Genomic DNA, 71,353 nt, shown 5'->3' with positions numbered 1-71,353 from the left:
CAAAGCTGTAGAACAGCCAGTGTATTCTAGTAATACTCTCTGCTCCTTGTTTTGCTTTTGCTAAAGTACTGCAATTATTTTGATGACTCTTGCACAAAGCATCTACAAAAGATGCTTTCCAGTTAGCCTGTACTTCCAGTAATTGTGCTCTTATCTTATTACATTGAAGTTTTTCTCTATTTAATTTGGCTCAAGCTGCTAAAATGGACTTGGCTAAGAGCATGATGAGACTGAAAGTTTAGCAAGAAAGAAGTTTTGTTAAGCTTAGGCACTGTCACTGTTTGGAACTTGGACAAAATTCACTAAGCTAGATCAAAAGTTAGGAGCAACTTGAACCAGGAGTTAAACTAATGTCTTGTTTTAAAAGTAGAGCTGGCCCTGTATATTCTGTGCTAAAAAAAACGCCCTAACTGAATATGCATTTTATGCTAGGAACAAACTGGTGTGTGCAACGGGCATCCTTTCCTATTGATCTAATGAAAGATTGATTAGATCCCATGCTGTCAGCAATTGCAGTCTCAGAGCTCTCTGCATGTGTACAGTGTAATTCTGTAAAGTCTGAAATACCAGCAATGAGGCATTTTTAAGGCACTTAGCTCTGTCTTTGTTAGTTCTCCTGGAGTTGTTTAAATGTAGCAAGTTGAAACAAAACCCACTGGGTTTTTTGACAATGGCAGTGGGAGCACCAATATGACCTTATGTCTATGTGTTTTGCCTGTTGGAGCCTTTCTCCCTCCTGCACTTCAAAGTCTCTTAGCCTCACTAGTTTCCTTCCTTCACACAAAATGTCAGCATAGAAACTTCAAAAATACCAGCTAGGTACTCTTAAAAGGTGTGAAACTGCTCAGTACTTCAAATGTCAAATTTGACTACATGGAAATTTATTCAGAGTATGGCTATTCAATTTTAACTTCACATCCCATCATGTTCTGGGAGAATACTCAACTTTAGATACTCCTGATTAGATTGGCAGGTAATAAGCTGACATTTTTCCACAGCTGATTTTCGTAGAGCTTTTATTGCCTTCAAGATTTGGACTTTTGTTTTCCTACAGGGAATAAAAGGTAGAAAGCTGGTAACATAGCAGTTGGGGAGAAGGGCATCTGCCTTTCTGTATGTGGGACTTCAAGGGCTATGTTTGAGACTGGCTTGGAGCAAAAATCCTGCAGCCTTTGAGACACTGGGACATGTTTATCAGGTGTGTAATGTTATTTGTGTTTGTTTGTTTCTGGGGTGTGTGTAAAATGGTATTGATCATCCATTTATTAAAGCTTAGATAAGGCTGAAAGAGTTGTCATGGTACTACCTACCTTGTGCTCTTCTGCTAAGCAGTGCCAGGACAGAGAACTCTTGGCGAAGGTTTGTCCAACTTCTAAAAAAATCTCATGAAAGAGTCTCCCAAATGTTCTGTCTCGCTGTTTTATTCTCTTTAATTAGAAAACTCCCCCAGTAACTGACCTAAATTGATTTTGCTGCAAACTATGTTGCCTTCTCTTTCATCGCATCACCAGGGACCATGGTTGTTTAGCATCTTGTTTGCCCTCTGATCATGTTGACATGAGTTCTGCCTCTGCTATTTTCTGCTTTGAAAATAAAAAAACCCCACAAACCCTGAATCTTTCAACTGTGTCTCCCAAGTTATGTTTTCTAAATAATTCATCATTCCTGTTGTTCTTCTCCAGAGCTGAGTGTGTTGCTATCTAAGCCAGATTGCATCACCCCCAAGTCAGCACAATTACCATATTTGTCTCTCAGTCGTCTTTTCCCAAGTTCATCCAGAATTAGTAGCTTCTCCTTCTTTTTGTGGTAACGGATTGTTGGATAGCTGCTCCTCAGTTCCTGGCTTTCTACAATTTCTGAGCTTTTTTGCGATGCTGCTGCCCTGTCAGTTGCTCCTTACCGCAAAATTGATTTCTCCTGCCTAAGAAGAATGCTTTAAACAATTTTTATAGGATTGCATTTTTATTGCATGTGTTGCTGTGCCATTTGGAAAACTGCTGATTTTTTTATATATTATAATTGTGTTCCTAAACATCTTTCTAACCGTTCCTCCTTTGATATAATCCTTGGAGTGCCTTCTTTACAGGATGAAATTGTTTAAACTGCTGAATAAAACTGCTAACCTGACATTCCTGTGAAATGGCAGCATTTGCTGTCCTGCTGGTAGTCAAGTGCTCTTTAAGAGGTGGGTTTTTTTTAGCCAGTTGCATATCCATCTCAATAATTAACTGTTGTGTTTCCTCAAGCTAATTAGAAGGATGTTGCCTCATACATTAGGCCTATCAAAAAGGGAAGCTGGATTGGTTTGGCACAAACTGTTCTCAATGGCTGGTAAACAATGCAAAGAAGGGATTAAAAAAAATTGTTTATGTTATTCCAGAATTACCCTAGGGCTAAAAGTTGGACAAATGGATGGATAATTTCTTGGATGTTTCCTTTCTGAAGACAATGATGTTTGTCCTTTGGTTTTTAAAGACCTCTCCTGTTTGCTACAGGCCTCAAAGAAAACTGCCTGTGTTCCAGCTTGCGTCAGTGTTTAGATCGTTACGTGCTGCGGGGTTAATGAGGCCCTGCCCACTTGAAGACATCCACTTATCTGAATGTTCTCCAGCCTGTTCATCTGGATGTAGGTTTATTTGTTTGTTAAAGTTAATTTTCTCTGGTTATAGATAATCCTTTTCGGAAAAGCTAAAACAAAAGAAAAATCAACTGCACCAAGCTTCTCTGCAGCTCGTTCTGATCTTTCCCATCAGGTCATCAGCCTGCACTTCATTTTCCTTTAGCTTGGAAGGTACCTAAAGGTTCTTTTCTTGTCTGTTTTGTCCCCTGTTAATCCAGGCTTGTTTTAGCCTGTTACTTTCGTGCTCTCAGCCATGCTGGAAGCTGTGGTTCAGAGTCCTTTCCCGGTGGGATGAGGGCTGGAGGGCAGAGGAAGGGCATGCTCGGGGCGAATGAGAGGCATCAGTGCTCACTGAGACAGCGACCACAAATTACAGCGTATATAAAACAGGCTTTATTAGCTACTGCCTGCCAAGCCAGGCTTCTCCTTCTGGTCTTCTGTCCTCATTACTCTACCAAATATGGTACAAGTGCCTGGTGGGAAGGGAGGGAGGCAGAGCCCTGCCGGTGTGCACGTCAGCCCCTTCTGACATGCAGCTTTCCCTTGCTCTGAGTGTCCTCAAAGGTGGTTTGATGTTGCTCCTAAATAGTTTCCTGGCTTATTTTATTTACGTGCCATGTATCCTTGCACATTGCCAATGGTAATTTTAAAAAAATGTTTAAAAAATATATGAAAGTGGATGAAATGCAAATTTTTGCTCTGTTGCTGTGCTGTTGAAGTAAAACAAAAGTAGGGAGAGTACTCTGAAAAACAGCAGTCAGGGAGTTTGGGGCCCTGTTATGCTCATATAAGATGCACTGTAAGTAGTAACAGATAATCAGCCTGCTAGGGCCCAACTTCATGATACTGCTCTTTAAATGGTCATATTTACACCTTCAACCTTTCATTTTATACATAAGTGGGAAAGCTGTATAGCATCTTCTTAATGCATGTGAGGTTTTTGGTATTAATTTTATTTACACAGACTTCCAGAGCTGCAAATTCACCATAACAACATACTATTGGATACATAAGAGTCCGTACACTGGAATTAGCATGAATGTCTCTCCCCTGGGTGACGGAGGTGTAGTTTACACAACCCAGAGCTGATTCAGCTATCGTACAGCTTTCCTTCTTCTTGAAGAAGGTAGGGTAACACCCTACCTGGGATTAGGAAAGAGCAGCTGGGAAGAGCAGCTGAGAGCATTGTCCCTAGCGCAGAGCAGACCTTCGCTGAGCTGTTTTCCTTCCCACAGGCATGGGTGGGCAGCCCAGCAGGGGGTGCGATGCCGGCTGCTTCCGAGCAGAAGTAGCGATAGCGTTCAGCCAAGGACCCAGCACGCATCCCGCTGCACTCAGCTGCGGCGGGTCCGGCAGGGCAGGGAGCTGGAGGCGGGTGGTCACCGCTTGCTGCAGCCCTGCAGTTCCTCCCTGAGCGCCTCCTTGGCTGCTCTTCCCCAGGCACAGCTGCTCCCAGCCTTTCAGCTTTCACACCCCTCTGTGCTCACCCAGCTCTCCAGCACCAGTGTGCAAGGGAGAAATTGTCCTCTGGGAATGGGATTATAGTGTCTATCTGGATGATCTGGAATATGATCGTGATTATTCGTATTTAAATAACAGACATGACAACGCAAGGTTGTTTTCAGAATTATTTCATAAAAATGCTTCTGCTTATATCGTTCTTCTAGCACATTTATCTCCTGACTTGTCAATTGTGTTTTCACTTCTATTCCTTGCTAGATCAGATAAGTAAAATAAACTTGCAAAAAAAGTATTTCTTCAGCATGCACAGCTCATGATAGGACAGACTAGTTAGCAAATCCTTGTCCTGAGGCCCCTGCCGCTTTTATAAATGAGTTGTGTGCGGCCTCTACAGGAATTGGTACAGAATTAATGCTTTTATTATACTGCTTAACTGTTATGAGATGCCTATGAATGAGTGATAGAGATAATTAAGGAGACTTGCTGTTATGTGTAAGATAAAGCAATGCATTTTATTTTGTAGTTCTGTTTTGAATCCTGAGTAGCAGGAGTAAAACCTTCCACTTTGCCAGAAAAAAGAAAAAAGCTAAATCCAGATAAAATTGAATGCTTTAGTACATTGTATCCCCACAAACACAGAATTCAAACTGACTGTTCAGGACTGATACAACATAGATACAGATGGGTCACATCAGACGAACATGGGGTTTTTTTCCTGGCTTCTTTGCCTTTTTGGTGCAATCAGGTCAGTTCCTGCCTCTCCCTTAATAATAAGGAAGGTTAAAGCTTTGCTTTATGGGAGAAGCTTTAGCCGTTTGTCTCCAGGACATGGAGCTCTGGAAAAGTCAAACACTGTGAGATTCATGGGAAACCCTGACGTTACTTGCACCTCGTTTACAGTTACTCCGAGGCAATGCTATTGCCAGCTGCAGCTTGGATGTCTGTCTGTAGTTATTCATGCTAGAGCATAACTAGCTCCTCAGGAGAGCCTGGGCTCCTGTTACGTTTTATTTTTGTAGCTCAGAGGATGGACAGGGAGAAAGGTGTCATACTTTCCGTGTCAAAGAAAAAGGCTGTGAGCACTGAAGCAGATGAAGCCTTGATTCATGCAGGGTTGTGCTGTGCACTCCTTGGCAACCCCTTGGCAGGTAGATGTGCTGTCATCCCTTGCCTGGGACACAGTCTCAAGGCTCATCCCTCTCCCATCTTCACAAGTTGGTAGGAGCAGATCCACGGAGGAGCCCTTTCAGCTTTTTAATCGAGTCAGCTAAAGGTGGCCAGAAGGTCCAAAAGATACTCTGGAGAGGAAGAGAAGCACTCAGCCCCCTGCTCCGCTTCTGAAAAGTCAGGTTTTGAGGGATTAACGGCACCGACTCTCAGTGCAGGTGAACCAAGAGACCCTTTATTTCCGCAAGGCGCTTATATTTATAGTTAGTAGCTGTTGTACACGCGTTTAACTTTCTGTTTCAATTGGCTTATGCCAGCTGTTCACGTGCTTAAAGTTATCTTGTGATTGGTTTACTTAATCTTGCGTGCACTCTGACAGTTTGTCTAACACATTGTAAACATCTTTTCTCGTACAAAAACATTCTGGTTTCTCACTCTATTTTGATCAAGGTCTTTCCAGTAACTCAAGATGACTGTCTGTAAGATATTCCACAAGGTTTACACAAGAAGTGGAAATGTCGAATTTGAGTGCAGAGGTGACTAATGACCAGAGAGGGGCAGGACAGGCCTGGGATGAGGAGTGCCACTGGCACCAGCCATGAGACCAGAAGGCACGGCCAGCATGGGGAGACAGAGCTAGTGTCATCTGCAGGGAGCTTGTCCTTGTCGTGCACACATTCAGGATGCTTCTACAGCTGTGGGTTTGGGCTTTTTGGGGATGGTGGGGGGGTTTATTTGTGTGTGTGTGTGTTTGGAGGTGGGTGTGCATTTTGGGGTTTGCTTTTGTTTTGTTAAACCGATGGGGTTTTTTTTAAATGTTTTTAAGATGTTTGACTGCAAAACCAACGCAAAGCCAAGGCCAGCCCGGGAGGGCAGGGCTGGCGCTGTCCAGAGCCGACACCGGGGGGCAGGAGTCTCCCAAAAACCGCTCCTCCCGGGCTGCACTGTCCCTTCCCAGACCGGCCCCTCTGGCACCGGCTGCCCCTTGTTCGCCTCCCGCACACTCTGCACATGCCCAGGCACCCCTGTGCACACTCAGCCCCCCACCCCATACGTGCCCAGGCACCCACCAGGGCTGGGTGTGCAGGTGTGCTCCTGGGCGTGCAAGAGTGCTCGGGGGGATGCAGCTGTTCTCCGAGGTGTACATACATACATACGTACATACTCCAAGGCATGGCCACAGTGGGACTAATGGAGGGCACCTGACTTGGCAGGAGAGCAAAGGGACCATGTTCTTCCAGCTAATTGAATAAACTGGGGGATGTCTGGCCATGAAGGATTAACAGCTCCAAGAACTTCTCAGAGCACAAGGACCTTCTGCCTGTGAAAGTCCCTGGTCTGCAGCCTGCCACCAACCTCCTTTTCTTGTGTGAGAGTCCTTCTGCTCTTCCTGCTTCTCCACTCATGCACAGCCCTTGTCCCAGGCACTGAAGAGCACCCAGAGAGACTACAAGGGACATTGGCTGAAGTGCAAAATACAGCCCAAGGGTGAGAGGGGACCTGAATGGGGCCCTTTTGGTGTGTACCTGCTTGGAGCTGCCTACAGATCCATCTCCTGAAATTTATTTTGTTTTTAAGCAAGAACAGGAGGTGAGAGCTCCCATGGCTGCATTACCCAAGAGTTACCCCATGTCACCAGCAGGTCTCACGTTCCCTTTTGCAGAGACACTTCTTACAGCTGCCTTCTATCCCTACTGCCTGGTAACAGCCAGCTTCTGATGTTTCAACAAAATCTGATATACTTGCTTTAACTGAATCTGTGTTTTCTAACAAGCAGGACCAAGCAGCCTGTGATCTGTGACCAACCTCTCTCAGATGTTTGACAATGTTCTGCACCTTGCTTTAGTGCTCCCAGGACCAGAAGATGGGTGCTGTGGTCATGGTGCAGCACATGGTACCAATAAAGTGTGTACCTCTGCTACTACACATCACTCTGTGGTTGTCAGGTTACCTCCACGCTGTGGGCTTCCCATGGGATCATGGGCATCCAGCACTGGTACTCAGAGGAGCATCCATCAACACAGCACAAACAAGATGTCTGCTCCTGCCAGATCAAGAGAAATTGGTGCAATAGGGCAAATAAATAGGAAAGGACCCCGTCTGCTCCACCAGGACAGCTCAAATCCTTGAAGGTAAAGTATATTTGGGAAGTTCCTCAGGAGGGAGAGGGCAGAGTGTGCCCAGACCCTGTTTGAAAGCCTGAGATCACAGGGAGGGGTGACATTTTATTAATAAGCCACTAATGACCACCTCTTTGGCATTTCCTGAAAACTTAGTGTGTTGGCTTTACCTTGTCTGTTGGGGAGCACTCTGATGTCAGCAGTCAAAAATCCTGCCGAACCGGCCTGACTTGCAAATGAATGAAAGTCAGCTAATCTGCTGTCTTATCTCTCCTCCACCCCCAAATCGCCATCCACTTCAGGCATCAGAGGGAAGCTAATTGACTATTGAGCTTCCTTTTCGTGCTCAGACACCTCCAGTGACTTGGTTATTTTTCTCTCATTTTTGTTTCCTAAACAAATTGGCTTCAAAGGCGGTGCTGGTGCAGGTGTCAGTGTTGTCTGATAAGTATCTACCAAATAAGTAGGGGAGAGGCTTTGCTTTACCAGGTGCTTGCTGCTGCTTTGAGACATCTGTTGTAGTTTTGCTGCCTCTCCCAGCTAACCATGGTGAGAGTTAGCACTGGGAAAGGACATTGGTTGCTGCTCCCTTTCTCTCTTTTCCCTTATCCCCCAAAGCTGAAGAAAGTGGGGACTTTTGGGTGCCAAAGGCCAGCACAGAGTGGCTTTCCAAGGCATGTGACCTTTGCAGAGATACAGCACTGTTCCTCAGAGGGGCTTTTCGAAGGAAAAAGGCAGATGTCTGTGGGAATGGTCCCCTGGTTGCGGGCTGGCCCAGAGCAGGAGGCTCTCATCTCAACCTTGTCTGACCCTCATCCTCCTCCACCCTGCGGAGTGCTGGGCCGGGCATGTGGCCAGGCTGTGTTTGCCTTTCCCGGGTTGGAGACAAAGTAGAAACTTGGAGAGAGGAGGGATATGCTGAGCTCTTGCCCTGGCATCAGCTGGGGCAAACCACTCCCTCATCCATGCCATTTTGCCAGAGTGAGAAAATCGGAGAAGGTTACATGAGCTTTGGTGTTGTCACTTTCATGCCCGTGAAGTTGCAGGGAGCCCCACTGGGCAGGAAGCTGTTGGCATGGGTGAGGATATGGGCCCAGCCAAGGATCAGCTGGCCACTATCCACTGTCCCCAGCCAGAAGAGATGTGCCCAGGTCTGCACCAGCCACCTGTGGAGGCAGGTCTCAAAAGCCAGCCCATGACAAAGGGTCACCTATGTTGGGCTCCAGGGAACCACACAGGGTCTTTCTGTGCTGTAAGCAGCTCTTCACATCCCTCCCTGGGATAAAAGCCTGGGCTGGGGTAATAACTGGGGCAAAACTGAAAGGCTGAGGAAGTTGTGCTGTCAGGGTGTTTATTGTGGTGATGGAAAGCAGGGGGGGCTCCAGGCCATGTATGCATGTATTTGCATACATGTGCAGGAGCTTTGGTGTTACATTTTGATAGAGCACAGACAATGATATCCCGCTGGCATGAATTGCTTCAAAATTCAGGCGCTCAAATGCCACAGAAGCACCAGTGTGGGCGTACTACAGGTGGAGGGAAATGAGGTGCTAGAGCTGATAGCAGAAGCTTGTTCATCAAAGTGGATTAAATGGGATCCACCTATACAGCAACCACCTGTACAAAGCACCTACAGAAACCACCATGCAGAGCACCGGGGAAATCCAGGGGAAGCACTGCAGCTGCGGGTGAGGTTCAGAGTGGTCCCTGCCACAGCGTGGCAGCACTGGATGGTCAGGGCTCTGCAAAGCGGTGGTGGGGACAGGGAGGTGGGTAGGAAGCAGAATACGCTGCAAGCCCCTTACCTGCCCACCAAAACGTGCTGCACCAGATGGGTAAGTACTGGGAGAGGCTTCAATCTACACCAGCTATAATTACCCAGGACGTTAACGCAACTGAATGGGCAAGGCAGCAGGAGCGCCGTGTCTGTCTAGCCTGGACGTGACGAGTTCCTGGTGACACTGCCTGCAGTGGGAGCATGTGGGGCAGGAGGACACTGGGACTGGGCACAAAGAATCCTCAGCATCTTGGTGAGTGCAAACCCACAGCTCCCGCAAGACTGTGTCATGGTGTGCATCTCTGCCAGGCATGATCCACTGCTGCTGGCCATGTCCCTGCTCCCTCTACAGCTCTCCACGAGAGGAAAGGAGGTTTCCACCCTCTTTGCCCACCACATCAGGGAGAAGTGAAAGAAAGCACTACAGATCAAAACATAGCCACAGTGGTTGCCAGTCTCTGCAGTAGTATGACCTTGCCAATAGCAGGCAGTTCAAAATCTGCTCATTAAGTTGGGACAAGCCAGACAAGACCCAACAGTGCATCCTTGAGACCAGCCATAAACCACCAAACTGCAGCATGGAACGGTGTGCCAGAGAAGATGTCTAGAATGATAAACTGGCTAGATGGGACCTACCTCATCCATGGGAGCAGCAGACTAAATATCTGATGTCTGGGCCTTTTTCTCAGGGCTTCATGCTCCTCCAAGCAGCTCACGGGCTGTGGAAAGGCTGTGAGAAGCAGCTGAAGAATAAACCTCCACAGAGTGGCACCATGTTGGGCCAGTCTGGGTATGTTACTTGTCCTTTCTGATCTGACACTTGCAGAGTGGTGACCCATCTTCCCCCAGGAGCTGACAGGGGATGGAAAGCACTTTGCAGGGCTTCCCCTCCTTGGCAGTGGGATGTACAGCAGGGAGTACATTGGAGGGTGCCTGCTCACCCTGCCTGGCAGCACCCACAACAGTCCTGCATCCCCACATCAGTGCCATGGGCCCAGGCAGCGTGGGTGGACAGCAGTGACAGAGCTGAGATGCCACATGCACCTCATTCTGCTCACTGGGCCCTGACACCCCGCCTAGTACCTCCTTCCACCATAAACATTTTTCTTGTTATTTAGCCTGCTTCTGAAAATCACTTCATTTATTTGTTTGGTTGGTTTTGTTACATGTGCCTTTATGGGCCTAGGACAAATAGTTCATACTTTTGGCTTGTGCAAACCCTTCCAGGAGGATGGCTTGTTCCTCTTATCTGTGAGTTGATGTTTAAGCAAGCCAAACATTATTTTGTTATAATCTTTCTGCATTGGCAGTGTTGCCCTTCCCTCTTCTCCTGATTCTTTCAGTCTGTCAGCATCTTCCTCAACTTGTCCTACCACGAACACAGGCTTATCAAGGTGACGCTGTGCTTTGCATCCATCCTGTTTGGCTTGCACAAACTCCCAGAACACCTCTGGTCTTCTGTCCACATTGCGGTATGGGCAGAAAGTGGAAAGTTCTGCTAGAAAAGGCTCCCATGTGATTCTGTGCATTTCCCATGTGATCCATAAGCTGCCACTGAAACTGTAGAACTGTATAGTCTTGCTTTCATTTGAGTGCAAAGAGGAGAGGACAGGTGCAGGAGAGGTGGAACAGAAAGTGAAGAGGTGCCCTGTTGTGCTGCATGGGAGCAGTCAAATGGCACAGTGCAAAACTAAGGCATGTCAAATTTTCTTTCTTTGAGTTGCAAAAAAGAACATTTCTGCAAGAACGCTCAGCTCTGCTGGGTTCATTTCCTCCCTGGGCTTACAAAATCTGCTCCCAGGCCCCATGCAACAGTCTCAGCTGCAAAGGCAAAGCCTTGCTCTGATGGGCTGCTCTCATGGCAGGAGAGCTTCCAGGGAGTTTGCTATAACCTTATGAAGGAATGTGCACCCACCTTTTCACATCCTTATTGTGCATTTTGGTCCATAAAATCGGTTGGTGAAACAAGTTTAGTCACAGGACTTCCTGGCAAAGCAGCTCATAAACAAGCTTTCCTCACTTCCCTCTTATGAAAGTTCAGCTCTCCTCTGCTGCTCTGACTTCTTCGTTTCCCTCTTCTCCCACTTATTCCCTGACTCCCATTAGTATCTGAGTCAGCCTAGCAAACATTTACCCGGTGGCAGCCTCTCCAAACATAGCAGGAAGATCAGGCTCGGGAGTGCACTCTTGACACGTCTCCCGGGGATCCTTTCCCACTGTCTGGTAGGTTATTTTGCTGTCATTCCTCATTCACACGTTGAGAAAGAGGGAACCAATGGCCCATGTATTCAGCAGCTCGTTAGCAGTGAATGGTAATGGGGTCTGTGATGCTTCCTCTTCCCTTCTTCCCTTTCTCACTCATATCCTCCCCATACTTTGTACCTTTGTAGTGGCAGTTTCCTGGACTGAGTGTGATGATCAACAGCTGCTGGTAGAAGGTGCTACTTAAACAAGTGTCACCATTATTTATGTTTAACTGAAAAGTACACCCACTTTCCTGGATGCAAAGGTGGTCAAGCACTAGCACGCGAAGGAGGCACCAAACACTGTGCGTTTTATAGATGCAGCCTTCTAGTACACAGGTCGTATTGTCACCATCGTGGCATTTGCAGTCTCACTAGTAGCCTTGCTGGCCTTGATCCACATACTTATGTCTGACTTCCTTGTCAGCACAAGGGATAAGTGTATGTAGCAGTTAGACCAGATAGAGTAGAGTTCCCAAAGCAGCCAGGAGAGATGTGAACTTATGAGTCATCTGTTCTTTGATTGCTCCTAGTTGGCAGAAAAATGACTCTACACACAGGGCTGAACTGGAAATTTCCTTTCCTTGCTGCAGCCTCTGTCATTGAACACACTTAAACCCAGACAGCTCACCACACTGGTGCTTTGGCCTCACTCATTCACCCAGAGAGACCTTGGCCCTTGCATGGAGTTATATTTTACCTACCATGCTCTGCCTGTAGCAATGTGATTGCAGAACTGGGGCTGAGAATTGTCAACCCTGTTGCCATCCCATTTGCCCCCCAGCCAGTCACAGCCATGCCGGCAGCTGGGTTGGTTTGCAGCATTGCTTGAGGGTTCATTTACTGGAAACCAGAATTGTGAAGAGAGGACATTTTCCAGATGACCCTACTTACATATTCAAATAGAGGTGAAAATCTAACAGGATATTCTGGTAGCCCTGTGTTTCATTTTCATTTCTGTTATGCTTTTACTCTGTCTTGCTGTAAAACTAGCAAAACTCTAAACTGTCCTCACCACAGCCTCTCAGTGCCCTCCTTCTCCCTCTTACTGTCCTTTCTGAAGTCTCGAGCATCTTCTGATTTTCTCTACACAGAAGCCACCATCTGTGACGTGTAGCAGCACACCCAAAGCCAGGCACTTGCTGTTCTTGTTAAGTGACAGCCCAACTGGGACACAGATGTTGAGCTTCATTTCCCACAATCCAGTGGCTTCTGGACATTTTTCCAAGAGATTTGTTCCATTCTCTCCTCTTGCTCAAGTTCCTTTTTAACAACAAACTTGACTTAGTATGTGTTTCATGCAAACAGCCATTTCCTTTTGAAGCTCTCAGTGAAGGCTCTGTTTGTCACTTAATGTTCTGGGAAGAATTTGGGTAAATTGGACCAGAGACAAAAATCTCTCTGTTCTCTCTCCCAGGAAGGTATCAGATTCCTGCATTTCATGTGCATTTCTACTCTGAGGAGAAGCTCAGTAACAGTGGTGTTATCTGGCTGTCCCTTCGCACTGATTCCCAGGTCAACCACATCCAATTCACTCACTAAAAAGACTCGTTGCCATCGTTACTAATTCCAACTGAAGGCTCAGGTGGGTCTCCACGAGTCAAGCTGTGGTCCTCTCCTTACTAAGGCACCGTCATTAATAGCAAAGGGTAAACAAGACAAATAAGGCACTTGGGTCTGTCACTGGCTGTGACAGTAACACCATCCCAGTGGTCAGACTCAGCCCAACCTCGTGTCACAGTGCTGCTGCTGCAGAGATGCAGGAATGCAAAACTAGAAACAAAGAACGGAGAGGTTTGCATTTAATGTCCCAGTTTGGCCTTGCAGAAGCTAGAGGCAAAGGCAATGGGTCTCTGCCTACCCTACCTGCTCCTCAGGAAGTTGCATGTTAACTGAAAGCCATCAAACACATATCTCTCCTTGCACAGGCTACAGGGACAAGTGCATTTCCACAGCCGCATCCCACTGCCTTCTTCCTCTGCCTGAACTGGGGCAACTGGGAAGAAATTGTCCATGGGCTGGGGTGATGACCACATGCCCCAGCTGCACGGAAGGACCCATGTTGCCACTGTCTCTTCCTATCTGCTAGCATCGCTGCAGGGGCCATGGATTTCTAAGCCATATTCCTCCAACGGAACTATGAAGTTATTTCTAACTTTGACCCAAGTTTTCTGTTCTGAGCATCCCCGTCTGTGCTCCCCACCGTGCCGTGACCACTCTGCCAGCCTGTTTTCAGCAGGTACTGATAGCTGTGATGTGCCAGGAGCCCTTGGAGGGCTGCCCGTGCATTTTGTGAGCCCCGTTGCCGCGATACTGAACGCAGAGCAGATGTTTATTTCAACAGAGATGTCTTTGATTCCTTTTCAACTTTTCTCTTGAGCTGCCATCGTGTGTGAATACTTCTTCCCGGGAGCCAAGCGCTGTCAGGGACCAACAGGCAGGCGCTGTCGCTGCAGCCAGCGTGCAGGGGAACGGGGTTGAGAGGCATGCGGCAGGATGGCACAAAGCAAGCTGATGGCCCCAGCCTCTCTGGAGGGATCACTGAGGCTCTGGGGAGACTGGCTGAAAATAGGTGTGCATGTGTGTTTTTGCGTGGCTCCGTTTTGGTGCTGAAAGCCTGGGGAGGCTGGGGAAAACCAGACTCATGCTCGCAGCTTCCAGCACTTCAGATTTTTCTTTGTTTTCTCTCAGTTGCCTTCATTAAATTGTTGCTGCCTTGCTGCAGACCTGGACCAGCATAGCTTGGGGCTGAGGTGATGAGATCATCCTCTTCTTGAGAGCAAGAGAAGCCAGGTACCAAGAAAGACTGGAGATGTGGTAGAAAGATTATTTTCTTTCAAACAGTAATCCCAGGTGAGAACTACTGAGAAGAGATACTTCTTCCTGAATTTTTCTTTTTCGCTTTTCCTTTCCTCTTCCATTTCCTCCCTAGTTTTCAAATTTGAATCTTTTAAAAACTACCACTTTCTTTTCTCGCTTTCCTCTAACCCATCTTGTCTCTCTTTCTCACCACCCTTTTCTTGGTGCTGGCAGAAGTGGGTGCTAAGAGCAGCATCCACCCACCCTGCCCTGAGCCCTGCCCGGGGCTATCAGCCTGTGCCCCTTTGTAGTGGTGCTTAGTATAGGAATTCCACTAGAACTAACGTCTTGTTGCTGTTGCCTTACACAGACATGTTTTTAATCCTATAAATACTGGATGTATTTTATTAAAAAAAACCACAAACTTGTACTAGCTGTGCAAAGACACTGTGCTGCTGGGGCTGGCATTCTCTTTGCCCACTGGCAGGGCCTCTCACTCACTTCCTTCACCCCTTCCACTGTTGTGGCCAAACTATTTTTGGTATTCCAAGAGCGTAAGCTTTGCTGAAATTTTGATTTCCTGCTAAGGGGGAAATTAGACCAGAGAAGAGTTATTTAAAAGAATAAAGTATATTTGCAAGCAGGGAGGAGAATATATGAGAACATTAATTTGAGAAGATCAGTGTTCTGTGATGTTAAACTACTGAATTGGATAGAATTACCTATAAATATACATGTATGTGGTAGTTTATTTTACAGAGAGAAGTGTAAGTAGAGTATATTTGTAATAAAGAGGTCAAAAAGACAGCACTAACCACATCTCACTTATGTTGCAATCTTAGAAGCACAGGAGTATCCTATAGAGACTGTCTTCTTTAAGCCAATTACTATGTTGAAATAAAAAGTTCACCAGTACAAGGATATTTTTGTCACAAAGGTGGAAAGTGCCCTTGAACTTGTGAATAGTTCATTCAGTTTATCGTAATCCTTAGTCAAGTAATGACTCACTATTCACCACACTGGTACAATACACATTCACTATTAGCTTAGTACCTGCATAAAGTCAATTTACAGATTTTTTTTTTCCTGTTAAGGAAAACTAAAGATTATGTCAAAGAAGATCTCCCAGGAAAGAAATGAAACTGTGTTATAGACTCGTCTAGTGCCATGGGCACCATGTCTACTTGTTCTGTTAGCAAGTACCTCTGCCTGCTATAGCAGGACAGTCCCTATCATCTCAGCTGGTTGCTGTCCGGCCAAATGTTAACCCTCCAGGTCGAAACTTCAACACAGGAACAGGCTGATCGTGCCAGAGCAAAGCTCATCTACTATGGCAGCTCATCTCTGGCTGGAGCCAGCGGCAGGGACTTGGTGAGCTGCTTGAGAACAGAGCGAGCAGGGGCAACACTTGCACTTGCCTGCGGGGATTTGCAGCTCATGTATTTCCTCCACTAGAGGTGCTAGTTTTATAAACAGTATTTCCCAATGGTTTTTTTTTCTTCCATTAAATTGTCCAGTCACTTTTGGCCCATAGCAAGGAGTTTGCCAGCTTAACTATATCCTGTGTGAAGAAGTGCCAACTTTTCTTTTGAACTTGGCACCTGCTTGTTTCTTGCATTGAAGGAGATGGTGAGCCAGCATTCCTCACCCACCTTTTCCATCCTAGGTATTTACCTCAGCCTGATTATTTTTCTTAAAAGTGCAGGAAGTGTCAATTAAAAAATACTTCAGCCATTTCTAAGAAGAAGATTGCAGGAAGATATATAATTCTGCCCTGCTAAGAAATACCATTTTGCCCTCTTGTCTTTGATGGAGGATGTGGAACGCGGTAAAGCCATCATCCTTGTGTCAAGGATGTGCCATTGTTGTCCCTTGGAGAAAATGCATGTTGGCCATCTTATGTGAATGTCTCCATTTGTGAACACTTAGCCCTTTTTTTTCCCCAGTCCTAGTAAACTTTTAACCTCCACAACATCTTTGACAGGATGTTTCAAATGTAAAAACAAGAAAGGCATTGAATTTCACCAGTTTGGGATTCTATATTCTGCTTTTATGTGATGACCCATTAGCCATGCTGCTGGGAGAAAGGTGTGAGGCAGATGCACTCTAAGCACGGTCACCATGGCCCAGGTGGGCACTGCGCCGGCCAGCTGAACTTTGCAAAGGCACTAAAGGGTCTGCAATACCCAGATCCACCCTGACTTATAGAAACTGGGTATCACATTTCCTAGACAGCTGTGTGCGTCTGATGGGGTCTTTCCTAATGGTGAATTTGCATCAGCTCTGCCAGAACCAGATCAGGCACCCACTCCCTCCCTCACCCCAGCAAATCGCTGTGAGGAGTCCCTGGAGTTCACAGCTGTAAGATGCAGTATTTTTCTGTTTAGCAGTGTAAGTTATTTTGTTTTATTCATTTGTATTTGGAAGTTTGAGAGAAATTTCACCTAATTTTTGCGGTAGGTCTAAATCAGCTGACATGGTGCAGGCACTCTCAGAGAGCCCAGTGTTTTTACCAGCTCTCTGCAGTCTTCTGATATAAAAACATTTTCACACCAGCAACACAAAAATAGTAGTTAAACACACAAAACAGTAGAAGGCCTGACTTGGGTCACATCACTACTGTAAGGCCCTGTGAGTTGTCCTAAGTGAATTGTAGACCCATTTTAAGTCTTGGAAAACAGCAGCAACTTGTATTTACAGGGCGGGCTGGGAAGGGGCAGGGAACGTCTTTCGTAGGGCAATATCAGCAACTGACCACCTGACTTTCTTAATGCACAAATTAGAACTTGCTAATTACAGAGTGGCATACAATATTACAAGCCTTTTCTTAGATGTTATGGTGCCAGCCTACCTCACTGCACAGCCTGGCTGGATGACTCAGTTGTTACATGACCGGCTGATTACTTAAGATTCTCTGACAGATTTTCCTCCCTGGCTTCACTCACTGTATCATCCCAGGACTTTTGGAGTGAGTGTGGCATAAACAAGCGTTGCCTTTTTGCCAAACATTTTGCTTTGCATCGTCACTGCAATTCTCTTGGCCATCCTGCCAGAGGCGGGAAATAACTACAGATATAATTACTGGGCAGAATACCTTATCACATCCATAGCAATTGTCCTCCTCTATTAAATAAATTTGTTACAGTCCCTTTCATGTTATATTAAGCTGCATGCAAGTCAAAAATGCATGAGAGGCCAAAAATCTCACTATATGGCCCCAAAACAGGAAGGATTTGCAATTAGTACTCTCTCTGATAGAAAGTAAACAGGTGTCTTCAAGAGGAAATATCTGAAGAAAAGTATAAAATCCAGGCAAGGCTGAGATAACAAGTTAGTGGGATTCTGGGGAGAAAAATCAAGGTAATTAATGGATAGAAAAAGAAAAACAGAGTCTTGGAGCCAGAAGAGGAACAGAGGGACAATAATGTATTAGCAGCGTGAAACAAAAATTCTCATATTTCCCTTGTCAGGATTTTTTTTTCAGGGGTCATGTTCTAAAGATCATTAAAAGGTAAGAGGAAAAGTGGTTTAAGTATGTTTGAGCAGAATGAAGTAGGCAGGATTCATAAGTTCCATGAGTGAATGTTCATTTATTTACTGAATCACTGTACATAATTAAGATGGCTTTTTCTCAGTAGAAAATCTTCTTTCTTTCCAAAGGCTTATTAATCAAAAACATTTTCAAATTTAAGTATATGGTATAAACTTCCAGAAAATATATTATATTTTCCACCCTTTAAAATGAACTCCTTGTAGGCTTCTAGGTAGCTACTGCATAGAAGCCTTTTAAAGCTATGTTATTTTTTTTAAAGGTGCAGAACAAAGTACATATTTTAATAACAGTAAAGGCTTAACAAACCGGCAAGTTGGAAACAAAAATATTCCAGCATGAGCCACCAGCCTGTCCTCAACTAACATCACTGGTTTTTTGGTTCGAACCACAGTGAGTTAAGGATGGAAAGACTGCCCAATGTTGAAGTTCTTGGCATTAGCCTGCTTTAACACAACCTTACCTTGAACAGAGGTGTTTTGTGTTCCTTGCCACAGTGCAATATTTCTCTGAGTTGCAAGGGAGAGAGAACAGCTCCCTTCACATTCTTTCCAAAGGGACCCACCCTCTGAACAGGGTAGCTATGATACGGCCAACAGTCCAGCACCTCCAGCTTACCTTATGTTTTCTTGGCTTTTAGGCCTATAAACCCGTGAATTTGGGGGAAGTCCCCGCATACCCACGAGGGTATTTTTGATGGGCCCATGTGATTTCTACATTCTTGCTCAGAGGGGTGAGGGGAAGACGAGTGTCATAAAATATGTTTGGTTTAGCTTCGCTTGAGTAACCGGCAAAAACTCTCGTGTATAAGAATGTGAATCACAAGCACGAATAGGTGAGTCACGTATGAACAGGAAAAATGTCACCCCAAACCAGTTATTTTTTCCTCCCCAGGTCCCAGTAGAATGTGGGGGCAACCCACCCCACCAGGGAAGGAGAAGGCGGATTGAGACAGAAGCGTGTGTTGGGTGCGTCCGGTGGCAGCTGGGACAGGGCTGGTGGAGACCTGGGGGGGCAAGAACACCAGCTGCCCCAAATGGACAGCTGAACCCCCCCAGTTTCATCAGACATGCCCATGCTACCTTCTCCAAGCCTGGCTGCAAGGAGACAAGACACCACCTCTTTGTATCGCAAAAAGCAAATAAAAGCCATAAAACATCCACTCGGTGATTTGCAGCTACATGTCGCTGGGGTGCAGGAGCCCAGGGCGCGGGGGTGGCTGTGTCTTTGGGGTGCAAGGAGCAGACGCCGTGCGGCTGGCGGTTCGGCCGCGGTGACAGCGTATGGGGGAGTACAGAGCCCTGTGACGGTGTGTGTGGGGGGAAAGCACCCTGTGCAGTGCGCCCGAGGGTTCAGCCCGGTGTGACACCACGTTCAGGAGCCCTGGCCGGTGTGACAGCGCTCGAGGGGTCCCGGGCACCGCGCAGCGCCGCGGGTGGCGCTGAAGGGACCCCCGCGGTGGGGACCCCGCCGCCCCCGCCTCGCCCCCCGGTCCCTGCCCGCCCGAGGAGGCGGGGGCAGCTGACGCCAGGGCCCGTGCGGTGGCGGCGGCGGCGGCTCCGCCCCACGAGGCCGGGGCTGAGACGGAAGGAGCCGTCGCCGCCGCACAGCAGCCGCCGCTTCTCTGCCGGAGCCCGACATGGCGCTCTGAGCTCAGCGCGGCAGTGCCGAGAGCCGCCACCGCGCGCCTCTCCGGGGGGCCCCGAGCAGCTGCCCCCGCGCCGGGACCGGGCAGCGGGGCATGGGCAGGGCGAGCGGCGCCAGCCGGCAGGGCCGCTGCTAGGAGCCCGGCGGGCATGGCACAGCGGCGCTAGGGCCCCCTTGCCGTCGCGCAGCTCGGCCCCAGTCCCGCGGCCGTGAGGTGAGCCGGCGGCGGGCGGGGGCTGCCGGGCAGGGCGGGCCGCGGGGAGGGAAGGAGGGAGCGCGGCCCGCGCTGAAGCCGCCTCCCCGCCGCTTTGTCCTTCCAGGCCCCGCCGCCGCCGCCCAGGAGCAGGGAGGCCGAGAGAGGGGAGCAGCGGGCGGCGCCCGGCCGCCGCAGCCCGCCATGGCCCACTCGCCCGTGGCGGTGCAAGTGCCCGGCATGCAGGTGAGCTCCGCGCCGCGCCGGCCCCAAAATGGAGGCGACGGGCCCCGGGCTCGGCCCCGGCTCCGGAAGCGGCGCTTGTGGCCTCACCGGGCGGAGGCCGCTGCTGGGGCGACGGGTCTGGGGGACCGCGGGGTGGGCGAAGCGGGGCGGGCGGCGCGGCCTGGCCGCCGAAAGGCCTCGCTCGGCCTAGGGAGGGACGCGGGCCGGAGCCCTCGGCGGGCGAGGCGGGGAGCTGCCCGGAGGTGACGGGAGGCCCCGGGGGGGCCCCGCTCCCTCGGCGCGCCCCGGGGGTCGCGTACCTGCGCCAGCCCCTCGGAGGCGAAGGGTGCCCCCTCCCTCCCGCCCCCCTTTGTTCAGGGCTGGCCGCGCCGCATCCAGGAGCGCGTCAGAGCTTCTAAAACTGATTAAAGGCGAAATGAAGTTAATCGCAGGGTGTGTGGGTGTGCTGTAAATGACATATCGAGCTCGCTGGCAGGCGTACCCTCCTGCAGGACTTCCCCACCAGCCCGCACTTGGGCGCTGGGCCTGTAGCGGAGCTTCTCCCAGGACCTTGGGTTACAGGGAAGGTCCGCGCTAACGCGGCCACCTTGCTCCGGGAGCCGTCAGCTGTCAGGAACCTGCACCTCTCCTCGGCCGGGAATGGGGAATGAGACCTGCTGTCGCTTCTCTGTCTTTGTCGTGTCCGCTTAGGAAATAAGCAAGCTCGTATGTTACTGATTTTAATAGGAAAGGTGGTGTTTCTGTGACTCTTCGTTGTTATTACACTGGACAGCGTAATACACAATTATTCAGGGATCTCTATCAAACGTAAAGGAGCTGAGGACCAAACTAATTTTGGTGTTGATTTTTGATTTTCAGATGCTGGCAGCACAGTCAGTGTTTTGAGTTTTCTCTTAACTTATGAGATAGTCACAGCTGGATAGTATTGGAGCTTTTTTCAGTTCAAATAATGCAGAAACTTTTTTTTATTCATATGTGAGAAATGTACAATAAAGAGTTCAGGAGGTTTCAGAGCAGAAAGTTAAAATTTCTCTTGCTCAGCTATCTTCATTACTTTTAGAAAGTGTAGAATTGATGTATGAAGAGTATTTGTATATTGTTTTGGGCCAGTTACAGTAGCAAGGTTTGGTTTACCTTTCTGATTTCAAATAATTTGCAGGCTTTTTGACATCAGTTAAATTTTGGTCATCTACTGACTTTATGTTGATACAAGAGGACATGAAACACATTTTCTCCACCTCCTTGTTCCATTAATATGTCAGGGTTACTGTTGTATTGGCACATCGTAAAGAAATTTTGTGATAAAAGATTTAGAAGCTTTAGCCAGAGCTTCTTTATTTATATACTCCGGGGGGGGGGGGGTGGGGGGGTGGAGGGTGTTTGTTTTAACGTTTGTATTTGGGAGACTTCTATTTCAAAATCCAAGTTTGTCAGTTTCTTATTTTTATATCTGGTTAGTGTATTGCTCTCCTATTTTCCATAGCTGTCCTGTCATCACAAAAGGACCTTGAAATTATTTAAGGTCCTGTTTTCCATTGTTATACTAATAAACTTTATGTAATAGCATACTTAGTTCCACTAGTATTGTAGCTAGTTTAACCCAGATCCCTTAACATATATCTGTATGTTTAAAGCTTTTTTTTTTTTAACTGTTAGATATGTACAGCTGCATAGAATTAAAATACGTATTTTCTTTTAAAATGAAGACTATTACACAAGTCCTGAAAGTCTTAGAATGCAAATAAATAGAATTCGGTGCAAAATTATACTGCTCACTCTTATCTTAGAAGGGTCTTGGTATTTTTTTTAATTAAAAAAAACCCAAACCTGTTCTAGAAGAGTGTGGTAGTCTGAGGTATAAGGGTTGCTTCTTTTGTTTGTTTAACCTATCTTAACTATTGAGTCAGGATCATCCAAGTGATGATAAAAGCATCCCTGCTCCTGCTCAGTGTTAAACTAAATGCATTGTGATCGATTGAAGAGGGAATAAACAAGTTCTTCTGTGATGGAAGAAGATCTGATAGTTGCATTAAAACTATCACTGTGGGAAAGTGCCTGTAATGTCAAACCTTTTGTTCTGTAGTCTGTGTTGAGGGAAGCATTTCATTGCATATAACAGTTGGAAACTGAATTTGCCAGAGAATGTGTTACAGGTTTGAAGTTTTCAGTTTTATTGTGATCTTATACTTTCCTTCCTATTTCATTATACAAACAAACAAACAAAAAAATCAATAAAAATCTAGAAATAATGTGTAATTCTCATACTCCTAAAAGAAGACTTTGGTAGTTTATCACTAGAGTATAACAGAAGCTTTCTTGATTGTTTCAAGATCTTTCATCTTATGAAGACTCAGGTTCCATTTAAAAAAAATATCCAAACATGGAAAATTACGGAAAGTCACACAGAGTTATTTTGGTGAACTGAGAGTCTGACTTCAGTACCCTGGCAACCATGTAAGACCCAGAGGTAGTATTATCTGTTGCCCTTATGAGTAGTTACAGAACCATTTGTTTATGTAGTGGTTGCATTCTGTTTAACCTGTCCTGTCTCCCTAACAAAACCAAATTTTATACCTAACAATTCTTGCCTGCGCAGACAACTTCCTGAACACATTCATTTTCCTCACTGCTTTGGAAAGGCTCCACTTGATCCAATTGTATCATGTTAACTTACCCTGCTGCCAAACTTCTAAGCCCATTCAATAAAATCAAAGTACCCTGAGAATGTATAAAATGAGTACTCTAAAGCAAAGCATGATACCCCAAATTATGGCATTTTACACAGAATCCAAGATAAGAGGGAAAAAACAAAGGTTGATGGAGCTATGTGAGTGCAATTAAAGGTGTCCTGGTTACATGAAGCACAGTTTTCCCCAAGTTTGAATATCAGGTTGGAGTTTTTATTCAGTAATGTCCCTGTAACTTTGTTCCTTGGGATAAAAATATTCAAACTAGTTCTTAGTCTGGAATGTTTTGAGATCTCACAGTGAGAAACTTCTCCACTGCTACTGTCTTCAAGGAGTCTACTTGAACTCATACAAAGCGTTTCTGGATATGCAAGAGAGACAATACCTGTGTCTTGACCAGATGGTCCTCCTGGTCCCTTCCAACCTGATATCCTATGATTTTATCAGTCCAGGGCCTATACTGAAAACAGAGCTGGGGTGAAGGTCTTGGACCCCTTACTCATAGTCTTACGCTGCTGCTTTCTCTTGCCCAGCAAGTGGGATGTGTAGTTCCAAGGGTCATGTTTATTTCAAGTGATCTGAAAGTTTAAAGTATGTCAGTCCTTTCAGATTGATGCGTTTCTGATGCACTTGTATTTTTGGCAGCATTTCATAGATTACTCTAAAACATCTTTACAAATGAAAGAGGTTGGAAACTGTTAACTTACAAGTGAGTAACAATTAACAAGATAGACAGTGAGGAAATTTTTCTGTCTGTCAGCATCCTGAATTTCCCAGCTAGTCTGAAAACCTGCAATGAAGCATCACTTAATTAATAAATGCTTTTTTTAGCTGGTAGAGTTTTTATGTATACACTTTCCCTTTTCCTATTCTGATTTGTTGTGCAAATATTAATTCGTTAGCTGATGGAAATGTTGATTTTTCTCATTTGCGTTTCCTCTTGTCAATATGTGTGTCTTTGGAATCTGATTTGGGGCTTTATTTCTCTTTATCTCTGCTATCCTAATAATCTAGACACTTTTTGCTTGCTTTGTCATAGCTTTGTTGGTATCTCCTGATCCTGTATGGCAGTAGTCTTCAGTGCAGCCAGAAAGGTTGTTCAGACCTGATCTCCATCTGTTTTTACTGGCATTCAGACTGTAATGCAATAAAGAGCCTAACTTCCTCTAAAAGAGAAGGATGTGACCTGTCAGCCTGTGTACTCTGATTCACAATTGAAGAATTGCTTGATTAAACACAAACTTGGATGTAAAGGTGATCTTTGCTCTTTGTGCTGCTGGTTAACAGCCTGGCTGTAGGGCGCTACTCACAGAACCACCTGAGCTGGCAGCTGCAGAGTCTCTCCCTGCAGAATGCTCAGAGGCACATGAGTTAACATCTAGTTATTGAGTGGGGATAGGAAGATTAAAGGAGAGCTAGTGTTTTATTTTTGAATTGGTCTTTTTCATAGAGCTAGAAAAAAATACATTTTTTTCTTAAAATTAGTGCACCTGTAAAAATGGGCTCTTCATATATGGTGCCTAAAATTAGTCTGGAAGTATGTCAGATTTCTAGTAAACTTTAGGCATTGTAATTACAAAAATATGACTTCTGTTAAGAGCAAGCAGTCTGTTACTATCCAATACTTTAGAGGGTGGGCATTAAAGGAACTTGAACATTTGAAGGAAGATCCATTCAAGGATCTGTTATTCTTCTCCTAGGAACTGGGCTGTATCCTGGTGCTTCTACAGTCAATTTGAAAAGACTTTAAACTTGTATTATTTAGAGAGATAACTTAAAGGGAACTGGAAAGTCTAGCATTTGTAGGACATCAGGAGACTTTGGCAGTGCCTAGAAAACAGGGATTTCTTATGGTTAAGCTAGGATGGACTCCAGTGTTTCGGTGATAAATACCTTGTCCAATTTCAGTTCCTTCGGTTGTACTTTGAGCCACAGTGCAGGCAGACTGCATGAAGAGAGTATTTTAAGACCTGTGGAGAACATGCCTCTTTGCTACTTGAAGCAGATATGTATCAAAATATTTGTGGAATTCAACACTGCGGTTGTTCCTTTCCTGGTCGTGCTTGATGTACAAGCTGTATCACACCTAATAGCAGCCTGCTAACTCAGCTCGGGCTTTATTAGCTGAACTTGGTTCTTCCATCTTGTGCATTGTGATAAGTTACTCTGATGACAAAGAAAAGTAGGGCTCAGTCATACTTGTACTGTCTTGTGTTATCAAAGGAAGAGGATAGAGTGAGCTCTGGAACGGGTTGAATGCATGGTAGCTGTGTAGATATAATCACCTGGAATTCAGCAGATGCTTTTTCAGGCTTAGAAGAAAAAAATCCACGACAGTCTTTATACTAGTGGTTTTTGTGCAGATTTTACAGTTTTGTACACGTGTTAAGTGCACTGGCCTGGAATTCAGAGGCAAATCTGCTGAAGCTGCAGAGAGCACATAAAACAAACTCAACTCTTCTTACCTAAATCTCTCTGCTGTTCTGTACCATCATATACGGTCAGTTTTGAGCATAGTATAATTTCCCCCAAAAGATAAAAACTTTACAGCTGAAAACGGACTTTTAACTTAAAAAAAAAAAAAAAAGAAAAAGTAATGGTTACTTTCTTCTATAGTATTTTTTCTTCTGTTGAATTCAACATTGAAACTATTCATGCTGGCTGTTTCTGAATTCCAGTGTCTCAGCTGTACAAGTTCCGATGAAAGTTGTATTTTTCTTTTCTCCTTTTCCTCAAAAAGGACACTATATAACAATAGCTCAGTCATATATTGCAATTTGCTGTTAAAAAGTGAAACAAAAGTTTTATTTAGATGCTTATTTTGAGGGGAAGATTATTTCTTTATAGGTAGTAACTTTGTGGCACACCATGAAGAATGTATGCGACTGAATGTGCCTCTGCAGCAATATTCATCCTATGAGGCCTATGGAACATCTTAGTGAAGGCAGGCAAGCGTATATTACCCTCAGTTTTCATTATTTTCAGTGTCCTGAAAATGCAGTTTTCAATCATCTCCAAAAGTGAAAGGATGAATTTTAAATCTGTTAGTTAAAGTATCACTTGTTTGCTCTTTGATGATTACCTTCAGATTTAAGAAAGAGTCATGAACTCTGAAAAGTGATAAGAGACTCTTGTTTTGTCTTTCATTCATTCTTAGGGACTGAATTTAATAATTGACAGGAGAGTTCAATATCAGGGAGATGGGGTTGGAGATGAACACTACAGAGTTGGTTTTGAAATCCTTCTGTAACAAATAACTTTCTGGCATGCTGTAATTAGTGGCTACCTGTATGTTATCTTTGAAGAAATTAAGAGTTGGTGAGGTATCTATCATGTCAGGAGTCACTGTTGCAAATCATGCCTATTTCTTTCTAACTTACAATAACTGAAAATCAAATTCCTTCCTAATACTGCCTCACCACTTTTTACTCTATTTAAAGAACTGTCATTTGTTCTTTAGATTTAAACTTCTAGCAGTTCTTCTAGAACAAGTCTGTTCTGTTGATTAGATGAGGATCACTAAGCATACTCCTTAGCTCTGAAGGAGACACTTACATCGCCTGGGAAGGGTGCCCATCAGTGATATTCACTGAAATCTATTCTGCCAGAGGAATTGCTAGCCAGATAAATCGGGCAAAAAGAACTCAATCAGAGAAATGGTTGATAAAGGGTCTGACAAGGTAACAGTAGCTCACCAGTCTCATTCTTCCTCATATCTTGTGCCTGTGATTTTGCAGAGATAGTCTGTACTGATTAGGTCCATGACTTCAGTTTAGGTCTTTCTTTATGAAGGAAGCTTTGAAGAACTACGTAGAAGTGTGAAGCCAAGTTTGTCTTGCCAAAATCTGTGTTTGAATGGTCTTGATTGAGGCACTGTATCTGGAAAAGCTTTGTGGCGTGATCTGTCTTGTTTCTTCATGAATTCTGTGTGCATCGATGAAGGACAACAAGGAATGAGGAATGTTGGTTGTCTGCATGTTTCGCACTTGAGCTGTGGAAGGGGGTTTCAGAGCCCAGGGTGGCTTCACTATTTTCATGAACCAGATGTGAAGAGCTGTGTGTTCTGTCCTGGAGAATGTTGTGTGTTTGTTTGTGTGGGTTGGTTTGTTTGTTTGTTTTGGTGGTGGTGGTGTTTTTCCCCCTCTTTTTTTTTTTTTTTTAACCTTCCTATTTCCCCCCTGCTCCCCAAACTCTTGCAGGCTTTCCTTGGAGCTGGCTGCTGTTATATGTTCTGAATATTTTAATAACCTAGACTGGGGCGAAGGATCAGAGAGTGTCTATGCCTTGCTAGACGTCAAGCTGTATTTCAATGCAGGCTTCTGTGTTGGGAGTGAATGCAGAATAATAGAAACACTCTACAGCTTGAAATGACCGTAAGTGTTGTAAAGTGCCTAAAATGTAAAACGCTGAATTAAAAAGATTGATCTTCTACTGATGTAAATAAGTTAAAAACATATAGATAATTATGAGGGGAGCAAGATGATTTTGCTGTTGATCCCTCACCTAGGAAGGTGTTATCTGGCAACCAGTCATAGCAAGAACATTTTTACATTCCTGCAGAGCTTTATTCTAGCCTAGTTGGCAAGAATAATCTGATTTTTTTTCTTTCAGGGTGTTTCTCTTTCTACCCTCCCCCTTCCCCTCGCCTTTTATGTAATGAAGTGCCTTGCCATGCTATGAATGAGCTGCAAAGTAGTTGAAAAAGGAGTTTCCTGAAATGGGCAGGTTGGTTCTGGCAGGGTAGGTTTCTTGCTTCCTTTGTAGCTCATTTTGGAGTTGTATTTCTGGTTTTTCATTATGTGCTTCTTGTAGCTTCAGGTCCAGTATGACTGATATGATCAAGGGCCAATATTCAAGGCAGTACAGCTTGCAAGCTTGTGGTCGTCTACTGTTGGGGAGAGGACAGAAATCTAGGATTCTTGTAGACTGGTGTGTTTGTCTTCCTTTCTTGAAACAGTCTCTACCAAAGCTAAAGGACTGGTGTGATGTACTCTAACCTGCTTGGGCTTTGTTGCAGATAATGATTATGCCTGGAGACTTATCTGTGGTGAATACACTTATGGCCTGCTCTTTAACCCACACTGTGTTTCAGAGCCATCCTTTTTCAACTAGTGTTTTTTTGCCTTGCTTTAATTTTAATTTTGTTTAGCCTGAAAATAGGTAATGACTACTTCAGTGGAGAGATTTAACGAAGATACGTGTTAAACTTGAGGTCTTGTGGCTGCTTTCTCATGTATGCACTGACAAGTTAAAAAGCTGGATTTTGTTGTTATTTTTGCTCTAGCTGGATTATAGTATGAGTTTAATCTTGTTTACAGGAGGAAAATCTGTGTATCAAGTTTTAACTTGCACAGAGAAGAATACTAAATGGCTTCTAAGATAGAGCAGTGAGGAGGCCTGTAAAATTATGTAGCAGTTGCCATTTAGCTGTAGATACCGAACCTCTAGATATTGGGAAAATGATCCAGATGCTGTAATGATACGGTTTCTAGCTGGCAGGGTTTTGACGTAGATGTTGCTTTAAATGGGTGTGGCAAAAATGAAAAAACTTGTGTACTGATAAGCAGGCTGCTTGCTGAAAGGAAAGGCGTACTGCTAAAAGTAGACTGCAGTCCATAAATGGTTATTTTTCCATATTCCTATTAGATGTGGCTTTTGTAATCGCTCTGCAGATTACGTTTTTCAAAGCAGTTCATAAAATAGACTACAAATGTTCTTCAGCAATGAGAAATTGCAGTAGTCTTCTGGCTCCTGACATGTAGTTCAGGGGTGCAGGTAGGTAGTTCATTGAGGTGGGTTAATTGCCCATTCACCGGTCGCTTGTCCTGCACTGCTCAACAAGGGAGATGAAATGTGTTTTGAAAGATCAGCTTGTTGAACTGTAATAAATGCGGAACAGTTTGAACACTTTGTGATACCAGAACCTGTTGATTTCTTGAGCTGACTTCTGTCTCCATCTAAGGGTGTCCATCCTTCTAGTTATAGAGCATTCAGCTCTTACGTGTTTCTCAAATCATAGTAAAGACCTGGCCACATAATTTGTGTCCCCCTTCCTCCTTAATTCCTCTGACTCTTTTGGCAGGCCATGCTCCTCAGAGGTGTGGGCAGATTGAAGGATATGTAGCTGTATGCAGTGGTTTGAGGATACTTTTTTTAAAGATACTAGATAGTTAGAAGGTACTGATACATAGAATGGAAGCTAAGTGGGACTCCATTTGAAACGTAAGGACATTCAGTTACAGAGAAGCTCACTTGTAGGAGAAATTTCTCTTTATGTTTCCTTTCCTCGATGCAGAATACTCTTCATAAATAATTGATGTAATTTTTTAAAATCACCTTTGTCAAAGAGCTCATCTTTGGAAGATGCGTTGTTATTCTTACTTTTAACTTGTTTATGCTGTTTCCTAAGCTGCTTCATGTTGTGTTACCAAAGTGAAAGAATGGCTAAGAATAGAGGAAGTGAGTTCAGTGGTTTCCATTTTCGGCACAACATAAAATTGACAGCTTGCATCTGCCACAGGTCAGAGATACTTTGAAGATGAAAATGATTCTTTCCTTAAAAATCTGAGAATGGGTGGGTTTGAATGCTGATTTTAAGGTTTGATAGTCATTGAATTTTCAAGCAGCTCACCTTATGGCTGACTTCCTGAAAACCAAGCCACATGGGGTTTTGGTGCTTATTTTTGCTTGTGTTTTATATTGAAGTTCTCCACGTCCTCACTAAAAATGGCAATGCGTCTTTTCAGATAAGGGAGGTATTTCATAAAGGATGTCATAGAGGACAGGTCCCATTTAAGGACAGCAAAGCTCAGATCTAGTTTTTGCTACCTACTGTGTAGATAAGCTTGATAATGTAAAAGTTTGATACTATATAAAATCAAAGTTGTTTTGTTGTTAAATGAATTTTTTTCTTCAACATGTATTATAAAGTTCCAGTAAATATAATGAAGTATCTATGATCCTGATGTTTGAGTCTTGAACAGGACTGCGGGGTAGCAATCTGAGATTAGTTACATGCAAAAGTCGCTGAGAAGCAAGAGTGTGTGTACAAGACGGGAAAAAAAAGACATTTACAGGTACCACCCTTGTTTTGAATGTCTGCAGGTTCATTTCTTTCCAATTCTTTATAAGTACTAATGGATCTGCACCTGTTCCTTCATTAACTTCAAACTATTTAAATTTTTATGTACACACACACACACCCACCTATGGCACTGTTTGTGTTAATAATTTTAATGGTAATAGAATTTTAAAATAAAATCGGCAGGAGGAGGTGGAGAGGAGCTCCAGGAATTAAAATCTATCACTACCTGTGGTGGCTTTGTTGTAAAGAACTGAAATGTTCCTTATGCAGGTAAAATACGGAAATACATATAATGTATGTGCATATATACTGTTATATAATAGGTTATGCATGGTGTATGATTAATATATATGTAATATCTGAGACAGAATGCAGATAGTGTAGGGAAAGATATTCAACCAGATTTACCAGTCTTACTCCCTCTTAATTTAATTTTTTTGGGAATTCTGAAAAGAAGAAAAAACTTAGAAGTGCTTCATTATCTGAGAACAGATAAATCCATGAGTGCAATGATTACTACGATTTCAATGTGTTGCACCCAGATGCAGTATTTTTTAAAAGTCAGAAAAATGCTGAGAATAGATGAAATGTCTTAACTTTTAGTCTTTCTTCTATTGACTTTCAAGTGTCTTTTAAACTCATTGTATTCCAGATATCCATTCTTAAGACAATAAAAGGTATCTTGGAGATTTTGCAGATAATAAACTAAGCCTCATAATTGCTCTTTAATTTTATTATTAACTGTAATTCAGCCAGTGGAACTTAAGAGAAATGGTGCATTCCATGCTGGCTTCAGCAACAAAGTTGGCGTACAGTTCTGATCTGGCATTTTAATACTGATGTAACCGTGAGGCTGCACAACAAATTAATTACTGGTGAGGTTTTTGGTTTAGTTTTGTTTTGTTTTAGATGTTTTGCCGTAACATAACCTTCTTTTCCTCAACCTTTCTGCAAGATAACTCCTCTCATTATAGTATACCTCTGACTTCTTCCTGGCTATGAAGATCAGGTTTTACATGATCATTCTGCTTTAGTGAGCAATTGCTTGAAATTACAGTCTTGTAAACACACAGATAATAGTGTTGGCTTCCGGAGATACCAGTATGTGTTCGGGTGCTATAGGAGTGTACAAGTAGACACTCTAGTCTTCTACCATTCTTTTATAAAATCTTTGGAGCTAGTTATTGCATTTTCATCTAAGAGGTGTTTGAGTGATGCCTCCCAATGTAGGTGAGCTATTCTGTAACACTGCTACAATTATAAGGAAACTTCTGTCCCAAATAAAGCCCAGGAGATGCTTGAAAATCCAGATAGTGTAACAGCATCTCTGGATCAGATTTTAGACATACTCTTAAGACAACAAGATATGTGTTCTCACATGGACAGAAGAAATCTCACAAGACTATGTTAAATTATTTGCTTTGGGAGACCTAGAGGATCCTAGTTTTGGTTGTGTTAGATACAAGACATTAGTTCAGTCTTTGGCCAAGATTCTTTGAAGCTTTGTTTTCTCATTCAGTTGTACTCATTACCCTTTAATGAAATTCATTAACAAATCTTCTAAGCAGACCTGTTTCTGTGAAAGATCCGTCCTGTACTGACAGATCCTGAAGCAGTCTGACAGATTATCTCTTCTAATTTGGTGTATGTCATTAGATGTCTTCATAATCTTGGAAGTTAGATATTCAGTGTGCTTTAACTTCGTTTCAAAGGAAGAACAATTTAGAGAACAGGTATGTGAAAGGGTTGGAGGTGGGTAGGTGAGTCAGCCAGTCAGTCTTGTAGCAGAATACAGCCAGGACACTGCTGTGTAGCTGTGTTTATTGAAATCAAAAGAAAATGCTTAAATAAGCCATAAGGGCAGAATACTTGATGCAGCTACTGCAAGTATGCTGGCAAAAATTATGCTGTAGTGTTTTTTATATGGGGCTTCTGAGCAGGTGTTTGGGTGAGATGACCTCCTGAGGTCCCTTCCAAGCTGAATTATGCTATGATCCTGTGACTCCATACGCGTACATATGTATGTGTATAAACACATACAGTAATGGCACATGGTTGGATAAGAGAGAAGGAGAGATTTTACTGAACACTAGAGCAGGCTGTGCAGTGGTGCTGGACTGGTGACATGGGGATGTGCTGGGCTTCCTAAGCTACCAAGAGGGCTTGTGTTGTCACGCTAGTGCTGGTACTATTACTCACGCTGGCTGGATTGAAATTGCCATGTGAATGTGCCTGTGCTTGTTATACTTGTTGCTGCTCTTTTTTTTTTACTTTTCCTCTGTAGAAACATGCTTAAGGAGGAGATGAGGAGTAGATTCTCTTCCTGATTTGTCCACTTGTAGGTGTTATCTTCAGAGAGGTGATGACAGAGTCCATACACTGTCTATTGTGTTGTTACCATTTGCTTCCCAACAGACATGACTCCCCATAGAAACCGGTATTTATTTTTAAGAAAACAACAATTATTCATGCAGGCAACTTTCAAAACTTCTAAACAGTTTTTCAATGAAAGATCTGTGAAAGAACAGGGAATAACAAATGGTTGTTTTGCTTAAGAGTGTTATTAGTGTTAGAAATTTTAATTTTTATCATATTAGAAGCTTAACTGGCAGCTCTGCTGCAAAAATTCATTGGTATATATTTGAGTATATATACTCACATTTATATAAAATATATATCCATCCTTTTCTATACCAGGAGAGGGAGAATAAGCATTACTGCATTATGTAAGTTTATGTTTGTTTAAAAACCAGTCTTTTAAAGTTTTTTGGTTTTTATTAGTTGTAGAAAAACATTCCTGTAGAACAATAGTCTGAAAGACAAGGAAACTAAGAAACGTAAAGGCAAGTTTGTTTCAAAATGCAGTCTTTGTTCTAAGGCCGTGTTTTAAGTTATGTAGCATTCTAAGTTTGAAACCCTTCCAAAGGACATTATCTCAGGATTAACCATAGTTGGTCAGAAATATTTGCTCTTATCCTGGAGTGTCCTGCAGTCCCTTGTCAGCCTCGGTGGATAACAGAAGCTGTAGAGCTGACTTTGCTCGCTGTGAGAGGGTTTTCTCAGGATAGGATGACGTGGCTCCTTCCTGTAGTAGTGCCACACAGTTTGTTCTCCTAGGGATGCCCCTCTGTTCCCAGGGATGTACAGGGAGTTCTGCAGTGTCGGGAGGTCCAGCCGTGCCTGATCCAGCACTCCCATGGAATGGAGTTAGGAGCTGTTGGAAGCTAAAATAGCCTGTAAAGCTCTGATTGACCTGAGGTAGCTTGGATGAGAGGGTTTGGAGGCCTGGCTTGTTTTGTTGGTGACTGTTAAGTGGGTGGATAGGATTGAACAATGTGCATTTCCACTAAGGAGCCCAGAGGAATTTTCTGCTTAAGGTTTCTCCCCAAGCAAAACCCAAGTGTTGCCCTTTGAGTTCATCAAACATTTGTGAAGGGTTGGATTAGCTGTGCCTGTGATTAAATTGCTTTTCTTTTGTCCCTCTGGAAGTGTTTAACAGGTTTCATCTCAAATCAACAGTAGCTGTTAGTTAATATGAATGACTCCCAGAATCCCAGGCTCAAAGTGTGTCTCAAAATGAAGCTATTATTTCTGAAGATGTTATTTCAAGTTAATGTAAAGTTTTGCTAATCCCCTCTCATAGTTGTTTCTTGGGGAGATGGTGTGGTGGTGTTCATTGTTTATTACAAATGAAGAACTATCAGTTAATTATACCTTATTGCAAGTAGTGCTGTAGTTCAGGAACGCGTTACATTGCTAGATAAAGGACAGTTCTGCAGCTTAACCAGCAGTAGGGAAAGGCTGGGTGGCAGTTGCTGCTGCTTCTGTCACACCTGTCCCTAAAATTGATTTTTTGAAATGCATCTGAAACCAGATTTTTAAATTCAGGTGTTTTTTTTTAATTATTATTATTTTAGTCTTAGTGATTAAAAGGTGGCAGGAACTGATACAGTAGTGTATGGTAATATGGCTGTCTTTGGACAGTTTAAAGATTTACGGTTTGTTTGGGTTTGATGTTTCTTCGTCTCACTAAAAGCTTTATGAATACCTGAAGCCTTCAGTAATTTTTCTTTCCCAATTTTACATTAGCTGTCCCAGATTTAAGACCAAATAGTACTCATCTTTTCTCATTTGCTTTGATATAGATTTGTTAATCTTTTAGTTTTTCCACTCGTTCTGTCAACAGAAGAAAATACAAATTATTTTGCCTAATTATGTCTCTGAAGGTGTTGGGCGTGTTTGTTTTTAGTGGAGCAGAATAGCAGGGAGCCCATTCTAGACAAAGGGGAAATTCCTTTTTCTTATTGCTTTAATGTGCTGCTCAGGAACAGCAGTGTTTCTTGTATATTTGTGCAGTCTAAAAATGCAGCTCCACAGATCAGCATGAATCTGCCGTACTACTTCATGTTCCCTCCTCTTCTGATAGCACAAATGACAGCCTGGTATATATGAGCAGTGAACTGATTCCACTGAAAATAAGCCTGACAAGTCATATGGTTAACTCTTAGCTAAATCTGTTTCCTGATTCATCTCATCATATTGTGGAATAAATTGAATACATTTGGACTCAGTGATCCTGAGGGTCTCTTCCAGCTGAAATGATTCTATGAAATTTTGGTTGTGGTAGAAGAAGCGACAATAAGGGCCCTGTAAGGAAATGAGACTGTCCATTTTGGACTAGGTTCAAGTAGTAATGTATTTTTTCTCCCAGTACAGATTTTTGCATCCATTTGCAAAAACACCAGTGTAAAGATGTTTTCTGGAGCTTCATGTTGATACCTGAGTATTTTGTTATGTAGAGTAATCTGTGCCTTGGGTTGCATGTCAGCTTTTGTCACTTTTGCTGTTTCTGAGTTTTGGGGTGCTAGAAAGATCTAAAGCAGAGCATCTCTTTCATATTATATGTTGCTATGGGGTCAGAGGGCTTTTTGAAGCAGATGTTTCTGTACAATGAGTTGCCCAATTCTGGCGGCAGTAATGTGTTTAATTCTGTTGTTCTGCAAAGCATGGGCTGTTCCCTTAGCAAGTCTGTCTTACCTATTAAAACCAATTTTCGGTAAACTTTCTTACTGTGGTCTGAAGTTTTGTGTTCTTAAACTGTGGGGCAAGTCATCTGTGTGCTTCAGAAGTCCCTACTGTGGTTTTTGGATACACAAGGTTCTCTAAGCAGCCATGTAGTATGCTACATGGGGAAAATAAGAGTGTACTTCCTTTTTGTTTCCCACATGGCTACTTGAATGGAGCTGAGAAATTCAAAACATTTGTGTAATAATCAGTCTGCTGATCTTAAGAGTAGTTCATCAACAGAGATTCCAAGCCAGGTGTCCTCATGCTCCCCTTTTTAAGACATGCTTGGGTAACACCAGCCAGTTGTGATCAGTACCCCCGTTTCAGGACTCTGCTCCAGCCTTCTTACTCCTCCTTTGACCATCCCTCAGTCCTTTTTGCTCTACTTTCTGTCAGCTCTCTTAGTTGAAGACACTTGATCTTATCAGATCTCAGAATCTGATGGCAAATACCGGGTAGCGTGGTCCTCTCACAACCAGTTCCGCACTTGGTAGGATGCTTCGTCTGCCAAGGCTGTTGGCCAGGTAGCAGGCGCAGCCTTTTCTTTCTGCCTGGGTGATGATGTGAGTGCTTCTGTGCCGGTAGCTGCATTCCCCACCCTTCTGAATTACTGCATAGATAGGATTAATTTTAAGAACAACTCTGTTATTTCATTTTAAAAAGGTTGTTATGTTGGGAAGTGAAGTGAGGTTTGTACCCGACTTCTTCCCTGGTGAGGCTCATTCACCTTTGACACAATTGCATAATGCATTTTCTGTAACTAATAGCTGAATTAGAAGTTAGCGTGCAGGAAATAAATTTATCTGATGCGAGCCTTGTAGTGATAAGAAATCTGGATTATGTGCTTCTTGGGACGTAATGAGGGCTGATAACTTGAAGGTTATTAGGTAACTCATGTATCTTTTTTTGGTTTTGTTTTTTTCTTCTTTTCTTTCTTTTCTAGAACCACAGAGCAGACCCAGAAGAGCTGTTCACAAAACTGGAACGCATTGGGAAAGGCTCCTTTGGTGAAGTCTTTAAAGGAATTGATAATCGGACACAGCAAGTGGTTGCTATAAAAATCATAGACCTTGAGGAAGCAGAAGATGAAATAGAAGATATACAGCAAGAGATAACTGTTTTAAGTCAGTGTGATAGTCCTTATGTAACAAAATACTACGGATCATATTTAAAGGTAATGTATAGTATTGCACCAACATTTGCTAGCGCTCAGTTGTTTTGAATGCTGCTAGGAAAAAAGTCTAAAATCGAGGAAGATTTATCATGCCAACTTGACCATTTTCAGTAGGTTTTGGGGGTTTTTTTTTGAGCAGAGCTTTTAACTTTGTTTTGCTCCTTTTGCTGCTTGCTCTTTGAGGCTGGAATTTTCACAAAATTGCTAGAGAATGAATGGAGTTGATAGAGGATTCCTTTTGATATTGCTGTTGGGACCTGGTTTTCTCTCCTCCCTCCACAATCCATAGCACAATCTTGTGGCCTTCCTAGGGAAGAAGAAAATACCTTCATAGCTATACAAACAAAAACCTTTCCCTCGTATGGGAAGAAATGCTGAACTGTGTAGAGATGTGTTAGTAATTATGCGGCGTATCAGGCCTGAGACGAAGTAAAACTGACATCAGCAGAGTTATGTAACCACTCTGTGAAATGTTATCTAAGGCGTAATTTAAAAACAAACAAACAAAAACGAAAACCTACAGAAATCCAAAATGTTGAGTAAGTCTTTTGAACTGGAAGAGCTGTCCAGGTATAGTCACCTTAAATATTGCTTAAATGATCTGCAGTGCATACATGTTTTGGATTATTTTAAAAAAGAAAAAATCTTTGAATAAAAGCTGAAGTGTTAACCATAGTTAGAGCTATCTTGAATGTCTGAGGTTTTTTGTTTGCTTGCGGGTTTTTTTGTTTGGTTGGTTTGGGGCTTTGTTTGTTGTTGTGTTGGGTTTTGGTTTGTTTGTTTGTTTCTGGCTCCTTAAGGCATAGTGGGGGTTTTGACATGATTCTAAAGACAGATCTCTGAGAAACATTCCTGTATCACGCTTGTATCTTTCAGTGATACTACAAATTATTTGCAGAATTTATTTAGTACAGTTCTTTGTAGATTTGGCTTTTTTCATCTTTAAATTGCCAAAGTATTCAATTTTTTTTTATATTTCAATGCTAAGTGGGTTAGTTAATTTTCTGTACTCCAAATATGAACTCTCATTTTGACCAAGACAAGGCAGCTATGGTGGCTTTGCTATTTGCTTAGTTACTCAACACTCTGTGGGTTCTTCTTCTGAAGTGAACATACAAGTTGTCACTCGTGTCCCATCTTTCCTTCTCTTTACTGGGCTCCATCAGTGGGAGTTTTTCGTTTGTTTGTTGTTGAGTGATAATGCTCAGAGGTGTAGTAGAATTTACTTTCCTGTACCGTAGTGTATTACAACAAGCTGGTTCTTCTCAAGATAACTTTGGATTCAGCTAGAAATGTTCCCCTGGAGCCGTGCACAAGTGGTACTGCAGATCCAGACACGATCAGTCTTTTTTATGGTCCTTTATTTGTGATGAGCTCAGTCCTAAGTATTATCCTCCTGGGTATCATCATTTTAACTTCGTGTTGTAAAAGCCCAATTGTTTGCCCTTAAGTACAAAGAGGTCAATGTAAATCTTGGAAGGTGTTTTTGCTTGGAAAAGTGTTTTATTAAATTTGAGAACTAAACAGCAATTTCAGCAGCTTTAAATGGGGAAATGAAAACTTTGATTTGCTGGGGGGTTGTTTTGTTTGGTTTTGTTTGGGTTTTTGTTTCTTTGTTGTTTTTTGAGGGGTGGCTGGAAAAAGCTTTTATAGGTCATGGACTGAACAAGAAAATAGTACTTTCATTATTTACAGCAACATAGGTACTGAAAGCAAAAAGGGTATTGTAAACCTGCATCACAGCAGTTTGTCTTTGGCCTTGTTGTGCAAGTCTTCACTTTCACCCCTTTTCTTAGATTTGTAACTGTAGTTATTCTATCAGTGCTATAAAACTTTCAACTTCTGATTAGATTTTTTTTTTCTTTTAAAAAATTCCTGCCAAATCCAAGGTCATGTTAATGCTGCAGTGCTCTCCTCATCTCCTCACCACTGTTAGGAGTTCTTTCCATTTCTGTTCTACATGGATACGTTTTGAAAGATTAATGCTGACCTCCTGTTTACTTTTCACACTTGTAATATTTTAGGGGAAGGAAAATTCCTGTGTGTAGAGCTTGGGAAGGTGTTTGCGGAATTTTGGTTACTTTCCCATTCCTTTAAGAAATTCTTCTTAAAACAACCTACCAAACAAACAAACATAAAAACCCAACCTAAAATATGGTTCACAGGAATGTTTTTCATCCTAGACTAGCGTGATAGGTAGTTATGCTGATTGCTGTTCCCCAAGCAAATTAATCAAAATGTTCACAAATAAAGGATTACTTTTAGTTCTGTAGTTAAAAATAAATAAAATTACTGTGTAAGTAGTATCTACATTTTTCTTAGGCTAGATTTATTCTAGATACTGATACTAGATCTTTCAGCTTCGGATTCCTTAGGTGAAAGAGTGTATTAGCCTTATTAAATGTGCAAAGAATCTTTTATGCTGCCTTTTCATTTTACTAATAACAGGTATTTTGAGAGTTCTATCTGCTTTTTTTCTTTTACTTAATTGTTATAGCTTTTAACGTTTTATGAGCTGTTACTCTGAGAATGGCTGTCAGCCGAAGTATTTAGCTGTGCAGGATTTCATTCAGGATTTATTTTCTCTCTGTACTGTAGACATCTCTTGGAAGTGGTGAAATAGGTACAGTTGTGTACCAAATGACTGTGTAATTAAAGGTTAAAGAACACTGAGGTAAATTGTGAAAATAAAGACATCTTACTTCTTACAAAGCCAAGTCCTAGGCTGCAGAGATGAATAGCAGTTTCCTATGAATATGACTGGTAGAAAAATCACATTAAAAGTGGTCCCATAGGTTTGTTGGTGCATACTTAGTTTTATGTATAAGGATCACTGAAAATATTCCTAGAAATACCTTTTAAGGTAGTGGCTAAAAAGAGCATAAGCATACAGTAGATAGAAGGTATTTCAAAGTTTAAGAGAGTTTTCTTTTTCCCTTTGCATCTTCATTTACAGGAAAACAAAACTTTGGAGTCAGCCTGCCATCTTTCATATCATGCCTATGGAATAGAAATAATTTGCTAACATATATTAATCATACATGCAGTTTTCTCTGAAGCTCTAGGAATGGTATTAGAAATGTTTCTGAGTTTTGCACAGTTTAAATCAAAAGAGACTTCATATTTTCCTGACAGTAACAAAGCAAACCCTCAGTGCGAAATCATTCAGGTTGCCTATAACGCTTTATTGATATTTTTTCAGTTGAGTAATCTAGATATGATTTAAATCTTTAAATACTAGAAAATTTGATAGTTTTTACTTTAGAGAAACTGCAGCTGTGACCATGTGTTGGCTTCAGGTTTTTCGTGTGCACCTCAGTTCATCCAATTGAACTGTAATGAACATCTTCTGTTGTAACTTATTCTTGGTTTTTGAACCAATTTTAATTTGAATAAGCAGATTATTCTTGTCATCAGTATGTAGTTTGTTTTTTACTCTGGTAAGATAACATATTTGATAATTAAAAGTTGTTTGTGACTAAAACACGAAATAAGATACATTAACTGTGGGGGCTTTTTAATTGCAAGCATTTCTGATGAGAGACTTGATTTTAGTGCAGTCTGTTCCTGTTCCGCAGCTTTCCCGTTTCCTGGTGCCACGGGATGTGAGTCCAGCCCCGTGGCCCAGGCCGGGAGCAGCTCTGTGCAGGCTCCCCCTGAAGCTCCTGCTGCTGAAAAGGAGACGGGAACAGTGTCTTTATTTCAATTACTTGACTTACTGATTTGTAACTTAGCTCAGCTGATGCCATGTAAGATACTCTTCTGTTCCGCAGCCTGGCTGTGCATTGGCTACAGCTTGTTCATCTGACTTGTAAATGTCCCTTTATATTTTTTACCTAGCAGCGCAGTGTTATTTGTCTGTTATCAGATAATTTATGCTTTAAAAACCTCATCATTGATACAAAATGTCAAGGTCTCCCTCCTTTGAGGTTCTTGAGATAAAGCTGATGCCAGCTTTTAGTTATTGTGACACACGAAAATGTAAAACCCCCATATCTTTGTAATGTAGAGTACTACCTGTATGTCTTGAATTTTGGAGTCTGAATTGGAGCTTCAAATTGAATTAATCTTAGAGTTTAGGTGTTAGTATTTCTTTTTCTTAAATTTTAATTTGGTATCTGGCAAGATCAGTAGTGTTTTTTGAACGTATTGGTAGGTGATGTACAAGCATCTATAAAGTCAAAGAAGGCACCATAATAAACACATCCGTGTACAGTAGTAAAATATTTTACCTTTATATTGTGTCTTTTACAAATGCATGTAAAATTGTATAGTACAGTCTTACAGCTGTATTAATGAAACTTTTGCAGCTGTTAGATAACTTAAATCCTGATGCACATGTCTGTAGATTTTTGTATTTGTGGTACGTCAGGATCTAAATTTGTCTCCCTATCCCGTATTGCACTTTGATTGCAATTAATATCACTTCTCAATAAATAAAACATCGGTTGGGGAGGGTACCCTTGAAAGTGATAGTGCAGAGCAGCACTGCAGCCTGAGTTACGTTAGAAAGCGAAAATGAGTGTTTTCCTCAAGCCTACTGGCTTGTCACAATGTATTACGGCCTTACCAGTCCAGGCAAGAAAAAGATTAAAGATATTAAAAGTCACTATCGTACTGCTGTGTTTCTGTTACGCAAATTTGTGAAGCTTGATGAAATAATTGAGCTGAACTTTCCATCTGATTCCACGGAGATACATCTACTCTTGGTGACTGAAATTTTGTGATTGTTTTCCCTATTTGTGCCATCTAGCTGAAGAGTTATGTCTATCCTTGTAACTACTGCAGCCTCCTGAGCTCGCTCTTTTCTTTTGCAAATCAAAGCAAGCCTGAAGTTATTCTCAGTTTTTCAGCTTTCAATGTGGAGAATTTCTATAGTAGCATCCAGGGACTTCCATCAAAATGGTACAGCACTTTGTGCAGCAAAGCTTTGAGGCTATCTACAGATGCTGCTTGTTCCACGTTGTCTATTTATACTTGTTTGACCTAAAATAGCTAGGAAAAAGGTTGTTCATGCCTGGCAAGAAAATATCCACACCCGGTTACAGTGGATAGTAGCAATTTCTTTGAGACATTATTTCAGAAACACAGTGCTTATTCATTTTCACCCTATACTGTTTTCAAGTAATAGTCAAATCCTCCAGACATGTCCGGTAACCACAATGTTTGCCTTAAACTGGAGTTCCTTGCAGGTCTTCTCAGCTGACAAAGTTGGGCTTTATAAAAACCGCTAAAATTAGCCAGCCCTTCCCTGCTGATCTCATAATATTGGAATAGACTCTCATAAATGGTGTGTTTTTTAAATTCAGTATAAATCTAATAGAGCACGCTTTGTTAAGGTAATTGGATGTGGTGCCTTCAGAAACTGCACCTTTATTTGCTTGTTGAGTTTTCTTTAGATTTCTGTCAGTAGTCAGGCAATAGGGTAGGCAAGCATACAATGTGGAATGCAAGAGGCTTTGAAAAGTACTTCTGCCATAAGCTTATGCTCTCTATAAGGAACTAGCACTGGTAAATATTTGTTGGAGACTTAAATAGCTTACATGGTACTTCACCAGGTCTGGTTCACTTTAATATTTTTAATAACTGCTTTTTTGTTTTAAATAAAGAAATGTTTTTATTCACGGAATTCCTTAGATTAGTAGCCCATAGGTTAATATTTGTGTTTATTCTGAAAAGTGAGGGGACTCTGACAAGTAAATAGCAGAAGATCCAAGTTTTGAAATGTGCAGTCTGTAGGTCTGATACCAAATCTTTCCAATTTTGTTTATACGAACCAGCCACATTTTGTAGCTACTTACCAAGGGCAAAGTCAGCATCTAGAAATCAGTGTTAGAAGCATTTGTCAGGTCTAGTATTCTGGTAGTTGAGACATCTCCATAAAGCAAGCACAGAAACTCATGTGTTCCCAGAGGTTGAGTTCAAATAGCATATAGTGAAGGAGTATTATGAACTTGCAATATTACTAGAAAGGATAAAACCTCACAACCGAAGATAGGTGTTTTAAGACATACTTGAAATTGAACTATATTGCTCCTGTCTTTGACCTTTTAATGGCCAATTTCGAACCTCTGATCTGAAAACTTCAGAAACCGGAACATTTTTGTAGGGTTCCAAGTGTGGCAGTGCCATTTCTCCGGGTTGGTGGTTGTACCTCGAAACAGGAGCTGCCCCTGTGGCACCAGGGACATGTTGTGGTAGGATGCGAATCCTTGGGTACAAGCATATTCAAGGGCTGTCAGTTCTTCCTATTTGCTGGATCTGACAACTTAAGTTGGAGCTTGCGGACTTGTTAGATACACGCTTGGCACAGTTACCATGTAGGTGAAGAGACACCTGGCAGCTGCCTCCATTAGGCTTTAAATTTCTATTGTCTTTGAAGTGTGTTTATGCTCACTCTCTCACTCAGAAGTAATTTAAGTTCTGAGTATTTTCCTCAGATGAAAAGAATGGTAGACATTACAAGAAAGCTTCCTGCTGAAATTGTAATGCTTATATATCACAAATGGCTGGAATTAGTAATTCTAGTGCAAAGAGAGTCATGTAAGAACTACAGGCTTACATTAAAACACTTAGTTTAAACTTAAACCATCATCAAATCACTTTTTTCTCCAAGTTCCATTCCTTTAGGTGGAATCATTTTAGTGGAAAATGATTAGTGATGGGGGAGTTTTTTGTTGCTTTTTTACATATGGAAGTCAAACTTCCGTTGAGGTTTAGACATCTTGCACAGGGACTGTGTGATCATTCTACAAGAAGTAATCACATGTAACTTGGTGGTTAATGGGACTCTGCGTTTGCATTCTCCTAACAGTATGCTGGTAGTCTATTGCAATACTTTTTTTATGGCAGCCTTGGACTTCTGACGACTCATGCTTTCCTTTACAGGGCACAAAACTATGGATAATAATGGAATACTTGGGTGGAGGGTCAGCTTTGGATCTTGTAAGTATATGGTTGGTTTTTTTATAAGTACTAGTGAGCCTTGTTTCACTGCACTTTCATATCTCTTTATAAAATATGAAGACCGCTGATACTGCATCACTGCTACATTGTAATACTCAAAAAAATGCAGATTTGAATGGAAGTTCTGTTATATTCTGTTTATATTGGTTTGTTTGTTTGTTTTTACTGTTTATCTGTAAGCATCAGGAAGCATCCATTTATTCTCAGACAAATGTAAGGCAATTTTTTGTAGTATGAGAAGAAATATTGTTTTTACAACACATGGTGGGGTTTTTTGGGTTTCGAGTCATCTGTCTGTCCCCTCTCCCCAGTAAAATATTCATTAAACTTGAATTAAAAAAATGTTTCCTTTGGGATTGGGTCTTTGAATGATGGAAGTGTGTGCCCACAGAGAACAGTTAATTTTAACTGGTTAAAAGGTGTTGGGTTTTCCATTTTCAGTTAAGCATGAAAGTGTGTTTTACTCAAGATTCATGAAGGCTGTAGGTTAGAGAGTACAAGAGCACGGTCCCCTGGATGTGGATGTGGTTTCCCCACACATTCAGTACAGCTCAGAGACCCACCCTTTCCTGTCAGATAACTCAGGCTTTGTTTGTGTCATTCTGAAGGAAAAACATCATGTCTTCAATATTACAGAATGATGCTGGTTATATATTGGCTAACAGCGGTCCTGCCTGCAAGAGCTGAAGTATATTCACAAATGTATTTAAACTTCTGTATGAAATTACATCCCATCAACGCAACTACAGGAATGCCAAAGCATAGTAATTATGTGTAGCATATAGTAGTTTATAGCTCTGGAACTCAGTCCTTTTGAGAAAGGAGCTGTGAGATACTTACTCTTTAACATTTTTGAGTAATTGATAGTCTTGTGTGGAGTGCCAGAAATAGTGAAATAGCTTTTACTGGTGACAATTGAAATCACTGACCTTTAGAAGAAAAAAAATTCAAGATTTGCCTCACTTTACCATACCAAAATTTCGGGATGTTCTCTGTTTCAGTGCCATGATCTTGGTTTTTTGTTTTTGTTTTTAATAGCAGAACCACCTACCTTATTTGCTTCTGGTTTATTTACATAGCTTTCTAATATGCAAAGTTTACAATTATTATATGCTAGCAGCTTTATAGTAGCGGTTTATGTTCTTGATGCAAAAGCAAGTGTGAAATCAAAAATGCTATACGGAGAAAAAAAATACATCATTAAATTATTAAAACAGTAAATAGAGTAGATTAAGAAACTCAGTTTATTTCAAAAGAAGTTAAAGTGCAAAATTCAGTCTGCTCTGTTTGCTGTCTATAGGAAACTGAATTTGCGGAATGTTAGTTGTAGCTTTTCATGTGCATTGTGTGCTGAGGGGAGCGCATACTGTATACGTTAGAGTAGAAAAGTAACAGCATTTTCAGTCTTCTATCCGTAGAGAAGATGTGAAGGTGATCATTCCAATGGCACCTATTTCTGATAAAATGTTGACACACTTCATTGAATATTTCATGAATTTTTGTTAGCTCTTAACTTTAAAAAAAAGTTTCAAGTTTAAGATTTAATATGAAAAACAAGGTAAAAATTAACCTCAAGACTGAAATTATTTTAATGTGTCTTTTCTCTAAAGCTCCGTGCTGGCCCATTTGATGAGTTCCAGATTGCGACCATGCTAAAGGAAATCTTGAAAGGTCTTGACTACCTACACTCAGAGAAGAAAATTCACAGGGATATAAAAGGTGCATAACTTTTTAAATGCTACTTTGTTAAAGCCTTTAAAAATCATAAGAGCAGCATTCTAATTTAGGTGTTATGTTATTTCCCCTTGGTAGCTGCCAATGTCTTGTTGTCAGAACAAGGCGATGTTAAGCTTGCTGATTTTGGAGTCGCTGGGCAGCTGACAGACACACAAATTAAGAGGAATACCTTTGTTGGAACTCCGTTTTGGATGGCCCCTGAAGTTATTCAGCAGTCAGCGTATGATTCAAAAGTAAGTATGAGAGTAGAATACCTTTTCTTTATATCTGTAGATCCAATGGAAATGACTTTGATTTTTCTCCTTTTGTCTCATATCATTATGGAGAAAAAAACAGATTTCAAATTACAGGGCTTCAAACAATAAAATTAAAACTACAATTGTTGTACAGCAGTTACATGTCACTGTACTCTCACGCAAAACCTATGCAAACTCACCAAACAGACTAAAGCTTTCATGTTAAGATTCTTTCAGAGAAACTCCCTGGATGCTTTCAGTGTTCTGGGTTCATTGGTTCATTTGTTTTTAATTTCAATTCCATGTTTTGCATTTAATTCAAACAGTAACAAAGCTCTCGCAAATTAGAATGCCACCAGAACTTATCAGTTTGTTTTCTCAGATTTTTATAAACAGCTCTGGATATAATTTCTTTTATAGTATTTCTGAGGACCCTGTGTCATACTGAAGATTTTAGCACAGGTGACTGACTTTGAGGAGGGAGGAAAAAAGTAACTTGAACTACAGCTGTGGTAACATTATGGTACCTCGCATGTTTCTTTGCCATGAGAGCTGTTGATGGATGACTAATTGCAAAGGAGAGTTTCCTTCTGTGAACTAGCCATAGAACAAGAGACTTCCTTCGTGTTGTTCTGAGAGTTGGGAACTGCTGTTAGAAATGATAAGGAGGGGACAATCCCCTCTTTTCCCCTGTCTCTGCCCACCATCCAACCTAGAGCATGTGCTTACTGAAATGGCAGTGTGCTTTGGTGCTGCCATTGGACTTTCTGCGCTCTGTGACCTTAAATAGGAGTAAGAAATCTAAAAACCTTGATATATGCAGAGTAATATTTTCCTACTGGTTCTTCTCAAATAGTAAATATGTAACTATACTTGTGATGTGCACATAAATGAAAGACTGTTGAATATCTGAGATGTCCTGAAGACATTCACGCTCCGGGAGACTTTCCCAGGATCATTCAGGCTTGAAGGAACTTGTGTACATGTCACAAGGGTTCTGGCTAATAAAAGGAGTATGTTGTAGTTCTCAGGTTTAGGGTTTCAGTGGTGCAACTCTAATGTACTCCTTAGGGCATTTTAGAAAAGCTTCTACCCTGCTTTAAAAATGTGTGCCGTCCAGTCGAAGAGAGAGTAATTCTTCTTTTCCTGTGTACAAATCCAGCTGTATCACCTCTTCGTTTATGTTCTCCCACCAACCTGATCTTTTGCCTTTCATATCTCCTCAATATGTTGCAAGAGCAATGCGCTCTCTCTTTTCTTTCTATGCCAAAAGTGTGGTGGGAAAGCAAAGAAGATGCAAGCCTTCGGTAGGACAGATGAAGGGTTTTAGACTTCAATTTCTAGGCTATTACCGATGAATATTTTGGCTTCTGGACTGAATTTTAGCCTTGCTTCCTCTATCCTACTTCAAAATGACTGAAAATAAGATAGAAATACATACATTTTTGTAGTGACAGAGATTTACAAGTCACATCTCTTCTTTTGAATTTTACTCCAATATACAATTGTTGGTTGTGATTTTTCAGTAATAAACAATGAACTAGTTTAATTCTTCAATATTAAATACAAATATTAATTCTTACAAATAGGACAAGAATAATGGAGAGATGCAGATAGTAACCCTTGTTTACTCTGTAGGCAGCTTCGGTTTATGACTTCTGTGCCAAGTGTAGTCAACTATTCCAACCATTTTTTATTGAGAAACACCTTTAGTGACCTTAAAAGCTATTGTAACTCATCTAAAAAGATGCAAGTAATGTATATTTCACTTGGGAAAAATCACTAAATTGGTAAAGAATTCTCTAGTTCATAAGATATTTCGATACAAAGAATTTGTTTACAGTGCTTACCTTTAGCTAATATAAATACCAATTCATTATTCTTCAGAAACTTACACTGTGAACTTGGTGTTTCAGGTCTAACTACTTGTTGATAGTTTTGTAGCTAAATTCATCAAACAGTCTGTTGAGAAAGAAATGAAGTGATCACCCGCTGGATTTGATTGAAGTCTCTGCCTTTTTTCTTTAGAGTAGAGGTGTCAGACAAGGCTGAACACCTCAGTGCATCTACAGCTTAAAAAGTAACATCAGCAGCAGTTCTGCTGTCTAAACAAAATCTGAATTAGACATAGGAGATTTGTGGTGGTTTGTAATTCATTATAGAGAAAAAAAAATCAAAGGAAGAGCAATGTTTCTGAAGCTGTTTCCAAAAGCATTTGTATTCAGGTGCACGTTTAACTAGCTGACAGTGTGCAACCGAAGTGATGTTGTAGATGTTTGTCATTAAAGACTGATTAAGTTAGTCAGGTCTTTGGGAATTGTAGCCTTCATGTATTAGAAAGGAATCTTTGTGCACAATCTACTTAGACTCAAATTAGTTTTATTATATAGATGCAGTATATGTCATTATTTCAGTTATTAAATACTTAGCCCTTAATTTTGTACTAAGAGCAACTTTTTCCTTTTTCAGGCTGACATCTGGTCACTGGGAATCACTGCTATTGAACTAGCCAAAGGGGAGCCTCCCAACTCTGATATGCATCCGATGAGAGTTCTGTTTCTCATTCCGAAAAACAATCCTCCGACTTTATTAGGAGAATTCAGTAAACCTTTTAAAGAATTCATTGATGCTTGTCTGAACAAGGATCCAACATTTGTGAGTAGATATGTGTGTGTGTGTGCATGTAGATGTTTTAGTTTTGTTTTTTACGCTCTCTCATGCTTGCAAACCATTTTGCTGGTGTAGTGCACCATAACTGATTGAAATCATTTTAGAGACCATACTTTCCACTGTTAATAGTAGCGGTGTTTTTAATAGCTATGTCTCCGTCCTAGTCCCTTTTGTTCAAAATACTGAAAGGGAGAGGGGGAATGCTGAAAGAAGTGATGGTGCTGGAGGCAGCTTCTTAAAATGCACTCAAGCCCAGGATAATGCCAGAGAGAAGCTTTGACAGAAGACAGAATCTTAGGTCTTTTTCTCTAGCAGAACTCTTACTGTCTGGCTGAATTCTGCTTACAAGGAAATGTTGCATTGGAGAATTTTGATTAGTCATTTTCCTGGGTGTGTACCTTCTAGCATACAAGGACAAGCAGTATAGTCTTTGTGTGACTTGGTCATATTTTTAGAGCGCTCGTAAATGTGGATTACTGGCTTTTCTTGACTTCCTGTTTCACTAATTTCCTGATACTATATGAGTTAGCTCTACAAGTCAGTTGTCTTACTAAATCTCCCCTATTAACATTTAAAATCATGAAATGTTAGCATAACATTAACTATTTATGTGTTTCTTACAGCGCCCTACTGCAAAAGAACTTCTGAAGCACAAATTCATTATGAAAAATGCCAAGAAGACATCCTATCTGACAGAACTGATTGACAGGTTTAAGAGATGGAAAGCAGAGGGACATAGTAGTGATGAAAGTGATTCTGACGCCTCCGATTCGTAAGTTTATTTTCAGTTTGGTCTCTTTTGGGCTTTTTTTTAAATGTTACTGGAGTAGGTTTGTTGCAGTTTCTCTATGTAATTAACTCCTCTACTGTGTATCTGTCTTTGATCCATATGTTTTGCATTCAAGAAAACCCCTTGTATGAACCTCAAGACTAACGCATAAGTCAGCTATGCACTCATTATCGCTTTACACTTTCTCTGTCTGAACTCAATTTCAGTTCTATTTAAGTGCTGTGTATTTCCTAGTCTAGGGCTAGTGGTTGTACCAAAAACAATGAATCACAATTAGAAAAATTGCAGAGAAAGGTTGAGGTGTGTGAAGAAGTTGGCACAGTGCCTGTGGAACAACATACATTCTGTAAGTCTCTTGCTTTCCTGGATATCACATATCTGTTTTAAATGGGATACCATGGAGAAGGTAAGCTTTATGGGTAGATAACATCTTCCATTTGCTTTCATCATATTTCAGTTTATTCAGCCTCTGAAGTTGTGGGGGTTTTTTTCTTTTTTTTAAAGAGTGGTTAATGTTTCAAGACACATTTTTCTTCTTATTTTAAGGACTACAAAACTAATCCGTGTATATTTATTATGCATTTGGGTTACCTATGCTTGCTTAGCGTTACGTTGTGACTAGTATTATGTACATCGTATCCTTTTTCTTCAGGGAGTCCAGTAACAAAGAAAATAACTCCCATCCTGAGTGGAGCTTTACTACAGTTCGAAAGAAGCCAGATGCGAAGAAGCTGCAGAATGGGACGGTGTGTACACTCTGAAGAGTTCTTCTTTCTAAGTGCTGGTTTTGAAGCCAGTTAAAGGCAGATAGTGACAAAACTTAGTAATGACTCACTTTTCACAAGAACTGACGGTGTTTTTGTAGTTCAAGAGATGATGCTTGTTAGTGATATTTCCTATGCCCATGTCAGCCTTAAGTGCAACAGATGCTGCATATGAATAGATCAGTATCTCTTCATAGAAGTGTGAATTTTAAAGACTCATATCATATTAGAAGGGAAAAACTGAACTGCTTTTCTGACGATATATGACATCATTTCAGATGTGTCATCAAGCATCGGTTTCCACATCGCATAACATTTGTTGATGTGCTGTACCTTCATTATTTTTGTAATGTATTTCAAGCATTTTGTTGAATTCAACTGAACTGTCAAAATCACACGTGCTGTGTTAAATGCAGCCTATGCATTATATGGGAATATGCTAATGCGATCCTTGTTTGTTAACTTTTAGGATCAGGATCTTGTTAAAACGCTGAGTTGTTTAACTATGATAATCACCCCTGTGTTTGCTGAGGTAAGTCTTGACTTTAAAAACTTCTTTGAAAGTTATTGCCCGAGTGTCTGATAAGTTTTATAACTTTTCTCTCTTTTATCTGCTACTCAGCTCAAGCAGCAGGACACAAATAACGCTAGCAGAAAGAAAGCAATTGAGGAACTTGAGAAAAGCATCAATATGGCAGAAGCAACATGTCCAGGGATCACAGATAAGATGGTGAAGAAACTTATGGAAAAATTTCAAAAGTAAGTTAAGAATTTTTTTATATGCATTGTAATTAAAAAAATAACAAAAAACAAAGTTTTATTTTAAAAGAAAAAATGTACACTAAGTACTTACACACAGGAAAGGTGCATGAGACAGACAGACACTGAGCTTCATATGTTGGGTAAACTTAAACGATCAGTGAAAGATCTGCTATGTCCAGTGCTTTAAACTTTTAGCTTTGGTAGTTAGACATAACACATCTGTTTGAGACTAAAACTAACAGTAACAATTACTACATCTGTGTGGTCTTATAGTGCTGCAATCCTACTGTAGTTTTTAAACCTTACTTGCTTTAAGTTAGCCTGCAATCTTGTCAGAAGCATATTTGTAGCAAGTAAGGGAACAGGAGAATCTTCAGCTTACCTTTTTTAGGGAATATTTCATTGAGAATGTTGCTTCTGGTTTTTTTGTTTGTTTTTCCTATGTACTGTTGAGATGAAGGCATGTGATAGTTTAGTGATGCAAAAATAGTTATGGGCTGTTTGCCAAGCTGAAACAATATAATTAACATAATTCTAACTTGTATTTTTTATCCATAGATTTTCTGTTAATGACTCATCCTAAGAAACTTCACATAATTGACTGCTGTTTCGTATGGACCCAGTGAAACCCACCAAAACTACTTCAAGCTTGGCAGTGCTTAGCTCATGAGCTCCTTGTGCCTTTTGGATCTTTGCAACATATTGATGGTGATAGAGGATTTGAAAGAACCTACTCAACTATTTTGTGGCAGTGCACATGGTTTTATATTTTCAGGAAATTATTTTGTAAAGAACAACTTTTAATATTGTAGTTTCACCTGTTTAATCTGATAAATGTTGAGGTGCAGTTTTGCTTTTAGAAATAACCATTACTTTAGTTAATAGAAAGTGCAAGTACAGTATGTTCTGATGCTATTTTGTTCCTGTACATGGAGATGTGCAGGTCTTTTGTATTCATGAGTTAAACTTTTGTAAATCACTAATGAGCTTCAGAGAAAATAGCTTTTTCACAAGCGTATTCAAAACATGTAATGTAGTGGCAAGGGTATTGCTGTAGCACCTGCTTCAACCAGCATATATTTATCATGCCCTGAAAAACAAACCTGCAACAGTATCTATTCTAATTCTAAATTGGTACAGTATTTTAGGCAGCTCTATGATTAAATATATTTGAGAGCAATATGTCAATAGTTTGCAGGTGATATGTAGCAACAGGTATATCCTGATGTACAGTATATATGTATTACCTTTTAGAACAGGTTTTGAAGTAGTGATTCAATCTCATATCGTCACGGTAGGAAAATTTAAAGCAATACAGTTGAGGGGGTGGGGCTTTTGGCAATAATGGACAAAACCTGAAGTCCAATTTCACTTAATTTAATTTGTTTCCTCTGAGTATACATGCCTGGGTGGAAGGGAGCCAGAGAAGCCGAGCGTCACATGCTACATACCTCACAAGCAGGTATCGGTGTAACACCAGCGTTCTGTGTGGTGGTGTTGTTTCTCCTGTAAGATATTTATACACGATTTTGTTCTTAAATACATTCAATACAGTACATCAACATAATTTGTTTATAATTTTCTGAAAGTGTATTTTAAATATGTATTTACCAGTTAATATGCAAATAACTGAGTTATAGATATTCTTTCACAAAAAGGTAGTACTGTGCAGTACGGAGTGAATTTTTTTGCATAAATGTAGGTAAGACTATAAAGTTGCTTTCAGTTATATATTTATGGTACTGCTAGATGGGTAATATCTTCTGTTTTGTTTTGGTTTTTTGGTTTTGTTTCTCCCTTTTTCAACCCAGTATGTATATTATGCTGAAGTTTTGAGCTGGGATTGTTTTTCAGTACTTAGCTGTGGAACTGTTGGTGTAAATTTATTTTTGATAAAGGCTGGGTATGTTTATTTTATGGTTCAGACCTGCACATTTTGTTTTTGCACAAAAGTAATTTTAAAGAATCTGAAATATATCTGCCAAATATTGAAAAAGTAATGGTGTGCAAGTAAATACCGCATTTTTAGTCAAATGTTGCCATTACATCGTTTTTATAAAGGACACTTGTGAGAGATGGTGGTTAGATATGCCAAGGACAATTATTTTCAATGGTGCCTACACTGTAAAAAAAATTACTTTTAACTCCTTGTTTTAATTTTAAAAAAAAATATGTTTCTGTTTAAGACTTTCATCTGCTATATAACTGAAATTCAATTAGAATTTATATCTGAGAAAAAAGTCTGGAAATAGTTTTTGAAAACAATAATGTTATGGATTAAATAAATATTTTTATAAATGTAAAAGCAGCAAAAGTTGTAAATACAGTTGATCTGAAGCTTTACAAAATAACTGCATCACAGAAACAAATTCTAGTGCTTCTCTAGCTTCTGTAGTTGTTAGTCTTGTAAATCTGTTTATAGATGAAGCTTATTTCAATGTTTTGGGGGGTTTTAAATGGTTTAAAAATAAATATTTAAGTTCTGTAAACTTTCATGAGCTTGTTCTGTTGTGCGTTTTATTCTGGATTGAGGCAGAGGTGTGGACGTACCTCTTACAAGCCGGTGTTCTAGTCCAAGAACGGTGTTCCTCGCACAGAGTTGCACGGTTGCTTTGGAAAGGTTTGGGTCCCCCGGTGCTTTTCTTGTCTGGAGGACACCTGCCGCTGCTGCGCCGCGGGGAGCGCCAATGATGCGGTGTGATTCCAGTCCGAAAGAGGAGTCGTCAGGATCTGTGTGCTCAGACGACCGTGCGCAGCCTGTGACAACGTGGTAGAGACGGCGAAAGGCTCTGACTGCGTTGCAAACTCGGCGTTGTGGAGTGAAGGTACGAAAAGGCCTGTGCCACTGTTACCTCGGCTTTCACTTCAGCAGTCTCACCCCAAATCTCTTTCTAAAGAGCTCCATACAAATTTCTCAGTTAAAAACATGTATTTACTTCCATGTCACTTCCCCTTAAGGTGCTATTTTTATGTGGGAAATCTGAGGGGAAACATGATGAGAATTCCTCCCAAATTTTGTAACTGGTGGCTCTACCCTGTTGGCATCAGGTCTTTAAACTATGCAACTCTGTAAACAATTCTGGGTTGGTAGAGTTAGTGAATTAAGGGGGAAATTGGAACCTGCCCTATTTGTGAAATGACTGTAACAAAGTGCTAAACTATGTTGCCTCTTCTTTTCCTGTGCATGGGTGGGATGTGTACCTACCTCTAGGACAGTGGGAGGGAAAAAACTCGTCCATCCAAGTGTGTACAATGCAGCCTTGTTCTCTTTAAGTCAATTCAACAAGTTTATTTTATTGTACTGCATATGGCATTTCTGTGCCTCCCATCTCAGTGCATCATGAGACTATGATTTAAATAAAGAATGGATGTCTGTGTTGTACTGGTTTCCAGGGAATGGTTGTTTTTTTCCCTACCATGTGTAATTAATAGTTATCGATGACCTGTGTACCTTAATCAGCAGTATTCTGTTGCTGGCAGGTAGCTATTTGGAAAGATATATATCAAAATACTCATGCAAGAATGGTCTTGCCTGTTTGGTTTGTAGGCTTCCCACTGTAGATTGGGAAGAATTGATACTCAAGTAGTTTTATCAAAGTAGTCTGAATCTCAGAATAGGGAGATATATTTGTTCTTGGGCAATGAGTCCTTTCTCAGTGTAACCATTTTTCCAACCCTCCATCTCTGACTCTAGAACACTTCTGTACAGTCAGCATGTAGTACCATAAATACCTGTTCTTGCATTCAGTTGAATGTTTATAGCTGAATAGGAGAGTACATAGGTTCTTAATGTGTTTGCACAAAGTTTAGCAGTTGTTAAAGGTTTGATTTTTATTACACTGTTTTATGACCTAACACTGGAATAAAATTATTTTCCTCTTTGCAAAGTTCTAGTGCTATGGATGTTGGCTTGCCTTATTTCACATTTTACTGATAAGTTACACTTAATACAGAGATAAGGTAAATACACTGAAACCCATTGAAGTGTTTCTCCAAACCAAAGTTCTTTGTGTACTGTGTACATTTGGTGTTTTGTTGTGTTTTGGTTTTTTTAATATCTGACCATAAACACCTAAACATAAACATCTAGAAGTTGTTGAACATTTTAAGATGAACTTGATCTGCAAGTGATAGTTTTTGTATGAACCCAAATTAGCGCAGTGCAAATGCACCAAGTACTTCAATGTTCTGACAGTGTGATGCTGCTGTCCCACCTCCCCCTGGAACAGTCCTTGCCGGCAAAGTGCTATGAAAGTTCACACTATCAGCAAACCAAATCATTTCTTGTCGTCTTACCATCCTTTTTTTTTTCTTCCCTAGTAAAACACAGTCACTTCAATAGACTGTGCTGGCCTCTTCTGGGTGAAGTGGGCTGAGCAGGGACTGTGCGGAAGGGCTTACCGGTCATTTCGGTTGTACCTTGACATGTGAGCCGTTGTTCCCAAGTCCTTGTTTCTCCCTCTCAATGCTGATTTCCCAGCATCGTCCTGAATGCCAGACCTGGCAGCTCCTGGAGCTTTGGGCAGTGTGGATGGATGTTAATTCCCTCCCGGTGGGACTATGTGTCTGTTCTGGGTCATGCTGAGGCACAGCTGACCTGTACCTGTATCTCCACATGCTTTCAGGAGCTAATACTGTGTCCCTAAGATCTCTTTAAGGGACATTCTCTGAGGGCTAATAGAACATATCCCAGAAAAGCATTTGAGGGTCCCTGTAGTTCACAGCTTCTGCAGCACAGGGTAAGCAGGAGCAAAAGCAAACCTTACAGTGTGCTCTTTTGTTGATCTACTGCATTTCTTTGGGCAACCAACCAAGAATGGGGTTGTTTCAGCAGCATTCAGGGACCTCGGCGAGTCTCCCCAGTCACTGAGACAGTGAAGGCACGGAGGGAATCAGCAAGAAGCTGCAAGAGACAAAACCAGCATCTCCAAGGAGCAGTGAGGGCTGCACAGGAGCTGGTGGAGGGGGGCGGGGGGAGTTGCAGATTCGACAGGGCAGAAGGAAGAACTCAAAACTTCGACATGAACAACTGATTTTTATTGTCCAGCTTCTAAAACAAAGGACAATGATGTGCAGATGGCGTGGTGCTCCCTAAACCCTGTTTCTTTTACATGTTAATCTATTTTCTGTCTTTGCCCCAGCTGCCTGGTTTCTGAAAGCTGTTCTAGGAGGTTACAGTGATGTCTTCACTGTGAATATTCACTGGGATTTACAGTCACACAGAGTTACAGTCTCACAGAGTTGTTCTTAAAATCATCAAGATCCTTCCCTAAAAAGGCTTACAGTGATGTCATCATTCTCCAGTTTTTCTGAGCAGATTTCATGTAGGTTTAGGGTAATAATAAGTTTTTTTGTAATTAAAAAAAAATACTTCCAGGAAGTATCTTTATACCTTTTACCTTCCAGAGGGCAATGGATGCCAACCCATGGATGGTGAGAAGTCCCATCACCTGCTCCTTCTTTATAGCCAGAAACAAGCCCTGGTAAAAATAACATCACACTCATGGAGCCAGCAGGAACTTTTTGAATCACCAAGGGCAAACAAGGTTGCAAAGGGCAAACACCTGCTGCCTGCTTCTTTCCTACCCCTTCCTGAGTTCCTTTTCCCCATGCTGCTTAACTAATGCCTGATTTGGGGGACCAAAGGACCCTCCACCTTATATGCCTTATTCCTCCAGATCTAAGCAGGGCACGGAGGTGCCCATTCATGACAGCTAATGGGCCTAAGAAAAGCAAAGCTGTGCAGTATCAGTCATTAAACCATGTCCCAGAGCTCACTGTGGGATGCTGCCAAATGATTTACAAGCACAGCTGAGATGTTTCTTGGGGAAGGATGATGTTTCGAACTGCCCAGGGAGAAGACAGAACAGTTTGCTTTGTCTCTGGCTCAAAGCATCCCAAGGAGCACCCCACACATGCTCTCTTGTCCTGGAGGGAGGAAAGGCAGGATGGATGGCCTCAAACACCTTTCCCATCACTATGCTTCCCGGTACCTGTGAAAAATAGATGCTTACGCTCTTCTGTGAGATGTTTCTGTTTTCCTTTTTTTCCTTTCCTCCCTGATGAAGACTCCGGCAGCTGAGCTCCAAATGTAGCCAGCAGCCACCACTGTGGGAGGGACACGAGGGCTTTGCAGGGCTCTAGGAGAGCCCTGCTCCCTCTGGCTAGAGCAGGACTCCCACATGTGGCAGCAGAGACTCACCAGCTTCCAAGTGTGGAGCAGGGGTTGAGTACTTCTGAACACTCTCCTGTTGTCCTTCAGCACATCCTCTATAGCTAAGAGCACTCACACAACACAAGCCCGTCACAATGTTTCACAAGCCACACACAGCCCTGCAGGCATCACCCTTCTGTGTCCCCAGGTCAGTGCTGGCCACTTGTGCTCCCTCCAACTGCTGTGAGGCACCTAAGTGAAATACCTGGAGGTCCCCCTGGAAGTCTCTTCAGCGGCGCCCGTGACGAAGGACACCTCCTCATCCTCTTCATCCAGCTGGAGGCTGCCGGAGGACAGCCGGACCCGGGCCATGGGTGACCGCAGCACACGGCCGTACAGGGAGCAGTAGTCGGCGGCCAGCAGGTCAGAGTCAGAGTCGCTGGACTCGGTGCTGCTGCCCACGTAGCGCTCGGCCGAACGTCGCAGCCCCAGGCCTTGCTGGGCTGGCACGTGCCGAAAGACACTCATTTTCCGGCTGCTGAGAGTGGGGCATGGCCCCAGGGGCCTGAACTCCGAGCCGTAGGGGAATCGGATGGTTTTCATGTCCGACTGGCTCCAAGACCGCTTAGGAGGCTGCTCCTGAAGCCCATAATCAAAGGAGCGAGCCAGCAATCTGCTCTCCCCAGTGGGAGTCACGCTAATGCCCGCTGCCCTGCACATGGCTTCACGATCAAACTCCCCAGCCCGGGTCCCACTCAGGCTCCGCCGGGGGGGTTTTGCAGCTGCAGGGCCACATCCACCAGCTGGTCCTACTACGTCCTCACCAGGTGCTGGTGTGTGGCACGGGGGCTGTGGGGGCCTGTCCAGGTAGAAAAGGACCTGCGGGGCTGGGGTGACCATGGGTGGGGGACATGGCACGTCCGTGTACACCAGTGGCCGGGTGCTCACCTCCTGCATGTTGCCCACCGAGGTGCTTTTATTGTTTCCAGTGAACTGGTGGTGGGGTCGAAAGGACGTCAAGGGGTTCCTGGCACTGAAGAGGTCAGAGGGCTCCCATGCTCGCTCCAGCTGCAGCTCAGCGTAGAGCAGCGGGAAGACAGATGAGCTTTTGGAGTGAGGCAGGAAGGTGGGAGATGCTTCTGGCTTGGAGCGCTCCAGCTCGGTGGCAAACGTCACCTCCACGGCAGAGCCACAGCGGCGGCTGTCCAGCGTGGGCTCGGAGGTGTGGACCCCGTTGGCATGGTAGGGACCCCGGCTGCCGTAGGCCAGGCGCAGCTCCTCCACCTGCGCAGGGGCAGAGGGTGGGTGGGTGCCCAGACCCCTGGCTGGGGAGAGGGGCAAAAGAGCAAGTGCCCAGAGCCCAGGCACTCCAGCTGAGCTCCACCAGCTGTGATGCCAAGACCCTCTCAGCCCTAGAACTACCCCTCATTGATGCCAAGGGGACATACCTGTTTGGAGACGTCTGTCAGGAGGTCCGGGGAGGAGCGGCACTGCCTCTCGTCGTAGTGGGATGCATAGTGCTTTCTGCAGGGCCAAGAGCATGGGTGGGTGGGTGGCCAGGAGGATCCCATTGCCCACAATCACCCAGGCGTTGCCCCCCCACCACACCCCCCAGTACCTCTCAAAGGGCAGGCTCTTCATCTTTGCCTTCCTCCCATGCTCCAGCAGCTGCCTCTGTGTCCTCCCACTGCAGCAATGGGGAAAAGGCAGGAAGACCACTATCAGCCCCAGCCCTGGGCATACGCACATCCCAGGGGAGAAGGCATGCGACAGGACCCAAGCAGTGGTCTCTCTGTGAAAAGCAGCTGTCAAGCATCATCCCCCTGCATCAAGCCAGGTCCAACATAAAGGGGCAGGGGAGGGGGGCTCAGAGTCCTCTCCATACCCTCCCTGATCCCAGCAGTTTGGTTTTCCCCCAGGACTTTACCTGTAGCGGAAACTGGAGCCTTTGCTGCACAGAAGGGCTTTGGGCTTTGACTTGGGCTCTTCAGACAGCCTGAAGAAGGCATGGTACTCCACACAGGTCTTCCAGAAAGCCTTGCAGGCGTCGCGGCTCGCCATTGTGAACTCCAGCGTGTCCTTGCACAGCGCCTGTGCAGCCAGAGACAAAGTGTCAGGGCCATGGCGCCGGGCTCTGCTGTTTGCCCTCCTGACCCCCTAAAAGCATCACACTGGGTTGCCAGTGACTCTGGGCTGTGCAGCGTCACCCTGCTGGGGACACAGGGTTGGCACATGCCACGCTCGAGGTGGCAGTGGGGGAAGGAGAATCACCCATGAGCAGCAGAAATGGATTTTAGTCACAATTGGGGACTTTGTGTGACTGATCCTCAGTCCACAGTTACCTACTGCTGAGCCTGGGAGCTGCCTGCAGTGCGGTACTTACAGAGAGGTTTGCATGGAGCTTGATGAGAAAATGCTTCCTCTTGAAACTCAGCTTGCGAATTTTGGACCAGTTGAACGTGTTGATCTTCGTATTGCCCTGGAAGGACAGACACAGCAGTTAAGCCAGGACTGGGCAATTCAGAATAGCCCAAGTATGATGGGCCAGGTCCTGAGGCTGCAGGACACTGCATGAGACCCCAACACAGCTCTCAGTGCTGCTGGGGTCTGAGGAAGGGGAGTCAGGATTGACCCTCTTCTCCATCAGCTGGTCCCAAAAATGGGAATTGAGATTCAGGGCTTAACTTTGCTGGCTGAAGCTATTTGTAAGACTCCAGGATCCCAAGATAAACCTCACAGAGGTAAAGGCAGAGCACCCCATCCATCCTAGCTCAAGAGGCAAATGAGTTAATGCAATATCAGGCCCCCAAAATAAAGAAGACCCTTCTCTCCTTTTCTGGGAAGCGTAGCAGAGTCCATCTCACTCTCATGCCTTTAAACTCAGCTTAAGCACTCTGCAAGCACACCTTACCCTTCATTATCATCATGCATCAATTTGGAGGCAGCTGCACAACACTGGTGTCAGGGCAGGACCAGCTAAAATTGTGTTACTTGATGCTGTGGCATCGAGACCCTCTCAGATTTCTGGGAGAGTTCAGAGTTTAATAGGTTCACAGATACTCTAATCATGCGTGAGGGGTGTTTATGGAGCCATAAATAATAAATAACCGGGTCTGGCAGTGCTAATTATGAACAGCAGACCCATGGTTAAGGGCTTGTTGTTTTGGGTTTTTTTTTTCTGCTCTGGCAAGATGTTCCCAGATTGAAATTAGGTGGTGTGGGAGGCAAGCACTGCTTCACGCCGGCTGCAGGGAAGTCTGTATTTATTCCGCAGCTAGGCTGTGATTACAGCGTTATGTAATTGCACAGACGTGAGGTGCCTATTTTTGATGGAAGATTATACGGTGAATACATGTGATGCAGCCATGTAACCTGTGGTGTTTACACGGGGGCGGGCATGGCGGCGCTCAGCTGGCACGGATGGAGGCGGTGGGGCTGAGCCCTGTAGCAATGCGTAACCTGTGTGCCTGAAGCCTGCTGGGGTGCACTCCCTCTTGTAGGATTTGGGAGGGTTTGGAGCACATGGAGAGGAGAAAGTTCCCCCACCAACTAGAGGCGATGTCACAGGATCACAGAATGGTTGGGGTTGGAAGAGACCTCTGATTGTCTAATCCAACCCACCTGCTAAAGCAGGTTCACACAGGAAGGTGTCCAGGCGGGTTTGGAATTTCTGCAGAGAAGGGGAGTCCACAGCCTCTCTGGGCAGCGTGTTCCAGGGCTCTGGCACCCCCAAAGTAAATAAGTTTCTCCTCATATGCAGGTGGAACCTCCCGTGCTTCAGTCTGTGCTCGTTGCCTCTCATCCTGTCGTCGACACCACTGAAAGGACTCGGTCCTACCCTCTAGACACCCATCCTTTAGATATTTATAAGCATAAATAAGATCCCCTCTCAGCCTTTCCTCATAAGATGCTCCAGACCCCTCGTCATCTTTATAGCTCTGTCCCTGGGATAGGCCACCCCCCCTGAGCCCCGGGCTCACCCGCAGGACCAGCACCCCCATGTGCGTCACAGCCAGGTTGATCTGCGTCCCCTCGCCGTCGCTGGCGGGGTGCGGGCGAATCCCATACATCTCCAGCTTCCTGGCCACGTCCAGCAGCTGAACGTCCGACTCAGCCGGCGTCTTCCCACTGGAGAGACAGAGGCACCAGAAAGTGACAAGAGTGAGAAGGCAGCTGCTGAAATGGGCCATTTTGGATGTGCACACACTGGCATCATACCGACCCTGCAGATGGCCCTGCCTGCTGATGGGGAGAGCCCCCTTGGCAGGTGTCCGTCGGGTGCTTTGGTATGCAACCGTGTGCGGAGCAGCCCTTACCTGTGTCTCCGGTGGTAGTGCATGATCTTGTTGTCCAGATACTCCTGGTTGGGAAGATACCTGTGGGTCGCCAGGTGCTGCTGATCCATCTCCTCATGGAAGTCACCCAGCTCGGCTGTGGGGGACATGAGGAAAGTGTGGGCAGCGCTGTGAGGGGTCACTGGGTGGGGGGACCCGGGCTGCACAGCCAAAGCCAAGCCCAGTTGTCCCCCTACCCGGGAAGGGGCACTGTCTCTGCAGGCTCTTGCCTGCCCTTACACTGCAGCAGGTGGGAGACGAGCAGCGCCGCGCTCTTGTCGCTGCAGGGCAGCCGCCCCAGTGCCAGGTCCTTCTTGATCTGGAGGGTGAAGAGGTACCTGTGGAGGGGGACAGGAGCTTACCCTGGTGGAGATGGGCTCAGCAGAGAGCCGGGTGCCAGGCTGAGGCGTGAGGGCTGTGCTGACCGGCACCGCACCTCTCCCTGCGCTCGCCCATGGGATGCAGGTTCATGAGGTCACGAGAGGAGCACACAACCCCTGCAGAATGCTGCATCTGGGCACTACCACAACCAGTAAAACCCTGCCACTGAAATGGCCATTAATAGGTTTCAGAGTTAACATTCCTTTATGCTTTGGCATGCATTTGCATCTCTACTGTTCTGCAGAAGCACTGTAATGGTTTTATTCTTAGTTCCTGTTTGCAATGCTTTCTCTAAAATGTAAGAGCTAACAATGTCATTTTTAAAAATAAAATTCAAGTGCTTCATTCAGAACACAGCTTGAGGCAGGAGCTAGACTGAGCAGAGTCAGACTCCATGCCCAACTGCTAAAACATTTGGCAGTAAACAAATTCCAGCCTCTTAAGATGGCTGATCCTTCAAGTGGATTTTGTTTAAAAACAGAGGATCAAGAGAAGACACTCAGGTTTTGTTTTGTAAAGTACAGAGCTCTTCCAGTACTTAGGATAACCACTGCTCACAGACAGGCTCAGGTAGATGAAGAGAAGAAATTAAACACATACATCACAATTGTAAAAGTACAGAGCTGTGCAGTAAGAAAGTAACAGAACAAGTACGGTACCTTGTCAGCTCTTCTCTCAGATGGCCGGGGTCCACTGGGAAAAATTTCACCATAAATTTGAAAAGAACCTCCTTAGGATCTTAAAACACAACATCTTCATAAGTTTTCTTTTACGTGTCTATTGAGAACATTTACAACTCTCTTCACACATGCTGTCTCCTTACAGAGTAAATTACTCTGGACCCTCACAAATCAGAGCTGGAAACCCTAAACATTAGGGACTCCAACCTGCCCCCAAAAACCAGCCTGCCCCGATCCCCAGTGTTACCAGTGGAAGCAAACAAGGAGCTGGACACCTGAATAATACTGAAGAGAAAATGCCCCAGCAATTCTTTGAATTGCGAAGACCCCCTACCAGGACGGGGGTTCCATGGGGTAGTGCCAGGGATGCTGGTCTGGAGCATGGCCAGAGCCCCAGTGCAATTACCATCAGCGGGGCTGTACATTTAACTCAGCCCTCCAACCACTTGGGATGCAACAGCTCCATAGGAGGCTGTTTGGGCAAAGCTTTTCCACAGGATGAGGGAGAGCAAGTGGCCAAGCCCAAGGCAGAGAGAGTGGAGGGAGGGAGGGAGGGAGAGAGGCAATTCTGTAAGCACTGACCGTCCCATGGCACCATGTGATGGCTCAGAGGCCCCTGCAGGAACAAGACCTTACAAGAGCAGGACAGAAGGGACGTGGAAAAAGAAATTGGTGCCTGAAATAATCCTGCTTCTGGTGCAGTCAGAAAGGGGAGGCTCTTTATCAGGCTTTTCTCTTACAAGAAAATTAATGCAAACACTATACTGCAGCCTCCCCGTGACAAATACTGAGGTTGTGGCCTCATGCTTTTGACCACCTCCTGGTCATCATGTATTTGGGGAAAAATATAATTTGGTTCATTGGAGGGGTGGAAAGAGTCATAGGCTGAAAGTGGCACAAGGGCTGTGGCCACATCAAGGGATGCTGAACCTGAATTCACATCAGGATTCGCAGCATCTCCAAGCCTGTGAGGCACGGGGCAAACCCTGCTCCACACAGAGTTCACACCACGCAGACGTTTGGGCTGCTGAGAGCTGCAAAGGGGCAAGGAGGGTGAGCAGGGAGCGATGCTGCTGCCTTGCCATCTCAGAAACACACACGGCCCTGCTGCTCTGCCAAGCTGGCAGGTTGTTAACAACTCCAGCCCAAACTGGTGTGGATACCAGATTGCAAAGGCAGCAGTGTTTCTACAGGATTTTATACGGGCTGGGGTGTCTTTGCAAAGAGTCCTGTCCAGCCTCATGCTACAAGGGATCAACTTGGAACACAAGAGGTTCCACTTAAATTTGAGGAAAAACTTCTTCTCAGTGAGGGTGACAGACACTGGAACAGGCTGCCCAGGGGGGTTGTGGGGTCTCCTTCTCTGGAGATATTCAAAACCCACCTGAACACCTTCCTGTGTAACCTCATCTGGGTGTTCCTGCTCCAGCAGGGGGATTGAACTAGATGATCTTCTGAGGTCCCTTCAATCCCAAACATACTGTGATACTGTGATACAAAATGAGCTCAGGCAAATGCTGGAAATCAAGCTCCCATTCCCAAGCAATAAAAGCTGCAGTAGTCTGCACTAGTCTGTCACTGGCAGTGATTTAGAATAATTTTTTTCTTGAAATACTTACTTTTTACTTGCTTTGTTATGGGTTTTAGTGGCTCCAACCAGACCTGAAAAAAAGCAAGGAAGAACTGGGTGAATAAATAGCACAAGTGACAGGGGGAATAAAACCAGCATTATCATGCTAGAGTGCAACACAAAAATGTTGGCCAGCTCTGACAAGCAGTCCTGCTGATGGCTACAGATAAAACATCGCTATCACTGTGGCTTTACCAACCAGCTTGTGGCTCCCCTCCTAACCCCTACTTTCAAGGGTTTTTTGGCATTGTGGCAAACCCTTCTGTGGCAGTTTCCCATGTGGCAGTTCAGGGAGGTGCTAGCAAGCCCTCAGCCCTGTGGGCGGCTGCTGTGAGGATGGGGTCACAGCACAGCAGGACAGCACGGTGCAGCACCAGGAGCCCACGCTGCAACCCGCACTCACGTGGTTCCCAGCCTGGCTGCAAAACTCCAGCCCGAAGTACTCCTTCTCCACAAGGTTGAGGTGGCTGCAGGCGAGGTTGAACAGCCCTTTCCCGCAGGACTTTTGCTAGCAAAAAGCACACCATAGAAACAGCAAGTTAGGCAATGCTGACAGCGATGGTGATGGGATTTTGGTGAGATGGGGAGAAGTTTCAGCTCCTTGCCTTCACCCTGAGAGGAACTGTGGGATTTTCCTTGTTCCCAAAACCTTACTCAATAAATGTTGCTGGTTTCAGCATGTGGGGAAGGATGAGTGCGCTCTGCTTTCCCCTTACCTCTGCTCTTGGAAATCAGATTCCTTCTCATCACTTCTATCCTTTTTAGTAAACCAGAAAGGAAAGGAATCTTGCTTTTGACTCACCTTTTGCAACCATCACTGTTCAGGCAGCTTTATCTCTGGCAAACCAGGGAGTGATCGCTAGGATGAGCATCTGCCTGACCCAGGGGTGGCCATGGCAAACGTGCTCTGTTAAGAGCAAAGGGGAGCACAACTCAAACCTGCACAGTCAGCCCATGTGCCCCAACAGCCAGGGACCAAATTGCTGGGGACAAACTACTATTATAGTTAATAGTAATTAACAGCAAGAGGACCCTGCAGAGATCATGTGCTTTGGGCCCTAGGTCATCCATGCGTTTTGGCAATATTAATTAAGTGGCACTACATGCTGGTAAAGGAGGCCAGGCTGTAGTTATTCCCAGTAAACAGAAACACTCAGAGGGTGTTTTGCTTGACTTGTTGCTGTGCTGTGTGACATGGCTGGGGAACAACCCAGGGGGCCTCTGACTTTGGAAAATGCTCCAGAAAGCACCAGAAATGAAACTGGGAGTGACCCATGCCAGCAAAACCCCTGCTACTCCTTTACCAGCTTGTGAAAAACAGACCAAAAATGAGCGTGGGTTAGTGCAAAAGCAAGCCAGAGCAGAGAGGTCAGGTTAGACAGCTGCTAAACTGTGGCATTTCGGGTGATGGAGCTGAAGGCAGGCTGCAGCCCCCATGCCAGCGGCTGCTCCCGGCTGGAGCACAGGGACGCGGCTGCCGGCGGTGATGCACGCTAATAACCACCTTGCACAGCTGCTTCTGGGAGGAAATTGCTGGCTCCGTGCTGAAAGGCCGCTGAAAAGTGACAGCGTAATAACAGTATTCACTCTGCAGCACTCCCGGTTCTCCTCAAAATTACTAGAGCACAAGAGTAATTAAAACAATTATAAACGTTGATTTCCAAGCTAGAATTTTCTAGCATGAAAGGCCTTGGCCTTTGTCAGGCAGCCAGGCAAGACAAGCATTTCTTACCAGGTTATTACCCACCACGACTGCTGGCAGTGACCCGCTCTCCTCCAAACTCAGCATTGCCCAGGGCACTGGAGGCGAATGGCTCCATCCCTGGGGAAAACCTGCTCACCGGGGAGACGCAGCCCTGTGATGCAGGGGGTAGGTTCAAAACAGTGGCTTTCCCCGTGCAGAGCTGTGCTTGCAGGCGCCCCATCCCAGGTGTGCGGAGATGTGCCAGGCCCCCGCCGCCCCCCACCCTGCACTCCCATGCAAAACCAGCCCTCGCTGCTCGTGCCAGCAGCGGCCATCCCCACGTGAGGCAGGTATAGATACATACGCCAAGCGCGAGGCGGAGGGGACATCAGGCCCAGTGTGTTTCTTCTCTTTTGTCTTTTTCCCTCCCATTACACCGAAGTATCGCACATTGAAAAGAGCTTTCCAAAGTCAGGAAAGGTTTAGGAAGAGTTGCTTGAAATATCTGCTCAAAACTTAGCCCAAAGCGGTCCTTTTATAATGAAGTCGCTAACTCAGCTACTCATTTATCGTATCCATACAGCATATCAAATGCATGAAATGCCTAAAAGGGGTTTCCAATAGTGTTCCATGCTAAAAAAAGAAATGACCAGGAGTTCCTCTAATGGAAGCTATTTGCTGCAATAACATGTCATGCAGAACTACAGTGCTGTAAGTGTTTTGGGCAAATATGAAAGCAGAGATGGGAAAAAAAGGCAGCAATATTGTACCAGCAGCATCTTTCAAATTGTCTCTCACTATGCCCTGATCTAATCAATAAGGAAAAAGAAACAAAATTACTAGTCTCATTTTTAAGCTGACTCTAGATCTAGGATACACTAATTTAACTAAATCAAACAACTTCCATGCTGTGCCAAGTGATGGAATTGCTTTACAATCCTCTTTTGTGCAAAATTGCTGTAGCAAAGAAATCAAGCAGTATGTCTGAGACCAAGCAGTTCTCAGGCTGTGCTATAAACCAGAGGCAGGACTGTCTGAGAAATGCAATAGAACTTGAAAAAAACCCCAAATTATACAAAACTCTCTGATCCCATAGGAAACAGTAAATACCAGGACAGATCTCCTTGAATTAGCTAATACAGTTTCCTACTGTGATTATCAAATCCTAACCAACAGTAAATGCTCAATCACACTTGTAAGAAGATGTGTTCTTAACACAGTCAAGATATATCTAGTTTCAGTTATCTGTATACATATGTATATATATATATAAGTCTAATACCACAGTTATTGACACTTTTACATTTAAAACCTATTTCAGCAGTCAGTATTCAGAGCTATCATTGACTAAATGTGAGTTATTAATGACAGTGTGTTGTGGGATACTATCATGCAGAAAATAAGATGGAGTTTTTTTCCTCTGCTATTCTCAAAACCACAGAGTTTTCTTTTCCAGCTGCATGTTCAGGAAGGGATGCACACAGATGTTTCTCACTGGGGTGGTTTGGTTAAATATCCTATTTTTATTCTGTTCCCAGATTTTTCTTCCTTGATAAATGCTTATACTGGCAGTCAGATAAACGACAGAAGAACTCAACACTTGTCAAGAACATCAGCTCATATTACCCAATTTCCAGAAGATGACACCACATAAATAAAAGCCATTCCTCCTTCATTATAAATGATGTTAATAAGAGAGTGTTGATGCTGAAAGACACTTAGCAATCAGCATTGTAACCTCTTGTTTTGGAGTTGAGGTTCTTTTGCTTTTTTTTTTTTCTTAAAAGCTGAAAACTAGAATCTATGAGAGACCATGCAATCATTCAGAGCAGCAATGACTTTAATAATTAGCACCAAAAAAACCCCCACCCTAAAACAACAAAACAAAACACAAACCCACAATAAAAAAAACAACAATAAGAATATGATACCCACTTACATCCACTACAAAGATCTTCTGGGAGTCATCCAGAAACTGGACTTTCAGGTGCAGCATCCTCGAGCATGCGGCTGAGCGTGCGGTGGGCACGGGAGCGCTAGCGATGTGCTCGGTGTGCCGGGGAGGCAGCCCTGACTCCTCTTGCACACATAATTTCCCTCTCAGCTGGATGGAGAAGGCTGCACAGACGTGGAGTGGAGGCTGGAGCAAAGGAATTGAATGCCTAAAAAACAATTTAAACCAACAACAACACAGAAAACAACAAACAACACGATGCGTCCCCTGGTTTAAATATCACCACTGCATTAAAGAATATTTCCCTCCTGTGAATTATGGGGTTATTAATAGGGCGAAAGGCTGTGCAGCAGCTCTGCAAGAGTGGCACTAACAGGGCTGAGGTAAATATTGAGCTTTTTCAGGTGGTGGTGAGCAAGGCGAGGGCAAAGCAAACCCACACTTCGGACCGCGCCGCTGGTGGGGAACAGCTGAGCGACTCTGTCTCTGAAGTCGCCCAGCAGACGATGTTCCCCGTTCTCTGCTCTGGTTATGTGCACTTGCAGAGCAGCCATGCTCGCTTCGAGCGGCGGTCACATAAGGTCCTGTCTGCTGAGCAGTCAAGTGCAGGTTGGCAGACAGGCTGATGTACTTCACGGCACACTCAGAAATGTTCCCAACTGAACTCGAAACCAGGTGAAAGTCCTTCCCGCGGAGGTAGAGGAGGATCTGTTGCTCATTCTCGGCTGGCACCCTGGTCTGGCAGCTTAGTGACACCTCACAAGCTTTTGAGACACCTGCAAAGCCCCACATCTCCACCCACCAGCTCATCCTCTAAGTGCCAGAGCCAGCTGCCCACCCTCAGAATCCCCCGGGGTTCAGCCCGGGATGGGCTGGGTGGTGGGTACCTGGGGCTGACACTCACCTGGTGTCCGTGCCCCGGCTACTGCGGGGCCGTGATGAGCTGCCTCACCTCTCCAGCTGCTCTTGTCCGGCACAGCTCCCCCTCCCTGAGCATCTGGATGAAGGCAGCATTTGGGCAGGAGCCTCCACTTGCAGAAATAAACGCACTGAGTAGAGCAAAAAGGCAGGTGTTGGACTGTCGTAGCGGATTGCTATTGCTGCTGGAAAAAAGCCACAACCACACACCTTCCTGTAGGACCCAGAGCAATAAAAAAGCATCTCAGCAAACCAAAAAAGCGACACTGAGTGCTGCGGAGATTATGCCTGTTTCTCCCTTTCCAGTTTCCACTGAAACATGCACTGTAAGTCACTGCAGGCCATTTGCTCTGGTCCCTCTTACACTTCCAAAATATTCCTGGGGATATCAGGACAGAGCCTGTCAGGGCATGCACATAGCTCGCCATCTGGAGTTTTTTAGTTACAGAAAAACTTGTTAGTCTTCTACTAACTGGGGTGAAAAAGCAGCATAAAAGTTAAGGCAAATCTGCTTTTCCATGTGAAAATACTCCACAAAGCAGCTGAGCTCATCTTCTGCCAATGGCCAGCAGGGGCTGGCTGGACCCAGAGTGCAGGCGCTGCTGCCGAGGACCAAATTTCCAGAGCTGCCCTTGGCCCCGGGTCTGAGCTCTTTGTGTCACGGGAGAAGGGCAGTGTCACACACAAACCATCCGGAGGGGCTGAGTACACGTTCTCTCTGCAGTTTTAAATGTTTGTGCCGTCACATATCGACGGAGGAGAGAGCAGCACTCTGGTGAGCAGCTCACACATACGGCTCTGCCACAGCTGCACCGGACCGGCATGTATGGGGATGTGATGGAAGAGCCCTCAAACCCCAGAGGAAACCAAACCTTGCTACAGGCTTTTCTGGCTTGCTGGGGACACCAGCCCTGGGGTCCACGGATGCTATTAGAAGCTGAGCACCAGCCAGCTGGGTTGTGGGTGGAAGAAAAGGGGTTTTTTTCGCTACTGTGGCATGAAGAAAGGGGACAGTTTGGGGTTTATCAGGGCCTCTAGCTACCCTATAGAGGCATTGATGCAGAGAGTGTGAATCCAGCAAACAAGGTAAATGAGGACTTTTTCAGAGCAGGAAAGTAAGGAAAGGCCTGAAGAGATGTGACCTGGGGCTTGTTGCTGAGATCAGGTGAGATCCACCAGATGAGACACCCATTTTACCCCCATCCATCTCCTTCCTTCTTCTGGAGGGGACTTCGGGGTCAGACAGAGCAGGACACATGAGGAGCACCAGCAATCCTGGCTCCAGGTCAGTGCTGATCTCCAGCCGGGCACATGTGTCCTCCTTACCACAGGGGCAGGGAATAATGTGAAAATGGTGCAAGAAAACATGGAAAAGGTGAAGGGCGAACGCAGCTGTACCAGCAGCCAGAGAGGAGATACCGAGCAGCAGCAGCGGGAACTGCTGCAGAGCTGTTTGCTCAGCCAGCTTGATCCCTGGATTTTTAATATGCTGGACCTGCTGCCACAGAAAGTGACGTTACGAAGCAACAGTTTTTCTCCAGTTTGCCCCAATCCTACCCAACAACACCCCACCACGGTGCCTCCTCATCTCGCTAACATTCCCACCGAGAGCTGTACTTACGGCAAGGCAACGTGACAAATATTATTCACTCGCTGAAAGCAACTCCACAGACACCTCAGCGCTCATCAGCACTAATAACTTGTCTGCAAAACTGGATGAGACCAAGGGGAGTGGAGCAGCTTCTGTGCACGAACGCTGGCAGGAGGAGCGAAAGTGAACACCCATAGCATTAGACTGTAGATTAAGACAAGTTTAAAGAAGAATTGCTCTGTCTGGCGGTCTCCCACCCGGTGATTCCGGTGCAGCTGATGACACGGTTACATGCTCGCTGCATATTCAGCTGGTGAGGACTACGTGATAAACAGAGCCAGAGGTTTTGGGAGAGGTCTGGCTGCTGTGCAGGCAGGTATCCCAGCACAACCAGCGGACGGTACAGGCAGTACAACTTGCAGGCACGTGTGTGGGAGCAGAGCAGGACCCCGAGGTGGTGAGAAACATGGTGGCGTTTCAGCTGCTGGACCCGGCTGCAATAATAATAAAAGAATAAATCAATTTAGCTGAGTTTAAGCACTAAGCCAAATTAGAAGTCAATCGGGCTTATCTCATGTTTTGGGGTTTTTTGTTTGTTTGTTTAGTAGGTTTTTGATGCTCAAGGAAGCAGAACTGTATCAAATCTTATTCTTGTGATTATGTTCTTCTTTCAGCTTCAGCAGCTGAGGTAAATTGCCCTTTATACCTACCTGTAATAACAGAGTAGGAAATCATAAATAACCTTGATTATGCACAAAAGTCTCCAAATACAATTGCAATTCCAGACACCCCATAGACAAACTAACTGTAAGTGCAAAACTTTCTTTGAAATCCTATTAACATATATTCACACGGTGCTACCGAAGTCCTGAAGTATAGATTTATTTCCATTTTTCTTCCGTTCTCACCCTGTGCAGAACCGTGTGCACATTCCAGCCCACAGCCCCATCGCCAGGACAAACCAGATCTCCTCTTCCCGGCTCCCTCTCGTGGTGCTGGTGCCCAACGACAAATACAGGAGACAGTTCAGTTTGCACGGGTGAGCAATAAATAACACAATCTACTGTTCATCGATGTATGTTGTTGACTTTTCTTCCTTCTTCAGATTTATATGCTCTGTGAAACTGTTACCAGACACTGAAGCAGTTTCCTGTAAGCAAATGCAAATGATAGCACAAGCTACACAAGAAACCAAATAACAGCCTGACTCTGGTATTATTGAGAACATATTATCTCATTTTTTAATATGCTAGTTGTGTTCTGTTGTTGGCACAGCTATATGAAAAGCACTCTGTGATGTTTAATTCAAACAGATCACTTCCAAGACACGAGAAAGCCATTTATCCAGAAAAAGAAAGCTGCATGGTTGTATTGAGTCACAGGGGTGCTCGTGCCTCCAGACTCAGGCACCTCATGGCGTTTGGTCATTTCCAGGTAGAGATGCACCTCACTACATCTATGTAGCAGTGCAAAGCACAGGACATGTATCTGCTGTCCTTAATTCATTTCAAGCATGAATCGTTCCTGCTCTGCTTGCACATCCCCACACCAACAAGCCGAAAGCAACGTAAACTCACCTGCAATCCCACGGTCCTGCCAAGAGGTCTCCACATGCCCAGGGTCTCTGTCCTCACCAGCGCTGTCGGGAATTCAAACCAATCTACCCCTCCCTAAGGCTCTCCATGAGCCACGAGCAGATATTTCCTCGGTTCTGCCTCAAGGGGAAAATAAAACATCACAGACCCGCATGTCTCACACTGCACAAATCTGACCTGACAGGTGGGCAGCGTCTGCTCTTCTGCTCACACAGCTCTGGCAACAGAGAGTTACAAGACTGGAAGCAGCAGCAGCTCTTCAGAAGTGAATTAAAGGCCAGGATGGTGAAAACCTTTGCTGAGCACCATCAGGAAGGGTCATATGGCCAAAGGCTTCATCTGAGGAAGCTGCCAAATTGAGTCCGTAATGCTGAGTGAAGAGACCAAATCCTAGTGGGAAGGATGGAGTTCTAAGGAACTATATTGCTCATTTTCATGACATATGTAGCTTCCCTCTTGGCTCAAGACAACTAGCTCTGGTTGAGTAAGCCTTGGTTACATCTAGACAAAGAAATGCAAGTGTTTTCCAAGTGCCTCCAGGCCAATGGATCAGACCCATCTCACCATATGGATCTGGATCCTGAGTTTCATTAACAAGTTTCCCTCCCAGGTAGACTTTCTTCCCCCACTCCCTTCTTTTCCTTTTATTCTTCTCAAAAGACCCTTATCACA

At 43.6% G+C, this 71,353-nt stretch overlaps 2 protein-coding genes across 3 annotated transcripts; one reads left to right on the top strand and one right to left on the bottom strand.

The window, feature by feature from the left end:
• Positions 1-19,307: 19,307 nt before the first annotated feature.
• Positions 19,308-53,626, top strand: STK26 (serine/threonine kinase 26; the record flags this gene model as incomplete). Of its 2 annotated transcripts, XM_080352436.1 has the most annotated exons (12): positions 19,308-19,598; positions 19,705-19,823; positions 35,605-35,835; positions 42,724-42,780; positions 44,412-44,520; positions 44,614-44,771; positions 47,244-47,429; positions 48,068-48,216; positions 48,887-48,980; positions 49,468-49,530; positions 49,621-49,757; positions 50,319-53,626. In XM_080352436.1, exons 2-12 carry the CDS (start codon positions 19,782-19,784, stop codon positions 50,341-50,343), a joined length of 1,251 nt encoding a protein of 416 aa, XP_080208562.1. In that variant the 5' UTR covers positions 19,308-19,598; positions 19,705-19,781. The 2 variants fall into 2 exon arrangements, with proteins under 2 accessions (XP_080208562.1, XP_080208563.1); XM_080352437.1 differs by lacking the exon at positions 50,319-53,626 and having other exon boundaries at positions 49,621-49,761.
• A 2,540-nt stretch (positions 53,627-56,166) lies between these two features.
• FRMD7 (FERM domain containing 7) lies at positions 56,167-66,727 on the bottom strand (the record flags this gene model as incomplete). Its single annotated transcript, XM_080352365.1, has 12 exons — positions 66,563-66,727; positions 63,343-63,447; positions 62,929-62,971; positions 61,289-61,367; positions 60,489-60,586; positions 60,231-60,345; positions 59,895-60,042; positions 58,298-58,393; positions 57,842-58,005; positions 57,533-57,601; positions 57,363-57,438; positions 56,167-57,198 (listed from the first exon to the last, which is right to left on the bottom strand). Exons 1-12 carry the CDS (start codon positions 66,617-66,619, stop codon positions 56,167-56,169), a joined length of 2,082 nt encoding a protein of 693 aa, XP_080208491.1. The 5' UTR covers positions 66,620-66,727.
• Between the last annotated feature and the right edge of the window lie 4,626 nt (positions 66,728-71,353).

This window comes from Nesoenas mayeri (genome assembly GCF_963082525.1).
Source record: "Nesoenas mayeri genome assembly, chromosome: 13".
Taxonomy (NCBI): Eukaryota; Metazoa; Chordata; class Aves; order Columbiformes; family Columbidae; genus Nesoenas; species Nesoenas mayeri.
The sequence above is the reverse complement of the archived record's forward strand: the minus strand, read 5'-3'. Positions and strand labels throughout refer to the sequence as shown.